This window comes from Ochlerotatus camptorhynchus, unplaced genomic scaffold, assembly GCF_037179485.1.
Source record: "Ochlerotatus camptorhynchus isolate MF236.1 unplaced genomic scaffold, CSIRO-AGI_Acam_v1.1 ptg000176l, whole genome shotgun sequence".
Taxonomy (NCBI): domain Eukaryota; kingdom Metazoa; phylum Arthropoda; class Insecta; order Diptera; family Culicidae; genus Ochlerotatus; species Ochlerotatus camptorhynchus.
In genome coordinates, this window is record NW_027040666.1 from 4,510,033 (window position 1) to 4,560,954 (window position 50,922).

Consider the following 50,922-nt stretch of genomic DNA (forward strand, 5'->3'; position numbering starts at 1 on the left):
TTAACTGAACTATAACTTAACTTTAAATTTAATCTTAAATTTAAAATAAATTTAACATTAACATAACTTGAACTTAACCTAACATAAACTTAACATATCTCTAACTTAACTTTAATTAAACTTTAACATAACCTTTACGTAATTTTAACTTAAATTCAACATATCTTTATCCTAACATTAACTGAACTTTAACTTAACTTAAGCATAAACATAACTCTAATTTAATTTTGACATAACTTTAACTTAATTTTAACTTAGCTTTCACCTAACTTTACCTTGAACATTACGTTAACTTCAAAATTATTTTAACTTTAACTTTAACTTAAACTTAACTTTAAGTTAACTTATACTTAACATAACATAACATAACGTTAACTTAACTTTAACGTAACTTTAACTTAACGTTAATTTAACTTCAACTTAACTTTAACTTACCTATCACAGAACTTTAACTTTAGTTTAACATAACTTTAACTTTAAAATAACTTAAACTTAACTTTAACAAAAAATTAACTTTAAAATAACTTAAACTTAACTTTAACTTTAAAATAACTTTAACTTAACAATCTTTGTACAATTTCACTGGTTTAGATCAATCACGGAGTGCAACTATCGATACGTGCAGTCAGACTAAGCTAAGCTAAGCTAAGCTAAAATAACTTCAACTTAACAATAACTTAAACTTAACTTTAACTTTACTTTAACATAATATTAGCAAAACTTTAACTTAAATTTAATCAAATATAACATAAATTTAATTTATTTTTTGCTTAACTTTACCTTACCTATAACATAACTTTAAATAAAGATTACCATAACATTAACTAAGCTCTAACATAACTTTAACTTTAAAATTACTTTAACTTAACTTTGACACAACTTTAACGTAACTTTAACTTATCTTTAACATTAATTTAACTTAACTTTACTATAAAATAACTTGAACTTAACTTTAAATTTAAAATAACTAAAACTTAACTTTAACTTTAAAATAACTTTAACTTAACCTAAACTTTACTTGAACCTAACTTTAACAAAACTTTAACCTAAATTTTACCAAATCTAACATAAATTTAATTTCTTTTTAGCATAACTTTAATTTTAAGATAGCTTTAACTTACCTATAACACAACTTTAACTTAATTTTAACATAACTTTAACTTTAAAATTACTTTAACATACCTTTAACATAACTTCAACTTAACTTTAACTTACCTTCAGCATAACTTTAACTTAACTTAAACTTTAAAATAACTTAAACTTAACTTTAACTCTAAAATAATCTAGACTTAACTTTAACTTAAAAATAACTTAAACTTTACTTTAACTTTAAATTAACTTAAACTTAACGTTAACTTTACTTGAACATAATTTTAGCAAAACCTAAATTTTACCAAATTTAACATAAATTTAATTTATTTTTAGCATAACTTTAACTTTAAGATAGCATTAACTTACGTATAACACAAATTTAACTTAAGTTTAACATAACTTTAACTTACCTTTAACATAACTTTAACTTACCTCTAACAAAACTTTCACTTACCTTTAAATTACCTTTAAATTAACTTTAACATATAACTTTAACTTAAGTTTAACAAAACTTTATCTTTCCTTTAAAATAACTATAACATAACTTTTTCTCTTACATAACTTTAACTTAACTTTAAACTTACTTTAACATAAATTTCACAAAACTTTAAATTAACTTTAACTCTACCTTAACATAAGTTAAACTTAATTATAACTTAACTTTAACTTTAACATAACTTGAACTTAACTTTATCTTACACATAACTTTAACTTTACTTTATCTTAACTTAAACATAACTTTAACTTAACTTAAACGTAACCTTAACTTAACTCTAACTTACCTTTAACGTAACTTTAAATAAATTTTAACTTTTACTTTAACATAAGTTTATCTTACCATCAACATAACTTTTACTTTAACATAATTTTAACTTAAATTTAGTTGTTACATACTTAATTTAACTTAACTTTAAATTTTACTTAACTATAATAAAACTTTAACTTAAACATAAACATCGGGATCCGGTATCGGAATGCGTTACATCAGTAAGGATGCTTAACTCAGCCGGATTCCTCCTGCGGATCAATTTTGGAAAATAGTTACATCAAAATTGATCCGTTGGAGGAATCCGGATGAGTTAATCATCCTTGTTGATGCTTTGCATCAGTCAATTAAATCCGCCGGATTCCTCCAGCGGATCAATTTTTGGAAAATAGTTACATCAAAATTGATCGTTGGAGGAATCCGGATGAGTTAATCATCCTTGTTGATGCTTTGCATCAGTAAGGATGCTTAACTCAGTCAGATTCCTCCAGCGGATCAATTTTTAAAAATAATTACACTTAATAAAAACTGTTTAACACCTACCTCTATTCAATTTCCGTACACGTCCCAATCCGGAATTATTGGAAGCAGCCGGCTGAAAAAAAAATACAAATTAATCAAAATTTTGGATGTTTGTTAGAATTTGTCATTATTTTTCAAAATTGATCCGCTGGAGGAATCCTGATGAGTTAAACATCCTTGTTGATGCGTTGCATCAGCAAGGATGCTTATCTCAACCGGATCAATTTTTGAAAATAATTACATCAAAATTGACCCGCTTGAGAAATCCGGATGAGAAATTACAAATAATAACACTAAATATAACAAATATTTGAATACTTACTGTTAAAGTTGCTACTTTCCTTCGCGGCTCGGGTGAAGGAATTTGCGGTGCGCTCCGTGCACTCAGCCATCTTGTCTAGTTTGTTTATAAACAAACCAGACAAGATGGCTGAGCGCACGACAAAAAAAAACACCAATTTAAAAACGTCAGTCTTTAAGTTGCCCAATGTCAAATGACGTCACTTTGTCGCCGGCAATTCGTGTGTAAAGCCCTACAGTAAAAGTATGGACGTCTGTCAAAAGTTGTTCCAATCGAACCGTCAAAATGCACCGCTTTGCTCGATTGGAACAGCTTTTTTCAGTTTTGTGGTGTCAGTCGTCCATACTTTTACTGTAGGGCTTTATTCGTGTGGGGTGCTGTATTCGTACACGGTAAGAAAAAAGTACCCAACGGCCAGTTCACTTTTACCTACTTTTGACTAGTTTGTCTCCTTTTCTCCTTCTAATGTTGTCAAAAACGGAGGAGCAAAACCACCCAACAGGGGTAGTAAGTGTATTCGTATACACGGATGCGGTATACACGCTAACTTGAAAGTACTCATTAATGAGTAAAAAAAGACCCATTCTGAAGAAAAGTGGTTTAACTCATTGATGATTAAACAATTTTACCCATTAATGAGTATCTGTTACCCATTAATGATTAACAATTACTCATTAATGGGTAACAGATACTCATTAATGGGTAAAAAAATTACTCATTTAATGAGTTAAGCCACTTTTCTTCAAAATGGGTCTTTTTCAACCATTAATAGGTACTTTCAAGTTAGCGTGTACAGCACACTATAGCCGACGTTATGTTTAACGTACAGAACAAGAGTAAAATCGGTTTTCAATTGAAACGATAATAATCAATTAAAACACTAATTAACTCTTGCACTGTAACGTCACCAGGGCATTGTTTTACATACAAATAAACATTGCCCACAGGGCATGCCAAAACTTCTTTCCCACTGCGAAAAAAAAACTGTACACGGCCAATGAGATCAACGCAAATTTGAGTACAGTGTACTCAATATCGAAAAAAGTGCAGGATGAGTAAATTTGCCGCATGTTTTCCTGTGAAAACCTCAAAAATCTGCCCTAAAATAAGGAAAATTTACGAGAATCCAGAGAATCCAATCTTTGCTTTTCTCATATTCGGAACATGAGGGAAATTAATTCAAAACTGAGTTCCTGCACTTTTTGTGATTTATGAGTGAACTAACCTCAAATTTGGGTCGTTCTCATTCGCCGTGTAGTGCTGACTCAGGAAAAACAAACTTTGCATGCGGCGAGAGACCGAGGGACAACAATTTACATCGTTATGAACTTTGATTCTAATGTAACGTTTGGTTCTGTTGTCATTGGATGTATTCTGATGTTTTATGCGTGCAACAAATTACATCGTGATGATGTTTGATTCTAATGTAACGTTAGCTTCGGTTGTCATTGGATGTATTCTGATGTTTTATGCGTGCAACAAATTACATCGTGATGAAGTTTGATTCTAATGTAACGTTAGGTTCTGTTGTCATTGGATGTATTCTGATGTTTTATGCGTGCAACAAATTACATCGTGATGAAGTTTGATTCTAATGTAACGTTAGGTTCTGTTGTCATTGGATGTATTCTGATGTTTTATGCGTGCAACAAATTACATCGTGATGATGTTTGATTCTAATGTAACGTTAGGTTCTGTTGTCATTGGATGTATTCTGATGTCAAATTTTACATCGTCAAGACGTTTGATTCTGATGTAACGTTTGAGGCTAATGTATTTTTATGTACTTGGACGTCACACTGACGTCTGAATACATTAAGATTACAGCAATACACGTTAAAATTTAATGTATTGAAGATGTCTGCTGATGTTTCCTACATTACAATTTCTATTCGGGTGGTTCATCCAGAGAACCGTTACTTCGGACTGTATCCCGTAATGTTGGTTGTGCTGGAACAGAATCTGGACAAACCTTTTTAGCGAAGTCGAATATCCATTGGGAGGAGTATTCTTCACTCTCATTGGAATATGAGCGGTTTTGTATATTGCGAGCCTTTTTCCAAAGCGTTGTCATCGAGGTTTCTCTAGAAAGTCCCTCGATAAAAGTAGGCCAGTAATTTCGTTTCTTTGCTTTTAGTAAGTTTTTAAGCTTTTTTTCAAGCTTTAGATACTTTTCAAAAAGCTCAGATCTTTCATGTCCACGATAATCTTTAAAGGCATCGGATTTCTCAAGATACAACTTTGTGCATTCGTCATCCCATCCAGGGGTGGCGGGTCTTCTTTTGAGGGATGCACTTGGAACACGTCGTTTCTGAGCTTCTAATGCGCTTTTGTAGATTAGTTCGGTAAAGAAACGATACTCTTCCAGTGGTGGTAGAGGATCGGTAGAATCAATACCAAGAGCTACCACCGATACAAATTTTTGCCAATCAATGTTCCTCGTGAGGTCAAAAGGAACTTGAATTGACTGATCTGTTTTTAGACGACTACATTTGATTGAAATAATAATTGGTAAGTGATCACTACCATGGGGATCATTGATAACCTTCCACAGACAATCTAATGATAGTGAGTTAGAGCACAAAGATATGTCAAGACGGCTCTCTCGAGCAGGAGGGTTTGCTATACGGGTTGCATCACCAGTGTTCAAGATAGTCAAGTTGAAATCGTCGCACAAATCATAGAAAATACCCGCTCTATTGTCATCGTATGATTCGCCCCAACCAGTACCGTGTGAGTTCATATCGCCCAGTATTAGAACTGGAGATGGAAGGATATTAACTGAACTCCAAAGCTGACGGCGGTTTATGGAAGTCCTTGGAGGGACGTAAAGGGTGATACGGTCAAAATTTGGTCAATATCAACTTGACGTATTTCTTTCAATTTTGCATTTAAAAAACTGAACACCCCTCATTTTGAAGGTGTGTGTGTGTAGAATGTTGCTCCTATTTTGATTTTGGAATTCACTCTTCAGTTGTCAAAATGCCGTCCAAGCAAGACGAGCAGCGTATCAAGATTTTGCTCGCGCATCGCGTAAATCCGAGCTACTCGCACGCAAAGTTGGCAAAATCGCTAAAAGTTGCCAAATCAACCGTTACAAATGTAATTAAAGTGTTTGGGGAACGTTTGTCGACAGCCAGGAAGTCTGGATCGGGGGGAAATCGAAAACCGGAAGCCGCTGAGACGACAAAGAGAGTTGCCGGTAGTTTCAAGCGAAACCCTAACCTCTCTCTCCGAGATGCCGCAAATAAGCTGGGTGTATCGTCTACAACCGTGCATCGAGCCAAAAAACGAGCCGGACTATCGACTTACAAGAAGGTAGTGACTCCAAATCGCGATGATAAACAAAATACGACGGCCAAAGCGCGATCCCGGAGGCTGTACACGACGATGCTGACGAAGTTTGACTGCGTGGTAATGGACGACGAAACCTACGTCAAAGCCGACTACAAGCAGCTTCCGGGACAGGAGTTTTATACGGCAAAAGGAAGGGGAAAGGTAGCAGATGTTTTCAAGCACATGAAACTGTCAAAGTTCGCAAAGAAATATCTGGTTTGGCAAGCCATCTGTACCTGTGGCTTGAAAAGCAGCATTTTCATAGCTTCCGGGACTGTCAACCAAGAAATTTACGTGAAAGAGTGTTTGAATAAACGTCTGCTGCCTTTCCTGAAGAAACACGGTTGTTCCGTACTGTTTTGGCCGGATTTGGCATCTTGCCATTACGGTAAAAAGGCCATGGAGTGGTACGCCGCCAACAACGTGCAGGTGGTTCCCAAGGACAAGCTCCGCCCAATTGAGAAATACTGGGCTATTGTCAAGCGGAACCTAAAGAAGACCAAAAAACTGCTAAGGGCGAGCAGCAGTTCAAGGCAAACTGGCTTTCTGCGGCGAAGAAGGTGGACAAGGTGGCTGTACAAAATCTGATGGCAGGGGTCAAGCGTAAGACCCGGCAATTCGGATTTGGAAAAGCTGAAGCCTAACTGAATATTTTTCCTGAATTTTATACTATTTGAACTTGAAAAAGAAATTTAATTTGATTTTTTAAATAAACGATTTCACCGATTTACACGCGTTTTCCCTTGACCAAATTTTGACCGTATCACCCTTTATATAGAAGCTATGCAAAGATCTTTGTTCTTCACATTTATTTGGCAAGCGACAATTTCGACTGAAATTATTGGGATTGAGATTTTATAGAAGGGGTAGCACTTTTTGATCCCCAAAAGTACGCCACCATATGAATCATCTCGGTCCAGGCGGATAATGTTAAAATCGTGGAAGTTTAGTTCATCTTCAGAAGAAAGCCAAGTTTCACAGAGTGCAAATATATCACAATCAGAATTGTGAATCAAATACTTGAACGAGTCTAATTTAGGTATTAAACTACGACAGTTCCATTGTAATAAAGTGATCATATCTTGATCCTCACTCGACGAATTATCCATCGAAAGATATGAATTCACCAATGAGGGGCCATGATGCAGTCAATTGCTTGAAGTAGTTTCCGACTATAGGAACAAGCAGGTCAATAAGCCCTCGAAGTGACGATTCGTCGGGAAAGCCGAGGGCATTCAAAATATTATCCACAATGTCCTTAAATTTAATCTTTCCTCGCTTGGACGGGAGAGTTTTCTTTGAATTGCGAGTAGACGTGGTGTTTATTTTTGGTAACCTCTTACGATTACCTTTATTAGGTTGCGGCGGGGTGGAAAAGCTGCAGCAAGGATCAGCTGGAGCAGCAATTACCGATTTGTTCGGCTTTTTCAATGAATCCCCGCTACCTTCAGATTTTTGCATGCTTTTGAGAGTGGTTTTATTTTTTTCCGGCGCACTCCCGGGGAGCTAGTCGGCTTCCTTTTACCGGGGGCGTGTACCTCCGGAGACTCACTCTCATCTGCTATGTCAGAGTCCAGTTCATCGGAAGACAAAATCTCAAAAGTGTTTTCATTTTGAGCGGCTGATGCCAACGAAGCAGAGGTTCCATTTTGCAACTTAACCATTTCTGCAAACGTCAGCTTGGAGCGTTCTTTTATTGAACGCTTCACATTGTTGGTACGCTTCTTGTACGCGGGGCAGTCCTGCAAAGCATGAAGAGGTTCTTTGCCACAGTAAGCACATTCAGTTGCTTCCTGTTGGCAAGCACCCTCCATGTGGTCTTGGCTACATTTGCCACAACGGGGCTTGTTGTCACAAAAAGCAGCTGTGTGTCCCAACTTTTTGCAGTTGGTACAATTATATACCCTTGGTACAAAAAGTCGCACCGGGAAAAAAAAACATTTTCAATTTCTAAGAACTTTGGGAGAACCGATCCAGCGAAAGACACCTGTAGTGAGCCTGAAGGGGAATAAGTTTTTTGAATATCTACCGTGGTCGCTGAATACAATATCCTGCAACCCAGAACGTCCACGGTAGATGTAGCAGCATTTTGAAGGCGCCCCATACCTTCGATGACGTCATCACACGTCAGGCTCACTGCAGAGACCACGCCGTCTATCTCCACATCTCGAGATGGGATGTAGACGTAATACTCTTCATTGTAACCCTCGTCGTCAGCAATCTCATTTGCGACTTTATATGTGAGCGCAGTTATACCAACAATCAATACGAAACTAACGATTTTAAATTGGCTCACCACTTTAGTAGCCTATTGGTCCCAAGCAAACGATTAACGTACCCTATTCTAGTTGAAATTCTATTACTACACTATGTTTGTTTTGATTTGCTATGAAAGTTTGACAGATAACATCAGGGGTGTGTGGATTCATGCAGAACATGCAGGGGTGAGTGAAATAGCTTGGGACTGCTTGGGACCGTTGTTCTGGTACTGAGTGAGCCAAAAATAATAATGATTTTCTTCGGGACCCAGTGGTCTTAGAGTTACCTCTATGGTTATACCACAAACGAAGTGACAGACGACTTACTGGCGAAGAAATCCATTTAAATAATGTGGTTCACTGTAATAGAATTTTCTTGGAAGCTTGTGCCATCATCCACCAGATGGGTTAGTTTTTTTGTTTTGATTTGAACAAAGTTGATTTTGTGTACAATGATTCTTTGACAGTGTGCAAAGAGTGCGTATCATTTTGTCATTTTTTTATGCATTTCAGTTTTGAGTAGAGTGAAAGAGATAGAACCAAAATATTCTAGTACATTTGGTGAAAATGCTAGTTCAATCCAATAATAGTGTTGCCATGTGGTACAATCAGTGGTGGCACGAGTCATGGAGTATAACATTTTTTCCTTAACATTTGATACTTTTTGCGATAACCATTGTGACGACACACAAAAACAAACTGGCAAGCGGCAAAAATGTCATGACATTTCTAAACTGTTTTCTGCAAGCGACAGAACATTTTCGCACAAACAAGCAGACAAGACCGGCGGCGTGCGCGACATAAATTTATGTCGTGTAGAATTTTGCTGATTTCTGGCTAATTACTGCATTTATTTGATGTTTATTGCATGGAATTAAAAGATAAGAATGAAGACTGACCACTCATAAGCATTGATGTTAAAATTATGCGTAAATAAGGGAGTTGGTAATTTACTGTCACACGCAAGCCTGCAGCTAAAATTTCATTACAATAAACTGTTTGGAAAAATCAGGCTGCGAGATTTTATTTATTCTCTATCTCCGCTGTTCGCTTGGAATGTAGTTATAAACGGCCGCCCGTGTGCTGGCTGTTTTGTTTCGCTCTGGACGATGGTTTTTTAAAAAATGTACTGTTGCCACCTCTGGGTACAATCCAGTAGTAGTGGTGTTGCCATGTGGTACACTGAAAAATTGCAATAGAAGGTTACCCGAAAAAAAATAACAACAAAAATACAATAAAAAACAATGTAACAATAAAACGAAAATTATTGTCTTAACAATGATTTATATTGTTACGTCTACAATAAATTTACCTTGATTAATGTTGTACAAAACAGTAAATTTCATGGTAAATGGAAAATTTACAATAAAAAAGGGGGGTTGTTAAGTATCTTAACAATGAAATTTTCGTGATTTCCCCATACAATTTTTTTTCAAAAACATTATATATTATTGTTATTTTACTGTTGGTTGGCGAATTTATTGATTAAAAAAATAACAGTGTACTTTAGAGTGTATGTGTTGGCTTGACAGATCTACTTTATCGACTTTAAAAATAAATCGAAAAAGTAAAACATCGCCCAAAACAAGGGAAGGGGGTGGTATGTCTGTTACGGGTGAGTCCTTTTTTTACTGGTTATGGATTGAGATTCGATCCGGAACTTGTGAGAAATGGAAGCCAACTCCCCTGCACTCGATCTCTCTAGGTCACGTCTCCTTGGTGGTTGAGGGTCGTTGATAAGCTAATGCATTCAACTGGAGAGAATCGCCCATGAAATATGCTTCCACCTGAGAGTTATTTCATGACATCTTCAAGTGGTGGATTTTTTTATTATTATTGTATGATTATTGACTGCACGGAAAAGGTCTGCATTAAGCGGGATTTAGATGATACAGGAGAGTTGAGTTCAACTCAAACCGATCTGGTCGTAGGCGTTCAATTGACTTGGCAACGAATAGAGCCAAACGAACTGTCAAAGCAAGAGCCATATGAGCAGCGCCTATCTTGATTACATTGGCAGTGTTGCTGACCCTCTCATAGTCTGCATGCTTCAATCAGATTTATTTTTATTGTTCGTGAAGTAACCCACAATGAAAACACACCAATATTTAATGTAACAACAATTTTTATTGTAATAGAGTTGTTCATTATTGTTCGTGATCGAATCATGTTAACAATAAAATAAATGAAAAATACAATAAAAATCATTGTAACAACATTTTATTATGTACATTCATTGTACAGATAGGTAGCAGTTTTGCCGTTTTCGGAAGGGTACAACATTATAACAATCATTTTTATTGTCGACAATAAATATTAATGTCAGAGCATTGTTTCCACTGAAAATTTCACTGTAATTTTTTTTTCGGGTAGTCACCAAAGTTTTCGAGCCGCTCCGTCTGTCACTTCGTTTGTGGTTATACGCAGTTTGTTCCGATTGACCTGATGAAATTCGGTCCCCGGGAAACGACGCGTCAACGTTCTTTTAATCCCTAAGAAGTTTAGGGCTTTCTCTTTCTGCCGAAAGTAGACAACCCAAGGCGAAGCAGAAGACGCCTGGTAATGACGCTTTCTTACTTTATCATTGGGAGGCTTGACGCCCCGAATAGAAATTTACATTAGCCCAACGTTTGATTTTGATGTCTACATCAGCATCGAAATCAAATGTATGCCTGATGTCAAACATTAGAAAACATTATGATTTAGTTGTATTTAAGCAACGTAACATGGTGTATACATCAGAAATTTTGGAACAAAATTTTGCCATTCTAATGTCGGTCTGACGTCAAAAATTTCAATCTCTTGACATTAGAACCAAACGTTTTAAGGATGTTTTCTGATGTACATTACGTTAGAACTAAACGTTGTTCGGATGTTTTTATATGTAAACGTTTTCTGATGTTTTCTAATGTAGATGTTTCCCGATGTTAGAACCAAACGTTTTCGGATGTTCTCGGATGTAAAAAACGTTAGAACTAAACGTTGTTTAAATGTTTTTATATGTAAATGTTTTCTGATGTTTTTTAATGTAGAAGTTTCCTGATGTTAGAACCAAACGTTTTTGGATGTTTTCGGATGTAAAAAACGTTAGAACTAAACGTTGTTCGGATGTTTTTATATGTAAATGTATTCTAATGTTTTCTTATGTAGATGTTTCCCGATGCTAGAACCAAACGTTTTTTGGATGTTTTCGGATGTACACAACGTTAGAACTAAACGTTGTTCGGATGTTTTCAATTGTACTTCCTGTTTGTTGTTCTCTGATGTTTTCAGATGTACAAAACGTTTAAAGTAAACGTTGTTTGAATGTTTTAAAATGTAGATGTTTACTTATGTTTTAAGTAGTATAACCACTAGAATCTTACTTTTCAAATGCTTTCAATTATATTTACAACACATTAGAATTAGCAACATAATCGTGTAAACACTACACACCATTGTTGTTAGATAACATCATAAAAATGCGTACATAACTGTCAATGCTGAAGCTCCCGTTTCCCACCAGTCAGTTAACTGACCTTAGCTAACCTAATGTCATTGCGGCAACTCTCTATGCGGCAGGGGAACTATGCCATTAGCGCGCTAAGAGTTATTAGACCACTGACATAGGCGCCAATTTGTAGGTGACGAGGCACTTGGTGACATTACAGCGAGCTTGACGATTGTTGCAGCATTTTTTAATCAAACTAACAGTTAAGGTGTGTAGTGTTTACAAGATCATGTTTCTAGCACAACAATTGAAAGCATTGGAAAAGTTAATTCTCATGTTTTGCACAATCAGAAAACATAAAATTGTACAAAAAAAATCATCCATTCTGGTAGACTATCTCTTAAATGCATACAGAATAGCCATTGCGTAAGCTCCCGTTTCCCACCAGTCAGTTAACTGACCTTAGCTAACCTAATGTCATTGTGGTAACTCTCTATGCGGCAGGGGAACTATGCCATTAGCGCGCTAAGAGTTATTAGACCACTGACATAGGCGCCAATTTGTAGGTGACGAGGCACTAGGTGACGTTACAGCGAGCTTGACGATTGTTGTATCATTTTTGAACGAACTACCAGACAAAGATGCCTAGTATTTACATAATCAAGTTTCCAAATCTACAGGGCCACCCACATTAGATCCGGATCTGGCGCGATGCAGCAAAGTGACAGCTAAATATATTGTCTAACTATAAAATTTACGACAACGCAACGCAAGCAGATCTAATGTGGGTTACCCTTAAGGCCTGTGGAAGAGTGAAAACTGGTGGCCGCGTGAAACTTTAGGGAAATTCCCCAATAATTTGCAAAATTTAGCAAAACACAAATGCTCCGTCCATGTGTCGAACCACAAACGAAACTCGTCAGTTGGTGGGGATTGATGACTTCCTTGGTTGCTTTGGTGGTGTCATGCCTTCCTTCGAAAAGAAGCACAGCCGTGGATCCTGGCCCTTGAGTTGATGAGTCCAGGTCTAGGTGTTCAATTGCCTCCCTAGCGTAAGTGGTTGCCACTCGGTTGCAGAACATAGAACGATAGAAAATAAACAAGAAAACAAAGCCAAATTGAAGATTAATCCAGGGATTTTGCAATAAATATTTAGATGAGCTAAGACTAGAGAATGCTAGAGAAACTGAAAGACTATCAAAGCAAACTATGCACCTAGATCCAAATCTTTTCAGAAAACTTATCAATACGCATAGTTTGAACCGATGTATAAACATCATGCAGACATTGTTGTCTTTGAAATGTCTACGAGCCAGGTAAAGGGCCGAACCCAATGACACCAGGACAGCGGCATAGCGGTATAGGGGTAAATGTACATTTTAAGGTTAGTTAGAAGAACTACTAGAACTTCAGGGTAGTTCCATAGAGGTAACTCTAAGACCACTGGGTCCCGAAGAAAATCATTATTATTTTTGGCTCACTCAGTACCAGAACAACGGTCCCAAGCAGTCCCAAGCTATTTCACTCACCCCTGCATGTTCTGCATGAATCCACACACCCCTGATGTTATCTGTCAAACTTTCATAGCGAATCAAAACAAACATAGTGTAGTAATAGAATTTCAACTAGAATAGGGTACGTTAATCGTTTGCTTGGGACCAATAGGCTACTAAAGTGGTGAGCCAATTTAAAATCGTTAGTTTCGTATTGATTGTTGGTAGTTCTATAAACATCAGAAAAATACCAGATTTAATTTAATTTAAGTTAATAATTATTCTGAAGACCTACAACTGAACAGAAATTCAAACGATGTCCTTTTGATATTCTTTGAATAGTTTAAATTGATCAGGTATTATTCTGAGAACCTACAACTGATCAATAAATCAATCGAAACTTTTCGGATATTACTACAAGAGATCAAAATAAGCAGGAATTGTTTTGAAGACCTACAACTGATCAGAAATTCAAATAAAGTAATTTAGAAAATATTCGAAGTGGTCAGGTTGATAAGGATTAGAAATTAAAATCTTGAGATATTTTTCGAAGAGGTCAAGTTGATCAGGAATTATTCTGAGGACCAACATCTGATAAAAAATCGAATTGAAGTCGTTTGAAAATTTCTTCAGAACGTAGAATAATCGGAAATTGTTATGAAGATCTTACTACACCGAAGGTCGTAGATCTTCAGAGAAACTAGCAGAACTTTAGGGAAATTAAAAAAAAACTTCAGAGAAGTTTTAAAAAACTGAAATCTTTAGAGAAATCAAAAGAAAATCAGGGAAGTTCGTAGATCTTCTGAGTAATTTACAGCACTACAGTAATGTTTGTCGTCGTTTCGAGAAATAATCACTACTTTATGGATGTTCACAGATCTTCAGGGAAGTTTGAAGATCTTCAGAGAAATTAACAGAACTACAGTGATGTTCGTAAATTTAAAGATAATTTTTTAGTTCCTAAGGGAAATTTATAGAACAGAATTTCAGAGAAGTTCGCAGAACTTTAGATAAACTCACAGAACTTCAGGGAAGATCACATAAATTTAAAGATCCTCGTACATCTAAGAGTTATTTTCAGTACTTCAGGGCAGTTCACAGAGCTTTAGGCAAATTGGCAGAACGTCAGGGAAAAATACTGAATTTCAGGGAAGATTGTTGATCCTCAGAGAAATTTGCAGAACTTAAAGGAGGTCTTCAGATAAATTTTTATTGCTTCAGAAAAAAATTGCAGAAATTCAGGAAAGTTTTGTAGACTTTTAGAGAAATTTTTAATATTTTAATGCTTCAGGGTAGTTCGAAGATCTTCAGAGAAATTCACAGACCTTCAGGGAGTACACAGAACTTCAGGGAAGTTCGAAGATCGTCTAAGTAATTTGCAGATTTTTAGGAAAATTTAACATAACTTTTACTTAACTTTAACTAAACTTTAACATAACCTTAACTTAATTTTAACTGAAATTTATTATAATTTAAATTTTAACATAACTTTAACCTAACATCAACTAACCATATCTTTAACTTCACTTTAGCTTTAACATAAATTTAACTAAACTTTAACATAACCTTAACGTAATTTTAACTTAAATTTAACATAACTGAACTTTAACTTAACTTAAGCATTAACATAACTCTAAATTAATTTTAACATAACTTTAACTTAATTTTAACTTAGCTTTCACATAACTTTACCTTGAACATTACTTCAACTTTAACTTCCCGAAAAAAAAATTACAGTGAAATTTTCAGTGGAAACAATGCTCTAACATTCATATTTATTGTCGACAATAAAAATGATTGTTATAATGTTGTACTCTTCCGAAAACGGCAAAACTGCTACCTAGCTGTACAATGAATGTACATAATAAAATGTTGTTACAATGATTTTTATCGTATTTTTCATTTATTTTATTGTTAACATGATTCGATCATGAACAATAATGAACAACTCAATTACAATAAAAATTGTTGTTACATTAAATATTGGTGTATTTTCATTGTGGGTTACTTCACGAACAATAAAAATAAATCTGATTGAAGCATGCAGACTATGAGAGGGTCAGCAACACTGCCAATGTAACTAAGGGTACGGCCAGGGTAGACGCGATTCGCGGCGCGACGCGACCAATTCAAAAGAATCTTATTATTTATTATTATTCCTTGCGTGAGTCGCATCGCGTCGCGTCGTGTGTCGCGTCTACCCTGGCCGCGGCCTAAGATAGGCGCTGCTCGTATGGCTCTGGCTTTGACAGTTCGTTTGGCTCAAAATCAGGCAGTCCGCGTCCGCTCATATCTTATCCTAGACCCTCTCTAAAGCTTAATGGAGACCTTTTCCGTGCAGTCAACCCTAATAAAAATTGTATGGTTAATTTGCTTAACGACGTGTTCTGGGTATCATCCAAACCATTTGTGAAATAGTTCAATGATTTGGGTTATCGTTCGTTTATGGTTATTTTTTATTAGGGAATAATCATACAATAATAATAAAAAACTCCACCACTTGAAGATGTCAGAAAGGAACTCTCAGGTGGAAGCATATTTCATGGGCGATTCTCTCCAGTCGAATGCATTAACTTATCAACGGCGCTCAACCCCCAAGGAGACGTGACCTAGGGATATCGAGCGCAGGGGAGTTGGCCTGTATTTCTCACAAGTTCCGGATCGAATCTCGATCCATAACCAGTAAAAAAAAGGACCACCCATAACAGACATGCCACCCCCTTCCCTTCCCGGGGCAATGTTTTATTTTTTCGATTTATTTTTAAAATCGATAAAGTAGATCTGTCAAGCCAACACATACACTCTAAAGTACACTGTTATTTTTTTAATCAATAAATTCGCCAACCAACAGTAAAATAACAATAATATATTATGTTATTGAAAAAAAAATTATATGGGAAAATCACGAAAATTTCATTGTTAAGATACTTAACAACCCCCCTTTTTTATTGTAAATTTTCCATTTACCATGAAATTTACTGTTTTGTACAACATAAATCAAGGTAAATTTATTGTAGACGTAACAATATAAATCATTGTTAAAACAATAATTTTCGTCTTATTGTTACATTGTTTTTTAATGTATTTTTGTTGTTATTTTTTTTCGGGTTAACTTGAGCATAACATAACATAACTTTAACTTATCTGTAACATAACTTTAAGATAACGTTAACGTTAACTTAACTTAACTTAGCATTAACTTTAACTTAGCGTTAACTTAACTTTAACTTATCTTTAACTTAATCTTAACTTAACTTTATCATAACTTAACCTTAACTTTAACTCATCTTTAACTTAACTTTAACTTCTCTTTAACTAAACTTAACCTTTTTTTACTTAACTTTAACATAACATTAATTTAATTTTAACTTAACTTTAACATAACTTTAACATAACTTTAACCTAACATTAACTTAACTTTAAATTAACTTTAGCATTAATATAACTCTCACATAATTTTGACATAACTTTAACTTAATTTTAACTTAGCTTTCGCATAGCTTAACCTTGAACATTACTTTAATTTTAAAATCATTTTAATTTTAACTTCACTCTAACGTAATTTTAACTTTACTTTAACTAAAAATGTTGTTAACTAAATTTTAACTTAAATTTAACATAACTTTAATTTAACTTTAATGTAATATTAACTTAACACATCTTTAACTTGACTTTAACTTTATAATAACTTTAACTTAACTTTAACATAACTTTAACTTAACTTGAACTAAACTTTAACATAACCTTAAATTAATTTTAACTTAAATTTAACAGAACTTTAACCTAACATTAACTTAACTTTAATTAACTTTAAATTTTATCTTAAATTTAAAATAAGTTTACCATTAACATAACTTGAACTTAACTATAACCTAACATGAACTAAACAGATCTTTAACTTAACTTAAACTTTATAATAACTTTAACTTATCATTAACATAACTTTAACTTAACTTGAACTAAAGTTTAACAAAACCTTAAATTAATTTTGATTTAAATTTAACATAACTTTAACCTAACATTAACTGAACTATAACTTAACTTTAAATTTAATCTTAAATTTAAAATAAATTTAACATTAACATAACTTGAACTTAACCTAACATAAACTTAACATATCTCTAACTTAACTTTAATTAAACTTTAACATAACCTTTACGTAATTTTAACTTAAATTCAACATATCTTTATCCTAACATTAACTGAACTTTAACTTAACTTAAGCATAAACATAACTCTAATTTAATTTTGACATAACTTTAACTTAATTTTAACTTAGCTTTCACCTAACTTTACCTTGAACATTACGTTAACTTCAAAATTATTTTAACTTTAACTTTAACTTAAACTTAACTTTAAGTTAACTTATACTTAACATAACATAACATAACGTTAACTTAACTTTAACGTAACTTTAACTTAACGTTAATTTAACTTCAACTTAACTTTAACTTACCTATCACAGAACTTTAACTTTAGTTTAACATAACTTTAACTTTAAAATAACTTAAACTTAACTTTAACAAAAAATTAACTTTAAAATAACTTAAACTTAACTTTAACTTTAAAATAACTTTAACTTAACAATCTTTGTACAATTTCACTGGTTCAGATCAATCACGGAGTGCAACTATCGATACGTGCAGTCAGACTAAGCTAAGCTAAGCTAAGCTAAAATAACTTTAACTTAACAATAACTTTAACTTAACAATAACTTAAACTCCAACAAAACTTTATCTTTCCTTTAAAATAACTATAACATAACTTTTTCTCTTACATAACTTTAACTTAACTTTAAACTTACTTTAACATAAATTTCACAAAACTTTAAATTAACTTTAACTCTACCTTAACATAAGTTAAACTTAATTATAACTTAACTTTAACTTTAACATAACTTGAACTTTATTTTAACAAACTCTTATCTTAATTTTAGCTCTCATTTAATTTTAGCTTAACTTTAACATAACTTTTACTTTAACATAACTTTAACTTAAACATAACTTTAACTTTAAAATAACTTTAACTTTAACTTCAAAATAACTTTAACTTTAACATCACTTTTAAACTTAATGAATGATTCAAAAAAACTTAACATTATCATAAAATTAACTTAACTTTAACTTTATAATAACTTTAATTTTAACATAACTTATACTTTAGTTTGAATAAACCTTAACATAACATAATTGAACTAAACATGAACTTAAATTGTGCTCAACTTTAACTCAATTTTAACTTAACTTGAACGTTACTTTAATTTTAAATTAATTATAACTTAACATTATCATAACTTTAAATTTAACATAACTTTAACCTAACTTTAACTTAACTTTAACTAAACTACAACATAACCTTAACTTAATCTTTACTTAACTTGAAATTTTAACTTAAATTTAACATAAATTTAACTTAACTTTAACCTAACATATACTTAACATATCTTTAACTTAACTTTAGCTCTAACTAAACTTTAACATAACCTCAACGTAATTTTAACTTAAATTTAACATAACTTTAACCTAACATTAACTGAAGCTTAACTTAACTTAAGCATAAACATAACTCTAACTTAATTTTAACATAACTTAATTTTAACTTCGCATTCACATAGCTTAAACTTAACTTTAACTTTAACATAACATAACTTTAAATTAACTTTAACTTATCTTTAAGATAACTTTAACATAACGTTAACATAACTTAACTTTAACTTAACTTGAACATAACTTTAACTTTAACACAACTTTAATTTTAAATTAATGATAACTTAACATTATCATAACTTTAACTTAACTTTAACATAAATTTAATTTAAATTTAACGTTAACATAACTTATAACTAAATTTGAATAAACTTCTACTTAACATAATTTTAACTTACCGTTAACTTAACATTAACTTAAATTTTACTTAACTTTAACTTAACGTTAACTTAACTTCAACATAACTTTAACTTAACTTTATCTTACACATAACTTTAACTTTACTTTATCTTAACTTAAACATAACTTTAACTTAACTTAAACGTAACCTTAACTTAACTCTAACTTACCTTTAACGTAACTTTAAATAAATTTTAACTTTTACTTTAACATAAGTTTATCTTACCATCAACATAACTTTTACTTTAACATAATTTTAACTTAAATTTAGTTGTTACATACTTAATTTAACTTAACTTTAAATTTTACTTAACTATAATAAAACTTTAACTTAAACATAAACATCGGGATCCGGTATCGGAATGCGTTAAATCAGTAAGGATGCTTAACTCAGCCGGATTCCTCCTGCGGATCAATTTTGGAAAATAGTTACATCAAAATTGATCCGTTGGAGGAATCCGGATGAGTTAATCATCCTTGTTGATGCTTTGCATCAGTCAATTAAATCCGCCGGATTCCTCCAGCGGATCAATTTTTGGAAAATAGTTACATCAAAATTGATCCGTTGGAGGAATCCGGATGAGTTAATCATCCTTGTTGATGCTTTGCATCAGTCAATTAAATCCGCCGGATTCCTCCAGCGGATCAATTTTTGGAAAAAAAAAAATACATCAAAATTGATCCGCTGGAGGAATCCGGATGAGTTAAACATCCTTACAATAAGGATGCTTAACTCAGCCAGATTCCTCCAGCGGATCAATTTAAAAAAAAAAAATAATTACACTTAATAACAAATTGTTCAATACTTACCTCTATTCCCGAACACCTCCGGAATTATTGGAAGCAGGCGGCTGAAAAAAAAAACAATTACAAAATAATCAAAATTTTGGATCTGTTTGTTAGAATTTGTAATTATTTTTCAAAGGATGCTTAACTCAGCCGGATTCCTCCAGCGGATCAATTTTGGAAAATAGTAACATCAAAATTGATCCGTTGGAGGAATCCGGATGAGTTAATCATCCTTGTTGATGCTTTGCATCAGTCAATGAAATCCGTCGGATTCCTCCAGCGGATCAATTTTTGGAAAAAAGTTACATCAAAATTGATCCGCTGGAGGAATCCGGATGAGTTAAACATCCTTTTTGATGCGTTGCATCAGTAAGGATGCTTAACTCAGTCAGATTCCTCCAGCGGATCAATTTTTAAAAATAATTACACTTAATAAAAACTGTTTAACACCTACCTCTATTCAATTTCCGTACACGTCCCAATCCGGAATTATTGGAAGCAGCCGGCTGAAAAAAAAAAATACAAATTAATCAAAATTTTGGATGTTTGTTAGAATTTGTCATTATTTTTCAAAATTGATCCGCTGGAGGAATCCTGATGAGTTAAACATCCTTGTTGATGCGTTGCATCAGCAAGGATGCTTATCTCAACCGGATCAATTTTTGAAAATAATTACATCATGAGAAATCCGGATGAGAAATAACAAATAATAACACTAAATATAACAAATATTTGAATACTTACTGTTAAAGTTGCTACTTTCCTTCGCGGCTCGGGTGAAGGAATTTGCGGTGCGCTCCGTGCACTCAGCCATCTTGTCTAGTTTGTTTATAAACAAACCAGACAAGATGGCTGAGCGCACGACAAAAAAAAACACACCAATTTAAAAACGTCAGTCTTTAAGTCGCCCAATGTCAAATGACGTCACTTTGTCGCCGGCAATTCGTGTGTAAGCCCTACAGTAAAAGTATGGACGTCTGTCAAAAGTTGTTCCAATCGAACCGTCAAAATGCACCGCTTTGCTCGATTGGAACAGCTTTTTTCAGTTTTGTGGTGTCAGTCGTCCATACTTTTACTGTAGGGCTTTATTCGTGTGGGGTGCTGTATTCGTACACGGTAAGAAAAAAGTACCCAACGGCCAGTTCACTTTTACCTACTTTTGACTAGTTTGTCTCCTTTTCTCCTCCTCCATAGAGATGAACTAGCCTAAGGCTAAAAATCTCTTAAATAAAGAATTAAAAAAAAAAAAAAAAATCCTTTTCTCCTTCTAATGTTGTCAAAAACGGAGGAGCAAAACCACCCAACAGGGGTAGTAAGTGTATTCGTATACACGGATGCGGTATACACGCTAACTTGAAAGTACTCATTAATGAGTAAAAAAAGACCCATTTTGAAGAAAAGTGGTTTAACTCATTGATGATTAAACAATTTTACCCATTAATGAGTATCTGTTACCCATTAATGATTAACAATTACTCATTAATGGGTAACAGATACTCATTAATGGGTAAAAATTTACTCATTTAATGAGTTAAGCCACTTTTCTTCAAAATGGGTCTTTTTCAACCATTAATAGGTACTTTCAAGTTAGCGTGTACAGCACACTATAGCCGACGTTATGTTTAACGTACAGAACAAGAGTAAAATCGGTTTTCAATTGAAACGATAATAATCAATTAAAACACTAATTAACTCTTGCACTGTAACGTCACCAGGGCATTGTTTTACATACAAATAAACATTGCCCACAGGGCATGCCAAAACTTCTTTCCCACTGCGAAAAAAAAAAACTGTACACGGCCAATGAGATCAACGCAAATTTGAGTACAGTGTACTCAATATCGAAAAAAGTGCAGGATGAGTAAATTTGCCGCATGTTTTCCTGTGGAAAACCTCAAAAATCTGCCCTAAAATAAGGAAAATTTACGAGAATCCAGAGAATCCAATCTTTGCTTTTCTCATATTCGGAACATGAGGGAAATTAATTCAAAACTGAGTTCCTGCACTTTTTGCGATTTATGAGTGAACTAACCTCAAATTTGGGTCGTTCTCATTCGCCGTGTAGTGCTGACTCAGGAAAAACAAACATTGCATGCGGCGAGAGACCGAGGGACAACAATTTACATCGTTATGAACTTTGATTCTAATGTAACGTTTGGTTCTGTTGTCATTGGATGTATTCTGATGTTTTATGCGTGCAACAAATTACATCGTGATGATGTTTGATTCTAATGTAACGTTAGGTTCTGTTGTCATTGGATGTATTCTGATGTTTTATGCGTGCAACAAATTACATCGTGATGAAGTTTGATTCTAATGTAACGTTAGGTTCTGTTGTCATTGGATGTATTCTGATGTTTTATGCGTGCAACAAATTACATCGTGATGAAGTTTGATTCTAATGTAACGTTAGGTTCTGTTGTCATTGGATGTATTCTGATGTTTTATGCGTGCAACAAATTACATCGTGATGATGTTTGATTCTAATGTAACGTTAGGTTCTGTTGTCATTGGATGTATTCTGATGTCAAATTTTACATCGTCAAGACGTTTGATTCTGATGTAACGTTTGAGGCTAATGTATTTTTATGTACTTGGACGTCACACTGACGTCTGAATACATTAAGATTACAGCAATACACGTTAAAATTTAATGTATTGAAGATGTCTGCTGATGTTTCCTACATTACAATTTCTATTCGGGGCCCCCTGTGCTTCATCCATACGAAATTGAAAACTTTCGTTAAGAAGTAATTAATTTTTTATTTGAGAACCACACTATGTGGAACGATTCCACTGGGGGAGAGACAGACGATTCACAAGCAAACAGTCAGAGGAATGGGTATACAAAAAACAGATACGTGCTATTATTTGCCCTTACCGTTTCTACTGCTTATACTGTTGCTGCTCTGCCACAATAGATGCCGGTCGTACACACCGTCCGTGCGGTGGCTCACTGCTTTCTGCTGGTTATTGTTTCCAGTTGTACACACCGTCCGTGTGATTGCTACTGTTTATCCGTTCTTGCTGCTAACTATGGATAATGTTGCGGCAAGAATTTCAATATCGTCGAAGCGGGTTAAAGTTGAACAGACCGACCGTAGGCTTCGCCAGGATCGGCTGCTTCCTTCCGAAATGCGCCTAAGGCACAAATACTACTTGCAAATAAAAAAGTTTTCGCGGTGAAAAAATACTTTCAATGCAATGCCATGTGACGAGACAACAGACCCTGATGTTGCTCATTCGCTAGCAGAACGTGGAATGGATTTCCGAATTTGAGAAAAGTAAAGATTGGATTCACTCAGCCTGTTGGTACTACTCCGAGAGTGAATAAATTTTTAGTCCATTTCCTCATTTTCCGGCAGATTTTTTATGTTTTCCACAGGAAACCATGAGCCAACCCTAATAAAAAATAACCATAAACGAACGATAACCCAAATCATTGAACTATTCCACAAATGGTTTGGATGACACCCAGAACACGTCGTTAAGCAAATCAACCATACAATTTTTATTAGGGAAATTTTACTCATCGCTGAGTTCCCGCACTTTTGGCGATTATAAGTGAACTAAACTCAAATTTGGGTCATTCTCATTCGCCGTGTTCATTTTGCCTTTGAGTAAAAGAGATGGCAACGAATGGGAGCCGAAACAAACCACCCAAATCTGTCAAAATTTACGGGAGAGAGAATAGTGCGGCAAATCTTCGTGGACTGATATATCTCTAGATAGAGCTGGAATAAGGACGAATGTCGCAAGTGAAACAAACTGAGGAATGCATCACGTTATACTACTATTAAAATGCTACAAAACGATATTCAACATTTTTAGAAAAATAATGTACAACTTTAAAATAAGAGCGAAACCAACTTTTTTTTTAATATGGATTGATTTGTCTCTTACGCCCGCTTCCTCCAATATACATAGATGGGGCAAAACAGACAATCTTTTCACTATTCCTTGCAATTACCGGTTCGTAATCAAAAGGAAACATTGTTAACCTGATCGAAATACATGAAAAATAAGCGAAAACACCACAACACCTGAATTTATCAGGAATCCAACAAACTGCAAAAGGTCGATAGTAACAAACCATCAGGGAAAAGAACGTAAAATTTAAGGCAAAACTTACAATGTCAAAAGCTAGCAGGCGAAACACAGGGGCAAAATGACTTCTGTGAACGCAGCCGGGTGAATTACCTCGGGGCGATACAAGGTACTTTAAATCAAAAAGGCGCATGCAACATATTCATTTTGGGGGCAACCCCGGCGTAGTGGTTAACATCCATGCCTCTCACGCCAAAGTCACGAGTTCAAATCTCACCCCCGGCCAAGTCACGAATAACCCAAGAGCACAGACAAACAGACATAACACTCACAAGTTGTTCATCGAACAAGCATTTAACGGTCAATTTAAAAGTATCTCAGTTGGTAGTACTGCCACCTGTGGCGTGCATAGTCAATTCCCTTGCGTTTGACGTGTACACACTACCGCCATCTGTTCAGCGTACTACCCACCACAGTTTACTCAACAGATGGCGGTACTGTTTTAGCGACGATGTTTTACAATAAAAAATATTCAATGTGTTATGTCTGTTTGTCTGTGCCAAGAGTGTTAAAGTGACTATAATAAAAAAAAACATTCATTTTTTTCGAGCTGTAAGCAAAACTAATAATATTTTTATTTATCTCACAATAATGCTACCAAATAATTTAATAATTATTGAAATGGGTTTATAGTTCATTCAATGTTTAATTATTCTTGTTCAAAATTTCAGATTCATTTTTCTCAGTTCAAGCCCATTGTGACATTGGCCCTTATTCCAGCTCTATCTAGATATATACTCCCAACAACAAACTAAAATCTGAGAAAATTTCCATTCTAGATTGTTTTCACGGTCATCATAAACATATCAAATTCGTTTTTCTTTGAGTTTTCAGGAGAAAATTGTGAATTATCAGTAATTGTGCTAAGCAGCGAAAGTTATAGAAAGTGGAGATTTACTTTTTGTATATCAGCGGCATTGTTTTTTGTTTGTTTTACAAGAAAAAACATTACCCCCTCCAAGAGAGCATCGCGTTGAGCTGAAATCAGTGGGAGTTGAACAAAAATAACATTGTTGGATTAATTTGTTCTTGTTTGTGTCATCAATCGCAAAATACAAATGTAGAAAATGTGCATTTTCATACCATCAGAAGAATGCAGCAAGAATTTTGGTAGAGGCAAAAGTAAAGCAAATATTTGAATATGAATTTTCAGGTAAGAGTTGTGACATACCTTAATCTTATTTCTGTATTCGAGAATTTTACGTTGCTCATTTACAATAGAGATCGACTAGTTGTACTGGTGTAGTGATGCTTTTTCCATAATTTCCTACTTTAGTGATCAGATTAGATCGCTAGTTTAGTTACTAGTAATTACAGTTTTCCCTTTCTGTTTATGACATCCATATAGGTAGTATCATGCGAGACGTGAACAATAGTCTCTCGGCGTAGTTAATCCAACATGGATAGGACTAGTAAACTTATAGCCCCATTATCGTTGTCACTGCCAGAAGAGCACAACGGAGAAGTGAGACGATCGTCATCATTGTCGTTACATAAACCTAAACATTTCCAGCATCGTTTCGGTGTTCCGAAAATGCTATTTCTTTTACTCTTCTGCGGTTTACCTTTGGCATCGTTTGGTTTGTCTTTGACGAAAAATTCGCAGCATCAATCGTGCGACAAAACCAGGCGAGTATTCACTGAGCCGTACGGTGAGATCAGCGATGGGCCATCCGGATATAATTACACACAAGATTCGCACTGCGAGTGGCTGATACGAGCTCAGAACGAAAGCCAATTCATCTCATTAACTTTTCGGAGCATGGGAACTGAGTGTTCGTACGACTATATTTTCATCTACGATGGGGACTCGTTTCGTTCGCCGCTGTTAGGGAGCTTCAGTGGGAAAACGGAACCGCAACGAGTGACGGCTTCTTCTGGCAGTGTAAGCTCTATGGACAGGTCAGATGCAAGCTTCTATTATTATTTACCAAATATTTTAGATGCTGGTGCTCTTATACAGTGACACTAATTATGTCCTGGAAGGATTTAAGGCCGAATTTTCCGTAACAAACTGTCCAAATAACTGCACGAATCATGGAAAATGCGTCGGACATTCATGTGCTTGCGAAAGTAATTGGGTTGGGCTTGATTGTAGTCAGGATGCATGTCCAGATAGCTGCGGTCAGGACGAGGACAGAGGAATGTGTATGAATGCGAAATGTGTCTGTTTCAATGTAAGTTGTTTATCTATTGAAACATAAATGGTTGAAGAATATCTCGCTTATTCGTATTTCCAGGAATACTCCGGTCAGTCATGCAGCCTACATAAAAGTCGTCCCACACCAAATGAGTGGCATTGGCTGTCCAATTCGAAAAATGGTTTAGCGCCGCGAGCTACACATACTGCCGTCTATTATGCCCCCACTGATTCTCTATACGTTTTTGGTGGCTATAATCTGAACGAAGTGCTGGATAGCCTACACATTTACCGATTTGCCAAAAGCCAATGGGAAAATGAATGGGGTCTAAATCTAGGTAGCGAAGAGCTTCGGAGTGCACGCCAGACGAACGGGAAATCCCAAATAAGAGTGCTCCTTTCCGAAGAAAACAGTGGGCCTAACTTTTTCAACACCGTCATCTATTCCCTGACTGACAATAGGACGGGCCCATTTGGAAGGGTGTTCTCAAATGGATCTAGGCCAGTCGGGCGATATGGACATGCAGCATGTACGGTGAAAGACGGATTTGTAATTTTCGGAGGAAAACTAGCAGGCGGACGTTTGTCCAGTGATTTGTGGTTGTATAACATTAGCGATAATAATGGAACATGGTCGGAGAGAGCACAGAGTTCAACGTTCAAACCTCCGTCATTGACAAGACACACGCTCACCTTTGCTAATGACTATCTGTATGCATTTGGAGGAGCATTTGAAAATGGTGAATTTTCTTCGCGATTGTTTAGAATCAGGCTGTCGACTGATCCATCCGAGGAGCAGTGGGAGGAAGTAATCCCCAGAGGTGGAAAGACACTAGATCTTCGTATCGTGGCACATACTACATCCTATCATAGGCATAGTAAATCATTGATAGTGTACGGCGGAGTTGTGGCAGGGGTAGCTAGATTTTCCAAACTATCGGATCGCATGTTCTCGTTCCATTTGGATCATTTGCATTGGGCTGAAATAATGTATCCACGGACGCCGTTGAGAGATGCCTACATTCCGCGTGAACGAGCTTTTCACACGACTACCATCAACGGGAACTATTTGATCGTATTTGGAGGTTATTCACATCGTCACAATAAAGAGGAGATTTGTTATGATAATCAAATGTACTTGTACCATCTGGGCTGCCACAACTGGGTCAATCAAGACGTTTTGGGAAACAGCCGAAATGCACGGTACCCCAAACAGCAAGGTGTGTTTGCTCACGCTGCAGCATTGAGAAATGGAAACACTCTTTTCCTGGTAGGAGGCTATCATGGAAACGTGAATGGTGATATGCTTGCTTACACATTACCACCGTTGCTTATCGTTGAGAACGAGGAAGATTTTGAACCAGAGTCTGCCTGCCCAAAGCATACTTCAGTTAACGAATGTCTCTCGGATCCGGAATGCGGATGGTGTTCAGCTGATAATGTATGCTACGGTCGGACGGTAGGTGCGAATTGTACTACAAATCTACAAACAACACGATGTCGTGGCATTTGTCCAGCTCTTGGAGATTGTCATTCGTGTTTAATTCATGGTTCAGCTGCGAAAGGAAGCTCCAAATCGGTGTCAAACAAGTTGGGCTTTGATCGGTGCACATGGTGTGTTCAAAACGCCCGATGTCATCACAAGAATGATAACTATGGAGTTTGTGGGGAAGATACGCCTTCGCAAAACCCCGGATGGTGGGGTTCCAAGGGAACCGAAGTTTTAACACCGGATCAATGCACTCTGAAAGATACACGTCCAGGACTAACTTTCCTAAAATATCTGGATCCCGTTAATTGGTCCATGCCCGATTCGGTTATGGTAGTTAATGCCACCATGGTAGATTTTAACCTTCCATCAACCACAACCCACACCGAGCAGTCTTTTAACGGACAGGTTGTCGCTCGATTACTTGGATTCATTCGGCCACCGCCAGTTTGGGAAGGTGCTGGTGAACGACTACGGGCTTGTGCCAGTTATTCCCAAGCTGTACTTCGCATGGCCTCAACCGATTTGAGTAACACAAACTCTAGGAAAAAAATCGTCCCCGTGGTAACAGCAAACATCACCGCTAGTCAAACTGTTTGCGAAATGGCTCAGTGGAGAAGTTTGGAGCCCCGATTCCGAGTGATGGTCGATTTCCAAGCCAAACGCAGTACGAACGTGAACATCCAAAACAACCATCAACAGATCAGTAAAATGGGACTCCAGCACAGCGCTATCGGCCAAGAAAATCCCAAGACATTCACGTTCGAATTTTTGGAACCATTTTCCAACGGCTCATGCAGTTCCTATATGAACTGCCTTCACTGCCTGTCCGATTCGCTCTGTGGATGGTGTGAGCTAACAGTGCAGTGTGTTTCACGTCAGACAAATGAATCCACGACCTGTCGGAAAGAATCAAATTGGCGTTATCTAACTGTTCAACCGGCACAATGCTCGAACTGTTCCAACCACATCTCGTGCGAACAGTGTATTGAGACCGGGATTTGTGAATGGTGGGCAGAGGATGCTAGGTGTTCACGAAAAGGACGATCTGTGACGGCGGTTACCGAGCTCGAACAATGTCCAGTTCCCTGTTATCTACGCGCCAATTGTTCCACATGTTTAAACGAACGAGGACGTTGCGTTTGGTGTGAAGCTACGAATCAATGCTTCAGTTTCTCCGTTTATACGAGTGAATACCAGTTTGGGTTGTGTCGAGAATGGTTGGATCAAACCATGCCAACACCAACTAGTAGCGGACAGCTTCCGAATCAACCGGTTCAACAGTGCAAATCATGTGGTAGCCATAAGAATTGTTCCCAGTGTTTACGGTCTCTAAGTTGTGGGTGGTGTTACGACGCGGATAATCCTATCGAAGGCATGTGTATGCATGGTGACTTCAACCGGTCTACGCATAGTTGCCAGACAGCTTTGAACACAACTGTGGAGAAAGCAAGATGGTCTTATGCTCAGTGCCCTGATGTGGACGAGTGCGAATTGGGGCTGCATGATTGTCACGAGCAAGCGGAGTGCTCCAACACACACGGTTCATACACCTGTCGATGCCGGAAAGGTTACCTGGGAGATGGAGTTCGGAATTGTATTCAAACTTGTTACGAAACGTGCGTTCATGGGTATTGCTCCGGTGGGCCTGACTACAAATGTCAGTGCGACCTGGGGTGGACCGAAATAGATTGCAGCCAAAATTGTGAATGCAATAATCACTCTACTTGTCTCCAGGGTGTAGGAAAATGTGATAAATGTATGAATTGGACTGAAGGCCAGTATTGTGAGCGATGCAGTCCAGGAAGTTTTGGTAATGCCACATCTGAGCTGGGATGCCAACCATGCGATTGCAATGGACATGGAAATGAAGCTTTGGGTATTTGTGATTCTCAGACGGGTGAGTGCTATTGTCAGGATAATACTGAAGGATTGAAATGTGAAATGTGCAACCGAAACTTTTTCGGTGATCCCAGAGGAGGAGGACAGTGCTACTATCAATGCGAACCGCGAGGCGTGCTGACAAATATTGGGACCGAAGGAATCGGATCGTACCAATCACACCGATCTGTGCGAGGTGGTACAGAGGCTCGGGAATGCTTGTGGATTATTAGCCCATATGTAAAGCATGGAGTGGAACTGAAGAATGCTATAATTCAATTCGAAATTGAGCCGCAAGATATGAACGTTACTTGTGGTCAAAATGCAGTATACGTGTACGATGGTTTACCGGACCTAACGGGAGCTACTCAACAGAAACAGTTGTTGGCTGTGTTTTGCAGTGAAGATAAAAGTCCATGGATAACCGAAGCTCGGTCAGGTCATCTGACCATCCATTACAAGCAAGGAGGACATGGTCAGGGCTTTAAAGCAGTGTACAGTGTAATGAGTTGTTCGATCAACACTTGCAAGCGTCCATATGTCTGTATTGACGAAAGATGCGTTTGTCCGAAAGGCTTTGCCGGACCTCGCTGCTCGTTGAAAATATGTCCTTCAGATTGTAATGTCGATTTGAAGCAGGGAGTTTGCGATGTCGGGTACGGACGTTGTACTTGCACTACTGGGTATGGAGGCGCCGACTGTTCACGTCCCATCAAGCCATCGAATATTGTGTTTCTGGAGCTGTTCAACTCGTATCTCATTTCCGACAGCTTTGAACACCTACGCAAAACGTTACCGCGCTTTGGTCACTCTCTGGTCGCAGATCGTCGTGGATCGCTTTGGATGTTCGGTGGATACTCCTTGTCCCATGGACCGTTAAACGATATTCGTCAATTCGACACGAAAAATAACACATGGATGCAAGTTACGGTCGATTCCAGCCCAGAAGACCGAATGCCCCTGGGGAGGTATTTCCATGCTGCAGAAATAATATTCTCAAAGCAAGCGATTTACATTTATGGAGGACTTTCCCGGAACCAATCTTCATACATAGTGTTGGATGATTTCTGGCAGTTTGGCTTACAAACTCAACGTTGGAGTATGGTAACTCAAAATGGATCAAAGCCACCACCATTGGCAGGGCATACGATGACATTGGTGAAAGAGGCTGACAAGGAAATCCTTCTTATAATAGGAGGATTCTCTGTCGCAGGTGGCATGCACAATCATATATGGATGTTTGATTTGAGTTCAAACAGCTGGTCAAAGGTACTGACCACTGGAGCTAAACCCACCGGTATTTTCGGTCACAGTACAGTTTGTCATCCAACCAAACAAATCCTGTATCTTTTCGGAGGAATACTGTATTCTGGCGGTAGAACGAAAGTTTCTCATAAGCTTTATGCGTTCAGCTTCAAGAATCTCAAATGGACCGAGCTACCGGTTTTTGTTAACAGACCAACGGATTATGTTCCTCAAGCCAGATATTTGCATTCGGCTGTCACTACCGATAACTATATGTTGGTGTTTGGTGGCAGGACGCACCCTGGAAGCGAAGGTGATGCAATAGTAGCTTACGTATACAAATGTAATCAATGGATAAAGCTGAGTGGAGACATTGAAGTAATAGGGAATAGTTTCGACAAGACTTACGCCCAAGCGATGACCCAAGATCCGGACCATGATGCATTCTACGCGGTCGGGGGTTGGGATGGAAGCAGCTACAGTCGTGTTACAAAAATCATCATGCCGCAAGATCTGTGCGATCTCTGGAGCAGCTCTAAGTACATTTGCCGACAATATATGGGCTGCAGCTTTTGCGCAATCAAAACAATGGAAGAGTACATCTCTCATTGCTACTCGGTGGGAAATTCTGATATTTGCGATGCACAAAATGGCACACTATCATTCAACAACGGTGCATCGTGCGACGAAGAATGGATGTCAAAAAGGAATTGTTCTTTGTTTGATACCTGTTCCACCTGCCTCGCGTCGTATCCATCTCATGTAGAAGTCAATCCTGTTTGTCAATGGTGTACTGAATGCGGTGTTCGCGGAAAATGCTTGCCATATGACGTCGAATGCAATGGCGAGAAAAAGTGCCTCTCCAACAACTATACAACAATCACGGATTTAGATAACTGTCCTGCGTTCAACTGCTCTGCTTCTGATTGCGAGAACTGTCATGCAATCCCAAATTGCTCCTGGACATTTACTGGGAAGCACTATCAGTGTCAGTTTCGAAACGAAACCGATAGCAATAGGAAACCTGCCGCCTGTCCTCCCAATTGTCACACATACACATCCTGCAGCACTTGTCTGAGTCAGCCATCTTCGGAGGGTGGTTTCGCAGATTGCAGATGGTCAACCCAGTTGAATGAATGTATTTCCCCTAGCTATCAGCCTATCTACTGTGCCGGTAGCATCTGTGGATTGGTCTTGGACCCATCGAATATCGAACAATGTCCGGAACCTTGTGGCGCGTTCATTCAATGTGCCACATGTCTTCGTCACGCGCACTGTGGATGGTGTTCACGAAATGGTACCGAAGGTGATGGGGTTTGTACGGAAGGTTCCTTGGATAGTCCGGTGGATTATCCGGCAGCTTCGACATGCGACGTTATCTATAGCATTAAGAACAATATCACAACAATCGATCGGAACGATAGATTCAGTTGGAACTACGTTAAATGTCCGCCGGAAAATGAATGCGCAAATAGCCATCACAATTGTAATGTGAAATCGGAACGTTGCGTTGATCTGCTACATGGATACGAGTGTCAGTGTGCCAACGGATATAAATCTGATGCTGGAGTTTGTGTTCCTGTCTGCAAGCAAGGTTGTGTCCGTGGACTTTGTACCGAACCGGCCAAATGCGAGTGTGATTTTGGATATGTCGGTGCCAATTGTAGCATACAATGCCAGTGCAACGGGCATTCCAACTGTGCTGGACCTGATCAATTGGATAAATGTTTGCACTGCCATAACAATACGCTTGGTACCCAATGTGAAAAATGTATGCCCTTTTTTGTTCGAGACCCGCGGAACAATGGAGAATGCATTCCATGCAGCGATTATTGCTACGGTCACACCGATCTTTGTGTGGCAAAAAACATGGAGCAAGTAGTGAAAAATATGAGTCGAGTTGAGCTGACAAGTTATCTCATAGAAGGACCTCAATCGGATGCGGTTTGTCTACGATGTGAAAATTTTACCGATGGTGATCGTTGTGATACCTGTATTCCTGGTTATTTTCGTGGAGCTACAATTGCCAGCGATCTGTGTCGACCGTGTCAGTGCCATGGGCACGGGGATATGTGCGATCCGGTTACCGGAGAGAAATGCAACTGCGGCAATAACACCGAAAGTGACAACACCTGTTCGGCGAAGGGCAAAAATCTGGCATACAGTTGCTGGTCTATGCAATGTACAAAGTGTAAAGATTCATACTCCGGCCACCCGTCCAATGGACACCAGTGTTACAAACACATCACGGTGGACTCTAGAATGTGTTTTGACGCCAAAACAATAGGTAAGTGTTTGCATGCCTAATTTCAAATATTTTGCGTATAGTCAACTCTCCAGAGATGGCCGGGTACGTAATTTCAAATACCCGAACCCGATTCATAAATAATTCAAGAACCCGTACCCTACCCGAATCCTAAATGTGATTTTTTTTTTAATACACGTACCCGACCCTAACTCATCGGGTACGGGTACGGGTTGAGTTGTGTCCTGATCATCTACAGTTCATTGAACACATATACAGTATAGCCGCTATATCATACAGTTACAACGTAATGTAAACAGGCGAGACAGAATTTGTCGTCTCTTTCGTTCTACTACACAAAAAATACCCTGAACCAGGCTTGCAATTGATCATTACAGCTAAAATGCTATTTTTCGTTATTATGAAACAATGGGATACTATATAATGATAATTTTTATGTGTAAGATGCAAGAAGAGGTGGTAAAGATTGTAAATTGATATAAAATTTGTCAATTTTGCTTTCAGAAGGTCACAACCAGCGATTTTATGATCGCTGATTGCTCGCTCATCGTGTTGCTCATCGTTACAGCTAATCGCTAGTTGTGACCTTCTGAAAGCAAAATTGACAAATTTTATATGTCATATACAATTTTTACCACCTCTTCTTGCATCTTACAAATAAAAATTGTCATTATAGTATCCCATTGTTTCATAATAACGAAAAATAGCATTTTAGCTGTAATGAGCAATTGCAAGCCTGCCCTGAACACGTCGTTAAGCAAAATAACCACATATAGATGCACCGTAGATCACATGATTTTGACATTTTCGGGCAATCTGACACACTTCGACAAACTAACCTGACCGAGGTATGGCAGAACAATACATCTTACTCTTTCACACTTGCATCGCAGTGCTGAATGCTAGAAAGAGTAGTCACATACGCATTATGCGTTTGTATTGCATATCTTACAGCTGTCGCATACACCGCATGTGTGTGTTTTGCGTCTATTATGAGGGTATGAGTGCAAAATAATTGACAACAGAAAAAAGCGCTTATCACGCTAATCAAATGCTTGATTGTCGCCCCCGTGAATATAAGGCTTAGCTTACTTGACAAATATAAACCATCATATTAGTTATTACTTTTTTTCTTTTTTCTTTTCAGATGAATGCAAAATCAAGCCACAACCCCTGAAATCCGGACAAACAGTATTTTTTGTAATACAACCGCGATACATGAATGTCGACATTAGATTTATGGTGGATGTAACGCAAGGTGAATTAGATTTTTATATGAGTCCCAACGATGAGTCATTCGTAGTGCATTCGAATAGCAGTTCTGGGCATCACGACATTTTCCTAGATAACCGCTACTCCTGGCAGCACGATATAGTAGATGTTTCACCCGTAGATACTTTTAGTCTGTATCCCCTTTATGTTAATGGTAACGGTTCTGATATAAATATGGAGCCACCCATATCAGTTGGATCGGCAACTCATTCTAACTGTCGAATGGATACGGAGAAATTTTTCTACGTGAAGGACAAAATAGCCAAGGATTTGATAACATACGTAACACTGTATCAGTGCAATTCACTGCTGCGGGTGTTTGGACTGAAGAATCGACTAGTTGTAACACTTCCACATACTATACATTCTTTGGGTCAAACAAAATTTTACATAGCATTGCGAGCGCGCACCGGTTCAACGGCTAGCTATGGCCTGGTATTTTTTCGTCAAGATCAGCTGCACATACATTTGTTTGTGTTTTTCTCAGTATTTTTCTCGTGCTTCTTTTTGTTCCTCGCGATTTGTGTTCTCGCATGGAAAGCAAAACAGGCAGCTGACATGCGGCGCGCCCGAAGACGCCATGTGGTTGAAATGCTGCACATGGCCAAACGTCCATTTGGTAGAATAAATCTTACCTTAGACAGTCCCAGTGAAACCCCCGCCAGCCATCGAAAGCGAGGTCGAAGCAAACATTTGGTGCAACTTCAGCAGGACATTGCGCCGGTTGCGTTAGAGCCAACATCGGACAATATAGCCGCCGTTGGTACCATGTTCGTACGTCTTCCAGGCAAACAAAAGTCGCAAATTACTCTAGCACTGGCATCATCGTTAGTAGTCCTAACGCGAAACCATACCACGTACAATCGGGCCTTTCTTCGGCGAAGAGGTTCGTCGCATTATCAAGCTCAAAACATCCAACAACATTTACAGGGCCAACAGCAACAAGTGCCACCCATGTTCATTGATCTGCCACATGAACAAGTTCCACTGCAACCCATGGCATTCAATAGAGCGCAATAGATTACGTTGATTTCCAATTAAGTTTAGCATAGCTATTATTTTATTATTTTGTATTTTTTCTTACTCTCACTGTGGTTGGAAGTTACGCACAAGGTATATTTAATTGTTAATATTTATTATATTTAGAGAAAAAAAATAGCAAATCAGTTGTGATAATTTGGAAAAAAGTCATTTACGCAAGGTAGTACTTAATGTGAAACAATATGAGTTGGTTCACAAATTTTATAACGCGAAACCTATCTTCCCGGGAGGCTTTATTACATATTATATCTGACACCCGCAAACTCCTTCGTCTATCGCTATGAAATTCGTGAATTTGACTCAGTTGTAAAACAGATGTTTGCTGGAAGCTCCATTACATAGTTGAATGACTGTTGTGTATCTATTCTTATATTTGTTCGATGCAGTTTGTTATATAAGTCCGTATAATCGTATAACGAATCGTCTTCATAGTGAAGTTCCTGTAGACTTCGAAAGGGTTAAAGATTTACTTTATCTACGATACACAAACATTTTTTACAAATTGTCAAAATTGCCCCATATGTACAGAAAATAAGGCACTGATGGGACAGTTGTGCTTTTACGGGCAGTAGATCTGTAAGGAATTTGTGCTCCTTCTAAATTTATAGGAACAAATCCCTCCTATATTTTATCTCAAAAATTTAGCCTTTAATTTCCTTGGTGCTGTACCAAAATTCCTGAAAGTTTTTTTTTTGCAACAAGTTAGTTAGGGTAGATGTACCAGATATGGCTACACGTTCCTATTATGGTGTGTTCCAATTATGGCCTATGGGAATTCCATAGGCCATAACTGGAACACACCATAATAGGAACGTATGGCCATAACTGGTCCACCTACCCTATCCATTCTATAATTAATTCTGAAATCCGCCGGGAGCCTTCCACCAGGTGGATAATTTGTAGCTATACCATAGTCTTCTATTCCATGATTTGAACTTGAAGAATGCCACCAGTTTCTTCAAAAATATACCATTGCATTGATATGGGGCAGTTTGGCCACCTTAAAATAATCATCACTAATGATACCAATTTCAGTGAAAAATCGAACTATTTTCAATATCATTGATACAAATTGTATATAAAAACTAAACTTTTGACTCATATGAAAAAAAAAGATTTTTTTTTAAATAGTTTTGCAACCGAAATACAACCGTTATGGTAAAGAATATTCTGTTCTGAACTGTTTTATTATAGAAAGATTAAAAAGAAACAATTATTTTCTGTACATTAAATTTAATTTAAAACTACTACCTGCTTAAGACTATATTTTTACAGTCCTATGACTGACTGATTTTTTTACCAAAGCGCGTGATTTCATATCATACAGTCAAATTTTAAAAAGAATAATGCAAAATCGGTGGTGGATGTAAGTAGTTTTTTTTTTAATATAGGGGTAAGAGGAGCATAGTGAGCATCCCGCACTTTGGCTCTGGATCTCTAGCTTCATGAAACAAATCAGCTGGTAGTAGGTCCAATATCATTATGATATTGATCCTACCACCGATCAGTTTGTGACGAACGGCCGGAAGTCCAAGCTGGTGCACGGGATGCTCACTATGCCCCTCTTACCCCTAAGGGCGTTCATCATTCATGTTGCCCCGAATGGACTTATGAAATATTTTGTTAAGAATAACATTTATCTTTATTGAAAACTAGAAACATATCGTGTCATGTAAGAAACCATTGACCAGTTGTGTAGTAGCCGAAGGAATACTATAGATTAGTTATTATAAACTACTGATGAAGCTTATTTCCTGAAACCATACAACATTTTTGACATTATGAGCTAGTCTAACACTTTTCGAATATTCGCACTAGGAAATTAATTTTTAGACTAAAATGAAATGAATAGTTCCGGTAGGCTTCAAACATTAAGCCTGCAAGAGATTTTGTAAAATATATTCCATTAGTTGATTTTTAGGGAATAGCCACATTTCCCTATGTTGAAACTGCCCCACTTTTCCCTATTTATCATGAAATTTCCTTATAAAACATAAACGAGCGTATGCCTTAGAAACAGGTATTATTAACACTGCATTGAACAGATATCTAAGAATGTTTTACTGATGTCAACACATTCATATCAGGCCATCTGCACCTCTTATTTCACATATGAATCTGCTTAGTATTAATTAGTCAAAACCGAAAGCATTACTTTGTCATTATTATATTTAAGTTGTATTTTTGTACAAATATGTATAATTCGAACATTACAATCAAAGACAAATATTTTTAGGCAAAATATTGAATAAGGTGCTGTCTTGAACAGTTGTAACTATATAGACAAATATGCCCATTGATCTCGTGAGTTTGATAGGAGTGTATGTGCGTATGACAGGAAGAATGAGAGCACGAGTGCAATTTAAACGATACTAATAAATTCAAATCAGACGACTGAATGTTGAATACAAACATCGTCACCTACCTAACAGGTACGCATAAAGGTATCGACTGTTCAACAGAAGATATTGATTCCTCGATTTACGTGACGGACGATAGGTTTAGGAAACAAAAACTAATTAAAATCGTAAGGAAGCATTCTGTTATCAAAATAATTTTCACTGTTACTAAATTATATGTATTTTGAATCTCATTATTCAAAGACAAGTGGTGAACAGAAAATGTAGACGACAACATGTAAACAGTGTATATTTTATATGACAAACAAATTTATATGTAGAAACACAAATACAATAATGCGATGAAATCTATTTTATAACTCTGATTGATGACATACCATAATTATTCTCATCAGTAACACTACCCAAGTAACATTGCAAGCTTTATTGAGGTTTTATAGCATTCTTCAATTCTAAGTCATGGTCTACAGAACCCTCATAAAACCCAAATTGTTACTTGGGTAACTAAAACGCTGTCCAGACTGGAGAGTTATATGTAACATGTTATAACGGTTGTCAACTAATTTCAACACAGAAACCACCATCAAGATAGCGCTATAACATGTTATAACTCTGTAGTCTGAACGTACTATAAAGCGCTATCCAGACTGAGCAGTTATAACATGTTATAACGGTTGTCAAATAATTGCGACACAGAAACCACCATCAAGATAGCACTATAACATGTTATATTTCTGTAGTCTGAACATGCTTTAAAACACGGACCCGACTGGGCAGTTATAACATGTTCTAAGCCTATCTTGATGACATTTTTCTTGTCGTTAATTATTATAACATGTTATAAATCTGTAGTCTGAACTAAGTATTTGAACAATTATTTGAATTGAAACATGCATATAAAGTGAATTGCAGTAGAAAATCTCACGCGCGGAATAAGTACACTGATTTTTTATTAGACCTTATTCCGTGGGTGACATTTCAGAATGCTGTCACGTTAAAATCATTCCGTATTTGCTTCGTCTACATTATGCTCTGTTGCCGTGTGGATCTATTTGGCTTTTGCTAATAGAACTGTTAGTGCTACCTAAAGCTACAACAAATTTGAACAAATTACCTGCAAGTGTTCTACCTTTTAGATTCTTATTCCACTTCGATCCTTGTTTGGACCCTTCCCCAATAAAATTTGTATGGTTATTTTGCTTGAACTACGTGTTCGGGGTATCATCCAAACTATGTGGAAAAGTTCGAATATTTGGGTTATCGTTAGTTTATGGTATTTGTTTATTAGGGTACCCAAGGTTCCATGGATATCGTTTTGGAAATTCCTCTTCGATCCGTCGGATTATCATAGTAAATTGCTTGGGAGTCGATTTGGAGAAACTTTCTTCTGCCGCCAAACGCAAAAGAAACGGGCATTCTCTTGATCCCCCTTCTGATGATATTTATTTGATATGCTCACGGATGATGAGAATGGCCCATCATCCAGGAAAAATCCTTTAAATAATCCCGGCTTAATGTCAAGAAGGAAAAGGTCCCCCCTATGTTGATAACCACTTCTGATTTCCATGCTCTTCGCACGGAACTTTTGAACTTCGTAAAATTCAAGTTTTCACTTCAAATTGGCCGTCGGGTGAATGCCGTGTATTGGCTGATTCCTTGGACAGATTCAAACGTCTTCTCAAGTATCTTACTGAGAAGCAAGACAAGTTTTTTACTTACGATGATAATTAGTGCTAGCGGCGCCGGTGGTGTAGTGGTAAGCGTGATTAACTCTCACCCCAGCAGGCCTGGGTTCAATCCCAGTCAGCGCCGCCGGGATGTTCTGCCATTGGTCCCCGGTTCATGAGTTGATGGGTCGATATGTAGGGTCCAGGTGTGGGAGCTGCCTCCCTGGCGTCGGTAGCATTGGTGCTCAGCACGGAAAACAAATCAAGGAAAAAATAGTGATAGTGGTCTACCACTCATTGTAGCACGGAAACTGATCCGATAGCTGTGGAATCTCCTCACTGTTGAACTTGATCAAGCTTAATAACCTCTAATTGTCATCAGTAAATTGCTGTATAAAGGACCAAACACGAATTGATAAGCAATTCGCCTATTCATTTCCTTGGGACAGTTAAGAATCTCCTTCCAACAACTTGATCAGCCAACGAGCCATCCAACAGGAAGATGCCCTAATGAATGGGGAGAAAAGCCCGCCCTTTATCCACGAAATGTTAGCAACAGGGAGTTGACATCTTCACTCCCCCCAACCAATTCGCTTCAATTGGGTGCCTTGATGGTCCCGCCTCATCCCGAATTTTATAATAATCAGATAATCAGAAGCATAACGTCTACAAAAATATGCGAGTCGATTGAAATCTGCCGAAAATAAATGAGGGCTAAATTGATTCTTAACATAGAAGCGTAGGTGAAGGATAAGAGAAAGGAGAGTCAAAGTTGTTGACACGCAGAATTAGAAGTCTTCGAGATTGAAGCGCATGTTTGAATATCGTTGATCCACCCAACTAACATTTTCAGCTTTTTAAGCCAACTTTCCAGCGTTGTGCCGTAAAATAGCTGAAAAAGCTGCAGATACAGCTACAAGCAGATGCTAGTAAAATAGTTTCGGAGAGCGTTTACTCAACTTTTTTTACAACCAGTTTGTGAATATTTACTCATTTGATGGCTGCTACACAACAAACAACTCTTGCTGAATAACATAAACATCAAAAGTGCTTTTTACACAACTAAACAACCTGTACTCAGCTAATAAATTGTGTTAGCGCTACTTTGGAAGCATTTTTACAGTCAACTAGGTTTATTTTTAGACGTGTGCAGTTTTTCAGCTTTTACCTGCTCCTTTACAAAGCTGAATAAACAAGTCGAGACAATTGATGCATGTGTACTATTACATCAGTTCAAAGTGTTGGTGGTGTCAAGGTTTGCCAATGCGGTCGTCTCGAGTTAGATTCTGGTACAAGGTAAATAATTTGGTTATGTGCTTATAACTAATTTCGATTAATTTGATTCGCAGTAAAATAAACTGAATGAATTCCTCCAACAAAAAGCGTAAACAATCTTTAACCCGGCTTCAAGAGAAACCTGCATAACCGGAAAAAGGTTGAATAAGCACCTTTCAAGTTCACGCACAACTAAAAAGCAGGATAACAGCTGTATAGAGAAGCGTAAATTGGTGTGCAATAAAATAAGGGCTTGTCCCAACCGTCCCAATTACCATAAGTAGCCGACTAAGTTCGCCAGGTTTGCTTGTATAAAAGTTGAGTAAAGGTTTTCTCAACATTTAAATACAGCTTGAGGCTGTATAAATGAAATGAATAAAGCGAAATGAGAAAACGCGTCGGGTTAGCTTGGAGGGTAATGTGATACCTCGGGACGTTGATCTGCCTCTTCTCGTTCGATCGGTGTACTGTTCAGACGCTAAAGAACAAAAGTTGGAAAAAGTATAAAACGATAGTGGATAGTTAGTCGATTGAAAAAAGTTAATGTGAGTTAATAGCCCTAGTTTTTTTTTACATTTTAGTGAGAAGATAAAGTGGAAATAATAATAAAAAATTTATAGGCCCTGTGCGTTAGTGTTAATCGGCAATTGTGAGTAAACCCGAAAGTTTCATTCTATCCGTTAGTCTAAACTAAATTAAATTATAGTAAAACCGTCACAATTGATCGACACTAAAATAAACTGTGCCGTACGGATATACAGCACGTGCAATATTCCTTCGAGACTAAGGTAAATATCTATTCCTCACAAATGGTAGAGAAAGGTCAATTAAGCAGGTAAAGCCAAAAATTGTAATGCAACGTTTATTTCTCCGTTTATCCTTGAAGGACATAACATTCCTTCAAGTGAAGGGAGTAGCGACAGCCACGCTATTCCTAGGGACGAATTCGAAACCCGGCGGCTTGTAGGCTTGCCCTCGTCGTCACGCCAGTGTTCGTCCCGCACGTACCCTAGGGCCATCCGAAGGTCATCCACACCTTACGAGGACGATTCGGAAGCCAACTGCCGAACTGATTCTCTTTCGGTCTCGAAGGGAAGCGGTGTGAGGTGGTGCCACCGGTACTACAATTACGCACCCCGAAGAAAAATCGGTGCGAAGTTCAATCGGTTACCGACACAGACACAAACCTTCTTCACGGACCGACAGCATTGGTTCCTCTGCTATCCCGCCGCTGCAAGCAATTGTCACTACTGTAGCCACGCATCGGTAGGCTGTTCTGTAGATTCGCCGCTTAGTACGGCAGTACCTTTCACCGTCGGTGGCGCAAGGAGTCTTCGTATGTGAAAGGACTCATCATCATTCGCCAAAGGCATATACAGGACAAATCCATCCCATATGGATAGGAAATCATCAGTCCCATATGGATAGGAAATCAAGCAAAGATGGGACTGATCTGCGATTATGGGTAGTATATATGTATATATCTGCAATGAACGTTCGCAAGGCATCTCAACAACCAAAAGAAGAAAAAACTAGCAAAAATAGATTTCAAAGATTGCAGTGGTCAACCACGGGTTAGAGAGAGAGAGAGAGAGAGAGAGAGAGATAGTTGTAGAGAGCGAGAGCTAGAGAGAAAAAGCGAAGAATTGTAATTTTTTTTAACCTTCCATTAAGATTGCTTTTTACCGGAATAAATTTGCAAACCTACGTACGCAGAACTTAAACTAATTAGTGCAGGTAGCACTATACACACACCGAAAGGGAAAGATAGAGGTGGATCACAGCTTTGTTCGGTTTCGTTGATGTTTTCCCCTCGTTGGTTATTTTTTGTGCCTGCAATTTCAACGGTGAATTGCGAAGCGAGTGGGTCGGTATTCGACTAATATACTAAGAATACTCGCCTTGAGGAATCTCGCCGGGAAGGAACTTGCTGGTCCACATGCAAGCAGATTCATTGGCTTGCTTGGCGCATAAGTGGACCGAGTTGTATATACTTCTGGCCTCGTAACACAAAAACCGTTACACTGTTTTACCTTTTATGTTTTACTTATCTTCAGAGAAGTCAACCTTGAATCGTAGACCAGGTCCATTAAAAATACAGTTGTTCCGAGAAGGGGCTCTATGGTGCCACTCATACTGTATAGTCATCTTCTTCTTCTCCAGGTTCAACTTTATCCTAACGTAAATTTAATATTATCACCCACATGCCAGCCACACCCGAAACCCATTTCCCACCAAGGGGTGGTCACTCTACACACTTAATTTGCCCCAACATTTTTCTTAGTGTACCTCAGTGTACCTCAGTGCGAGCCTTAGTGTGCCGCAGCTGTATCGGCAGTGCCAAAAAGTCATTGCTTGGCAACCCGGTATTTTAACAGCTCTTGTTTTTGTTTTGATTTTCAATGTTTTCAAAAACAAGCATCTTCGGCGGAAGGCCGACCCCGCACAACGAACGTCAATAATTAGTCAACCAGCCCTTCTGGGAGCCGGCGGAGGAAACGGATTTGCATCGAATTTGTCACCGCCCGAGTATCATCCGTCGGAAAACTGGAGATCAACACCGGCCGGAACACACGTCGGACTGATGAAGGACGCACCGCTAACTCGAAACGGACCAGCCAACTTCATTCAACCGGCACAGCAACAAGGCGCAGTGATGATGGCCTACGGACTCGATAACAACACAGCCAACACCGATAAGCTGTTCAATTTATATCGCCTGTATGGAAATGTCAGAATAAAGTTCCTGAAGACCAAAGAGGGTACCGCCATGGTCTAGATGGGAGACGCCATCGCAGACGAACGTACACCCTGCCGGACAATTACTTCCCAGGCCAGCAAAAATCGTATTCTCCACTTATTCAATACCCCACCCGTATGCCGTCCGATGCTCTGCTGCTGACTGCATTTTCACCACCAAGGACTGCCACCCGTCGCAAGTGCGAATGTTCCTACTGAAATCGGAAAGTTCCTCCTCCGGATTGGTCGAGTTCCCGAGCGTAGCCCTGGCGGTGAACGCCATCATGAAGTGCAACCACAGCGCGATCGATCACAAATGCACAAAATTTCCGTTTATTATGAAGCTGTGCTTCTCCTCCTCCAAGAAGATGACCGGTGCGTGGAGTGTTAGCTTTCTTTTTCTGAGAAAAGAAAGGATTTTCCTTTTTCTGTGTAGTTAATGTTATGATTCGTAATTATAATTTCTTATTGTGTTAGTTGGAAGTGCAAAAAGGCAGGAGAGAACAAATAATTTGTTGAACTATTTGAGATTTTGCCAAGATGGTCTTCCAACATTATATGTTGGACGATGGAACGGTTGGTGTAGCAGTAACCGCCATGGATGTATTCGAGCTGTTCGAATGGTATAGTTTTTGTTTGGTTGTTGACTTTCCGATTAAAACTCAAGCACTACTTGTCGTGACCGGCCCGAGATTTCCAGCGCCAGCCACGGCTACACGAATTAGCGATGCAGCTCCCATGGCTGCTTCCAATGCTGCTGCTGCTGTTCCTTCTGCTGGTCCGTCTCCTCTAAAATTCATAAAAAAGACGGACCAGCAGCAGCATTGGAAGCAGCCGCAGCCGTGGGAGCTGCATCGCTAGTTCATGTAGCCATGGCCGGAAACCTCGGTCAGGTCAAGATACCGCTGTCAGCTGTTCTTCGTCTGGGAGGAAATGTTGATGCGACTGCCGTCACGGGTGTAACGATTTTGAGAATCCATGGCGAGACTTGGTGGAGATTCACGGTTGCTTTGAAAATAATTTGATTATAGTGTGGCAACATCAATAACAAATTTTGACACATGCACACTGCGTAAGCACAAAAAAAGGTCAGTGTTGCCAGTACCTTTAAAGATAATAAAAATTGTAACCATGGGTGCCAAACAGCGTCAATAACGACGCCTAAGTGTGCCCCAGTTTGATTTTGGCACACTGCGTAGAGTGACCAACCCCTTGTTCCCCACACAAAATCAAATAAAAAGGTTTCTGTATGGCAAACTGGATGTCGAAAATCAATGTCCGGCGCTATTTTGAAATCCTAGATGGCGGCCATCGGTTAAAAAAAAAAGTAAAATACTCTAAAATATCGATATTTTTTGACATATGTATACACGTCACTCCTGTTCCAAAAATACCATTATTCCAGGGTATTTCACAGTTTTTTTTCTTCTGAAATCGATGGCCACCATCTTGAATTTTAAAATGGCAGCGGACATCAATTTTCGATCTCTATTCGTTATCCCGTTCCGAAAATACCCATATTATAGAGCATTTGATTTTCCTTGCCTTATATGATCTGTAACACAAATGATGATCGCATTATCGTTTCCAGATCGGTCCTGATCATAAGTGTAACCAAAAAGATGATGACATTATCTTTATATGATTCGTTGATTTTGATTCCCTGCAAAATACACGAGAAAAATATTGACTATTCATACAAAACGTGACTAAATCTTCAAAAAATATTCTCACAAATGTATTTGACTCATCCGTTCTTCATGATATAGGTACTTTTATAACCTAATAAAAAGATAGGCCTATGGACATGCGTTATCTTCGAAAGATCTAACCAATCTGAGAAATCTATCAGATCACCAAAAACCAAAAAGTTTTATGTTTTTATGTATTTTCATGTAAAAATGAAAATCAACTGAAAGCTAATAAATGAAAGCGATGAATGCGTGATTATTTCTCGTCAAAACGAGCAAATTATATTGAATCTCTTATATCGTATGCTAATTAACTGTAACAATAATATAATCCATTAAAATAAAGTTGTACGTAAAATTCGTAATCATTACTTTATTGATGAGAAGTTTCTTATAAGCCCTCCCAGTTCCTCTGTTCATAGAACAAATCTGATACTATGATCAGAATTGCCCAGTCTGCATGAAGCAGCCGATTTCATCAAGGAAGTTCTATCAACAACCAATAATTAATCATTTGAGGATTACTGAAGTATTATGAAGGTGATATGTAACAATATGACAATATGAGTAATTTTAGATTTACTGTCTGACCAATTTATTATTACTTCATCAATGCCGCAGGATTGAAACTTTCGACACTTAAATTTTTGGAATTATTTCCTGAACTTTGAACTCTTTATAGATCTTATTTAAGGTTCCGGGGTACGTGAAAAAAGCATCGGTTGAATTTTTCTGTAACTGGAGACACTAGTACCGTAGATCAAACACGATTTCTGTACTCATGTTGCCTGATAGCGTTTAATACCTTCAGATTATGTTTTGGAGCACTGTGTGACGCACATTGGATGTTCGGAAAAAAACAATACACATAAATTCAATTGGTACAGTTAAAATATATTAAAAGTTGTAATAACAATACATTAAGAATCAATAGAGGCTAAACTGCTCATAAAAGCATATTTGTCCCATATGGGACAGTTATGCTTTTATGGGCAGTAAACATAAGTTATAAAGGAAAGTACCGGTAATGTGCAGTGTTTCGCATGCGTAACATTATAAAGCAATGTAAATGTTAAACTCATCTTTGGAAAGAACAAAAACAATCAAAATGTGCGCACTCGTTACGTGAAAAATTACAAATTAGACGTTATTAAACAACAGTAGCCTAGTTAGCATTGAAACAACACAAGGGGTTTGCTTTTTCATGTGATGTTCTGGATAGTTGGGAGCATAAGATTCATATTCATAAGCAACTTTTTGTACCACGAAGGTAAGCAGTGTTAGCATATCATATCTTTGTCCGTTTTCATTTAATTCGGTACACAGTTCACGGATGAACCATGAACCATTTCTGGTGTTACGGAATGACATGAAACCCGGAATGGTCGCGAAGGCAAACAGGAAATCTGCATTCGTAGGAATACTGTATCTTGCAACACCATCTTTCTCGATTTTCAATCCAGCATCTAGCTCATTCCCTCGGCATGCTTGAATGATAAATATTTTAGGTTTCCCCACAAGCGTCCGACACCGGTCACCGGTAAATTGTGTCCACAGGCTGGATATTTGATAGGGACAATCGTGTGCGTAGATAATTTCACCATCATCTCCATGTGATAAAACAGCAACCAAAAGGCAGTCACTATTGGAATGGTCCATTGATGAAACTGAAAAAAAAAATACCAAATTTAGCATATTGCTTTATTCATGTAATGTACCTATATTTTTGAACAAACCTTTCTCCGTAATTTGAAGAATATCTTTCAATCGCTTATCCCTATGCAAATTTACGTCGAATCCCAGCCGTTCGAGCGATTCAGTCAGCATTTTACAGTCAACTTCGCTGCCGTCTCTAGTCGGTAGTTTAACATTTGGCACAGCAAATATTGAATGTGTAAAAATTATAGCTTGGCCGCGGCTTCTATGATTCATCGGATAGTAGGACGAATAGCGTTCAATTGTATAGGCAGGCGTCGCGGTGGGACGAATCTGCGGGGAATTGACTTCTTTGCGCCCAAACATGATTTTTTTCATAGTCTAAAAGTATTATGCTAAACAAAAGTTAGAAAAGATCTCAAGAGATGAAACATTTTACTATTGCAAATTGAAACAAAGAACTTTCACTGAGTTGTTGGACAAGCGCAACTGCGTATCCTTTTGTGACACAATTTTCAGTAACTAACAAGTGCCAAGTTCACTGACACCCACTACACCATGTAAAATATGAATCATACGTTAATTCAAGAGCGATGCATTCTAACGATCTAACGCACAACACGTGTAAGTTCATTGTTTTGATTTAATTGATTTAACATTACCTGGCACGTTAATAAATAGTCTATATTGGAGGTAGATTCGATTTCAGCCTTATCAATTTACACGAAAATGGAACTGAATGACAAACCGGGACTAGTTCGGTCATGAATATGAATGAAACTATTTTGAATGACTTCATCAATATTTTTCGGAGTGGCGAAATCTCGTCCCGTCATAACAGAGAAGATGTCAATCACATACATATGTACGAAACAACCAAACCACCAATACACAAACGGACTGCCACTGACGAATTTCATACCAAAGCGTTTGTGGGGTTGGCAGCATCCTCTTTTTGCAACTTTGCATGCACTAAAAAATCGACATAAGAAAGTTATTGCTAGAAAATATGTTTAAATAGAAAATTCCATCGTAAGCAATGTGTCGTCATTAGATAATTAAGTTGCCTTATAAATTTTATTTTTTATTTTTTATGACAGTGCAGACGAATTCTTATAATACACTTATAGATCAAAAGTTGGATTTCTTCCATAATAAAGTTAGAATAGTTATTTTGCTTAACGACGTGTTCAGAGTATACTTCAAACCGTTTGTAGAATAGTTCTATCATTTGGGTTATCGGTCGGTGTATGAAACGAAATAAAGCTAGATTTGGTCGACTCGGATTCTAAAACTAGAAAACAAGCCTGTAGATTTGAAGACATACTTCAAATCTCCTCGTACATCGTACGGGTTAGTCAACTTATTTTTAACTTCTATTCAATTTTCATACTACCGTACTCTAACGGAACTATCTACCTACCCTCTTCTAAGACCATTCTCTAGCTAATAAATTATCATACTAAAGCTTCATGTTAGATAGCATTTCCAACCAACTCTAGAAAACTGGTTTATTAGCGAAAAAGTGCTCTTAAGCGAACCCCACACGCATCAATATATTGACGCAAAGGGGAATTATTGACAATTATATTGATGATGTGAATACTGGTTCTAGAAAAAAAAAAACGGATTGTGCAAGAGTTTCTATGAAGATCCGACGGAATGGTTTGAAGTGTTGAGCTAGAACTAGGAGATGCAACAGTCTTCCAAGTGTTTGCTTCACGGGCAAACCATCGTTCATTTGGTGAGTTTGTTCCTGTTTATATATTCACCTGTTTCGGTTTCTACAACTTTGTCTTAGACATTATTTCGAAGAGCCGCTTTCGTGCTGTATTTTTATGAGAAATAAAATGTCGAGTGCGCTGTTGTCAAAGGTTGGGAACGAGTGGGTATGGCCAAGTTCCAACAAAGATTTGCCAATTGGTTCATTCGGCAAGAGAGTCGTCCTAGTGTTTTTTTTTTGGTTTTAGACGTTTGATGTTTTGTACCTTAAAGTTCCATTTTTGTGATCATGATTAGCCTGAAGAATTTTTGAACTAGTTTGGAAATAACCCGGAAAAGTCTTGGAACTGCCTTTGGTTCAACAGAAGTGCAGTAGGACAGTAAGAGTACAAAATTAATAAAACTGGCTGAGATCTTCCCTTTATTTTCATTTATATGTGCTTAAATTTATAATATATTTTCGTTCTATTACTCAACTGTTCGTGTTAAGCGTTGGATAATTTTGCGAGGTTTTTTGAAGCACACAAAAGGAAAAGTTCGCGAGTCATTGTGAGATTTAGAGAACTTTTTCTGTAGATTGATTAGAGACCTGTTTGTTCAGTTTTTACACAAGGGAGGATAGAACTAAGCTTCCTTCCTCCTTTTCCTTTCACATACGGTCTTTTATTCCATTTTTCTCTTTTCAGAAAGCGAGTATAGGGCTAAGACAAAAGTTAGTGCTCATGTCCCAACCACTCGAGGAAAATGGAGCATCATTTAACTTTTTTAGATTAGATGCTCCCAACGACATTTACGGTACGAGATGTCCATGTTTCATCCATTTGTTTGATTCTGAAGCACCTTGTTTAAATTTTTGATTTAAACAGGTCCGATGTTTTTGAATCATCTTGCCCCTTAAATGCTGCACAGTAGGCCTGGTCGTTTTGGTCGCATCTCTGGTGTACAAAATATACCAAATAGACAAGAAAAAGGATGGAGGTATATCTATCATTTTCAAGGATGCTTTCGTGAACTGGTGTTGGTGTTAGATTAGATTATATTGATGATGTGAATACAGAATTATTGTCAATAACGATGTTTATTGAACTGAACTGAACTGACCTGGCTATTCTATTGGCAAATCAAAGATGGCCTCCATGGAGTATAAAAGAACTATGAAAGTGCCCACGAGACATTAACGACCACCTCGTGTTAGTTCAGTTCGAATATATTTCAAACCATACTGCTCAAGTTCTCGGAAATACGCTCAATATTTGTCCGCAATTACTCAAATTCATCACATCTGTCGGGAGATGGGTTAGTCGCATGCTTCTAACTGACTGAAGAACTGTTGATACGTCATATGTGAAAACAGACATCTAGAAACTATTGGACAGTAATATAAGTTTGCACTATAAGAAAATACAGTACTAAATATCTGTGATCGTGATGAATATCGCCCACTATCATGCTTCGCATGCACACTTGTACACTCCAACTGCTCATTTGTTAATAGCTTTTCACTCAGTTATTGAAAATTGATTTTCTTTAAAGTAATTGATAGATTATAATCATAGCTTACTACAGATATCAAAAGAGTAGGTAAATCTTAACATTTGAATCAACACCAATCAATTTTTACACTGAAAGTCTGAGATGTGCAGCGGGCATTTCTCATTTGATTTTTTGCAACGCAAAAACAAATACAGTTTATTACTAGAATTAAAATCTTATTTTTCTTACGTACCTATTACAAGCTTATTATTATTGTTAACTGTGTGCAAAGTTTTTAGCAAATGAGCAGTTCGTGACCAAAACTGTGTATGCCAAGCATGCCCACTACGATATATATTATATGACAATCATTTACATTTTATTGGAGTGGCTTTTAACGATTTGTGATGTTTGTTGTCTAGCGTGTAAACAGACATGTAGAAGCTGTTGGACAGTCATTTAAGTTTGCACTACAATAAAGCCCAACAACAAATAATTGTTCTTGGAATGAATATAGCTCCCAATAAAATACATCGTATGATAGCTCTACATAAATTACTAAATTACTGATCCTGAGCCTGATCCGAACATACGTGGGGCAAAGACAGTCCAATGAAGTTGTCGGCTATGACAAAAAGGCAAACCCTGAGATGGATTTAAGCAAGATGCAAGTGGGACTGTAAGTTAATGTTAATTTAATTAATGAAAACTAGGTGGCTTGTAACCTTTTCGTTTCCGGTTTTATGTAGGCAAAATCCACAGCGGAGATTAAAGATGATGACTGATTCGCACCGTAATTCGATTGCCTAGGATGTTGCTTTCCCTGTTCGGAGAGGAGAGCTACCGAATAATCTGTTCGCATCAGAACACGGAACCATCATGTTGCAATCGCTTTTGACCATAAAATACTACCTCCGGACATTTATGGAAGACCCCGATTCAGGGGAGCAACGGTGAACGAGAAACTGAATGGTGAACCCTTCCCAAAGCTGGTACGAACGATTTCTGTACCAGCGAATACAACGT

The 50,922-nt window shown here is 37.4% G+C and overlaps 2 protein-coding genes and 1 long non-coding RNA gene across 4 annotated transcripts; 1 reads left to right on the forward strand and 2 right to left on the reverse strand.

The window, feature by feature from the left end:
* Positions 1-12,035: 12,035 nt before the first annotated feature.
* LOC135701708 (uncharacterized) lies at positions 12,036-20,754 on the reverse strand. Its single transcript, XR_010517653.1, has 4 exons — positions 20,617-20,754; positions 20,327-20,378; positions 19,894-19,934; positions 12,036-12,771 (listed from the first exon to the last, which is right to left on the reverse strand). It is a non-coding gene; the product is annotated as an uncharacterized LOC135701708 (long non-coding RNA).
* A 4,008-nt stretch (positions 20,755-24,762) lies between these two features.
* Megf8 (multiple EGF like domains 8) lies at positions 24,763-36,048 on the forward strand. Its single transcript, XM_065222625.1, has 5 exons — positions 24,763-25,132; positions 25,328-25,864; positions 25,923-26,156; positions 26,220-33,021; positions 34,148-36,048. The coding sequence occupies exons 2-5, from the start codon at positions 25,379-25,381 to the stop codon at positions 35,290-35,292; spliced, it is 8,667 nt and encodes a 2,888-aa protein (XP_065078697.1). The 5' UTR covers positions 24,763-25,132; positions 25,328-25,378; the 3' UTR covers positions 35,293-36,048.
* Positions 36,049-45,934: 9,886 nt separating this feature from the next.
* Positions 45,935-47,518, reverse strand: LOC135701709 (caspase-like). 2 transcript variants are annotated; one of them, XM_065222565.1, is made up of 3 exons: positions 47,364-47,464; positions 46,782-47,082; positions 45,935-46,712 (listed from the first exon to the last, which is right to left on the reverse strand). In XM_065222565.1, the coding sequence occupies exons 2-3, from the start codon at positions 47,077-47,079 to the stop codon at positions 46,186-46,188; spliced, it is 825 nt and encodes a 274-aa protein (XP_065078637.1). In that variant the 5' UTR covers positions 47,080-47,082; positions 47,364-47,464; the 3' UTR covers positions 45,935-46,185. The 2 variants fall into 2 exon arrangements, with proteins under 2 accessions (XP_065078637.1, XP_065078636.1); XM_065222564.1 differs by having other exon boundaries at positions 46,782-47,518.
* Between the last annotated feature and the right edge of the window lie 3,404 nt (positions 47,519-50,922).

Bases quoted from the DNA above. Each gene is read 5' to 3' on its own strand.
- Megf8 (XM_065222625.1), top strand. From the start codon at position 25,379: ATGGATAGGACTAGTAAACTTATAGCCCCATTATCGTTGTCACTGCCA. The intron at 25,865-25,922 runs GTAAGCTCTATG...CAAATATTTTAG, and splicing joins TGACGGCTTCTTCTGGCAGT to ATGCTGGTGCTCTTATACAG. The intron at 26,157-26,219 runs GTAAGTTGTTTA...TCGTATTTCCAG, and splicing joins CGAAATGTGTCTGTTTCAAT to GAATACTCCGGTCAGTCATG.
- LOC135701709 (XM_065222564.1), bottom strand. From the start codon at position 47,079: ATGAAAAAAATCATGTTTGGGCGCAAAGAAGTCAATTCCCCGCAGATT. The intron at 46,713-46,781 runs GTTTGTTCAAAA...TTTTTTTTTCAG, and splicing joins TCTTCAAATTACGGAGAAAG to TTTCATCAATGGACCATTCC.